This window comes from Pocillopora damicornis, chromosome 2 (genome assembly GCF_964200805.1).
Source record: "Pocillopora damicornis chromosome 2, jaPocDami1.2, whole genome shotgun sequence".
Taxonomy (NCBI): Eukaryota; Metazoa; Cnidaria; class Anthozoa; order Scleractinia; family Pocilloporidae; genus Pocillopora; species Pocillopora damicornis.
In genome coordinates, this window is record NC_142671.1 from 24,496,350 (window position 1) to 24,557,297 (window position 60,948).

The 60,948-nt window shown below is 37.7% G+C and overlaps 3 protein-coding genes and 1 pseudogene across 5 annotated transcripts; 2 read left to right on the top strand and 2 right to left on the bottom strand.

The window, feature by feature from the left end:
- Nucleotides 1–4,770: 4,770 nt before the first annotated feature.
- LOC113669678 (BTB/POZ domain-containing protein 16) lies at nucleotides 4,771–22,437 on the bottom strand. The gene is made up of 22 exons (XM_027185754.2): nucleotides 21,844–22,437; nucleotides 21,627–21,693; nucleotides 20,201–20,357; nucleotides 18,840–19,026; nucleotides 17,571–17,719; nucleotides 17,171–17,332; nucleotides 15,238–15,405; nucleotides 13,405–13,525; nucleotides 12,766–12,835; nucleotides 11,744–11,806; nucleotides 11,096–11,163; nucleotides 10,210–10,288; nucleotides 9,333–9,373; nucleotides 9,168–9,204; nucleotides 8,563–8,617; nucleotides 8,131–8,213; nucleotides 7,913–7,990; nucleotides 7,483–7,584; nucleotides 6,887–6,964; nucleotides 6,709–6,769; nucleotides 6,099–6,148; nucleotides 4,771–5,033 (listed from the first exon to the last, which is right to left on the bottom strand). Exons 1-22 carry the CDS (start codon nucleotides 21,972–21,974, stop codon nucleotides 4,965–4,967), a joined length of 2,076 nt encoding a protein of 691 aa, XP_027041555.2. The 5' UTR covers nucleotides 21,975–22,437; the 3' UTR covers nucleotides 4,771–4,964.
- Nucleotides 22,438–28,814: 6,377 nt separating this feature from the next.
- Nucleotides 28,815–30,756, top strand: LOC113669701 (transcription factor LBX2). Its single transcript, XM_027185779.2, has 2 exons — nucleotides 28,815–29,288; nucleotides 29,648–30,756. Exons 1-2 carry the CDS (start codon nucleotides 28,994–28,996, stop codon nucleotides 29,968–29,970), a joined length of 618 nt encoding a protein of 205 aa, XP_027041580.1. The 5' UTR covers nucleotides 28,815–28,993; the 3' UTR covers nucleotides 29,971–30,756.
- Nucleotides 30,757–37,963: 7,207 nt separating this feature from the next.
- On the top strand, nucleotides 37,964–43,648 carry LOC113669671 (uncharacterized; annotated as a pseudogene). The gene is made up of 6 exons (XR_016182963.1): nucleotides 37,964–38,294; nucleotides 39,765–39,853; nucleotides 40,063–40,215; nucleotides 40,533–40,596; nucleotides 42,045–42,315; nucleotides 43,080–43,648. The product of XR_016182963.1 is annotated as an uncharacterized LOC113669671 (transcript).
- On the bottom strand, nucleotides 43,255–50,842 carry LOC113669672 (uncharacterized). 2 transcript variants are annotated; one of them, XM_089193978.1, is made up of 9 exons: nucleotides 50,536–50,842; nucleotides 49,985–50,047; nucleotides 48,098–49,241; nucleotides 47,030–47,124; nucleotides 46,350–46,506; nucleotides 46,070–46,133; nucleotides 45,462–45,733; nucleotides 44,950–45,178; nucleotides 43,255–44,202 (listed from the first exon to the last, which is right to left on the bottom strand). In XM_089193978.1, exons 3-8 carry the CDS (start codon nucleotides 48,818–48,820, stop codon nucleotides 44,951–44,953), a joined length of 1,539 nt encoding a protein of 512 aa, XP_089050104.1. In that variant the 5' UTR covers nucleotides 48,821–49,241; nucleotides 49,985–50,047; nucleotides 50,536–50,842; the 3' UTR covers nucleotides 43,255–44,202; nucleotide 44,950. The 2 variants fall into 2 exon arrangements, with proteins under 2 accessions (XP_089050104.1, XP_027041545.2); XM_027185744.2 differs by having other exon boundaries at nucleotides 48,098–50,047.
- Nucleotides 50,843–60,948: the final 10,106 nt, after the last annotated feature.

The following is a 60,948-nucleotide window of genomic DNA, read 5'->3' on the forward strand; positions in this document are numbered from 1 at the left end:
AGATTTTCTCAGCTCCAAAGCAAACAAGAAGGAGCAGACACGGAGATTATTTTACATGCCATGGGTACTACAGCCAGAGTTACGACATGATCTTGACACAGAGGTTTTTATCTTTGCCCTCAGACATTATTTATTAAGTCTTTGTAAGAACACCCCTTTTGTTACTGGAAGGAACCACTGAGAAATTATTCTTCGGTCAATTTTTCGCACCATAGGCCTCGAAAAGGCAACCACTCTCCCAGTTTTGAAAGGAGCAGACGACACTGACTGTTGTCGGGTAAAGGGGAAACCACATGCTGGAAAGCTTTCGTGGAAGCTGAAATCATTATCGGTCTTTCTGAACTTGGAGGTACAGGTTTGATTCCCAGGGCTGAGATTACGGCTTCAATCAAGAGATCTGTGTGTCAGCTTTATCTCCCTAAGACAGAAATATGTTCTGTGACAGAACTGAGATGATTGCTTTTTAGGAAGAAAAAAGCTCAGTCGGAGAGGCTGCCACCGAACCAAGCTGCTCTTTAAAAAGCAATCTAAGGAGTCCATTATCAACTTTTACTGTGGAATAATGATGTGGTAGCAAATCCCATCCTGCCATCACCAGAGAGTTCTGGCTGGAAATGGATAGTGATCATTGAATTGTAATGATAAAGAAACTGCCTCCAGCACCTCGGGCTATTATTCATCTTGTAAAGTGCAAGTGTGCTAGGGAGTGGTGTTCCACAAACCCCGCCAGAGTAGAAAGAGTGGGCTGAACTGCACAGATAAATGTGGGTGTTTAGATAGTGGTGAAACGTGTAAAACTATGCATAATGATGAAGACGACGGTTTTAGTGATGATAATGAGAGTGACGAGGAAGAAGATGGTTGAAGATAAATATGAATCTGATGTTTTGAATGATTAGGTTTTGCGAAAGGGACACTGCCAGTTCCAAGTTGCTGGAAGATTTACTTATGATCAAATCTCGAATGCTTGTGGCTCTCTGGAGTACAACAACAGGTGTACTTCTGAGAAATGAAGAAAGGGGATAAGTTTCTAAAGAAACTGTGGTGCTGCGTCGGTGGGAGAGTATAACAGGGTAATAGAATACCATCAACTGAGTTGATAACATAAATTGGCCATCGTAAAGAGTTTCAAGCCGACATTTCGAGGGTTAGCCCTTTGTCAGAGCAAATGCAGGAACTGTGGGTTGTGTGAGTGTTGTATGGGGGCTCGCTTAAACGACAGAAACAGGATAGCCACGTATATCGAAAAACTGGCACATTGCCCCTGATTTTTTCGGAAAGATCAGAGTCGTTACTGCATACTTCTGAGTAATATTGTCGCTAATAATTTTTCAGAAATGATAGTGTGTTTTCTTTTGGTATAATTGAACTCTCAAGCAAGGCCATTTATCATAGCCTCGCTCTCATGTTTTTGAAATTCACGTGACCAGCACATTAAATAGGAAAGGAACAGTTTGAGCTGAAAGAAATTTCTATGCTGTTTATGAAGTATAGCAAAGCATATTAGCCATTGTTGGAAATTCAAAAATTCTTTAGTAGACCAGCCTCACTTCCATGTTTATTAAGTCACGTGACTAATCTTGTGACGCCCGCGCCCAGTTACTGAACGTGCGTTTAAGACATCAGCGAGAACATAGATTTATGTATTTGGTTCTATTTTGGTCCTATTTTCCTAATAAACAAAGTTAAAAGATGTTTTATATAGTAGCTTCGTTTTCATGCACAGTCTACAGGGGCATTTCTAAAACATCCTCATAAAAGCGTTTGAGCAGGTTGCAAAAGTGGCAACACCACTGTTTTGATTATTTAGGGTCCCTTGAACATATCTAGTGCAGTGGCTTGCTTTCAGCAAGAAATTCCCAAGGGACTGTAATTGTGTACATTTGCTCCTAGACTAATTCGTAATAACCGAAGAAGTCTTAAAATAATCCTGGAACATCCTGATGGTCCATTATAGAGAGTACACCTCTCAAAGGCCTTCGATTTTCCGTTTCTGTTTTATGGCGCCACACACGTACGTCAGCCAAGTTAACGATAAATAAACTAAGTCGAAATCTCCTGTCTCTATTTTCAAGTGAAAAGCCGCCTCCCAATTACTGATTCACAGCCCTAGTAAGTGGCAAATTACGACGTTAGTTTAAAGATACGGACGAGAAGAGAAGTTCCACAATTCTACAAGTAACTATGTATTATTTCACTTAGTATATAGACACCATAGGCCTTTACTGGTAAGAAAAGTCGACTTTGGTAAGGAAAAACCATAGTTGTGAAGGGTGAACCTTTTGCTATTTATTCATCGAGCTGACAGAGTGGCACAAAAGGCAAGTGACTTGTCATCAGTTAAATAGCGATGGAAAAAAGGACTAACGAATAAGAGTGAACATACCATAAGTTTTCAACCATCCTCAATGAGTAAATCTATGTAATACCCCATCTAAGAGCACTCCCATTGACACCATGCATATGTACAGAATTAAGTAAAGTCGCATTCGACGGCTTAATGAGCACCAGAAGTCATTAAAGTAAAAAAGAAAAAGAGAACTGCTCTAATTGTAGAAATAAATTTCGAAAAAATTGCTTGCGGTAGGGCTGTTTTATAATGTGACTGCTGGGATTTGCTCTAAACAAAGCCATAAAAAATGTTATGTCAAAGAGTAGAAACAATGCGATTGTGTGTTGGCCATATGATTTTTTGTGGCTAATGCCTCCTATAGGAGGCAAAGCCACACGTTATCAAAATGAGTGATGGCAAGTAACAGCAGAATGTCAATTTCACCCAATTTTGACACGATGTCACTTGTTTCTTTCAGGGTATCTTGGTAGATCAACATTCGCACAAGAGATTATTGGGTGCAACATACATGTACACTAAAGATAAAAAATTTTCTTTGAAACACATTATTTTGTGCCTAAAAAAAACCCAAGATGCCATATTCTCAGTTATTGCCCATTAAAACCACAGAAGAAGACAAACATCCTACAATCATTTCAGAATGGTGCATGACTAAAAGAAAATTTTTCCTTGCAGAAATATCTTAATAAGTGTGAAGGGCACATCCTCAAGGAAATATTTTACTTCAAAGAGAGAACATTTTATGATTTAAATCAGCAAATTATGATATAATTTTTCTAATTCTTGCCGTGACACAAAGGCATCTCTGGTGAGTAATTTTAAAAAATAGTTTTCCTTGTAGAAATAACCAAATAGACGTGATCTGCACATTGTGAAAACTTTAAGGAAAAAACATGTTTGAAGAGAGAGTATTTTACCATTTTAATCTGTGACTAATGCCCAAGAGAGCTGCTAAATTTGTGAAACTAGCAAGGTCTGAAATACGGTACATTGAGTTTAACAGGATGACCCTATATGAAGGAAGAAGCTGAGAGCCAATCAAATGGCATGTCCTACAATTTCAATAAGGAAGTCAAATCAGGAGTATTGCGTCTCTGTAGTGGCCGACAAAAGCAAAGAAAGTTTTGATGACAACTGAGTTTCACAAGTGAAGACCCACAATAAGGCACGGATTTTACATGACATTCTGCCGTCACTATATGTGTTAAAAGCATCGAAACTCTCAGGTTTTTCTAAGAGCGTACCGTAATGATTCGATTTAGCGTCCTCGTTCCAATGTGTCTCCCTCGCAATTGCTTTGTTAATAAGCAGCACTATTCTAATAAGCGCCCTTATAGTCTCAGTAATAGCACTGTTAGACTACACGTACATTTAGATTAATGGTGGTTCATCTGAATTCAATTGCTTGTTTAAAGCCTCCTTACAGAAACAGTGATCTTCGTCTCAGTCTCTCAACTATCATGTTCATGTAAGAGTAAAGTTCCTTCAAACGAATGATCACCTCTTAACATTTTGCAACGATTGCTTGGTTGGTTGTTCTAACCAGTGGGGATCTAGGGATAACAAGTCCGTTTCCCTGTCTTCTTGATCCTTTTAAATGGAATCCAAGCTTTCTTCGCACATTCTGCTGCTCCTTGGAAAAAAAATAAGCTCCCCGTTTCGAATAAGCGCCCTCCTTCGGGGAACCAAAAGAAAATAAGCTCCTCGGGCGCCAGATCGAATCATTACGGTAATTTCTCGAGAATCGTAGAAGAGGGAAATTATCAAAAAGAGCTATCAAAATTTAATTGAATATGATAATCATTTCTAATACTGCATTTGGAGGAAGTTTGAAGACACTTGCTGACAAATGGTCAAATTTACCAAGAAACTAAATTTACTAAATTTCATGAAGGGGGTTCGAGTGGGGTGATGAGAGCTCCAGCGAAGATTGGGAATGGATGGCTACCACGAGTAACAGAATGAAAGGTTCCCAGGGGCCTTTGACAGAATAAATTGATGAACACTCCAAAGTTGGGTGCTACTTAGTTCTCCTGGGGATGAAGAAAGCGAAAATTGTGGTCAGTTCTAAGGTTGAAGGGTGAACAAAGGTATACGAGAAATTTCTTAGTTTAGTTTTTTTTAGCGGTGATTTAGCACTTTACAGGGAAGCTTTTATTTGTTCCAAAAAGCTCCTTGTAGTTTAGAAAGTCCATTTCCTTCGTCTTATCACAAGTCTTTCGATAAAATTGAAAAGCAGCAGGGCCTTGTACAAAAGTTTTAAAACTCTTCTTTCTTGCTTTTCTTCTACCAAGTCCTCCACAAAATACCGTTTAAGTTACGGTCAGTTTCACAATGGTTTTCCAATCAGAACGAGCCCACAATGCTGAGAGGTATAAGCTTCCTTCCAGGTGTTCTCAAGAAAACAATGCATTATAACCTTCCCAGCAACTTTCGCATACCTTTATTCGCAAAGGATACAGCTTATTATTTTGACCAAAAAAAAATATTTTCAAAAGCACTCTGTACAGGTATGGAATACAATTGTACAAAAAAAAAACACTCCACAGAGGTACAAGATTCTATTCACATATCATACAGAGAAACTGCAGCTTAAATTCTGACTAAGAGGCTAGGATGGAGGGAACATCAACGACACGGTTACGTATAATGGCATACGTACATCATCAACTGTTACAACCTGTGTAGGCACAATGCATTGATAATTAGCCAATGTAGAACAAAAATTTGCACTTCTATTTATCGTCAAGTAACTGCGAAATGATTTTACATTTTTTTCTTTCAATAGAACTATCATTGTGATGTTCTGTCTCTATTCAATTAACTTCGCGTTTTTGGGTGAGATTTTGTAAGAATTACGTAACGCCAGTAGCGTTTTATTTCTCGCCAGTGTAAGCGTTGTTTTCGTCAGGTAATTCTCATTGCTAGTTGATTTCAACTAATTCAGTCGTTTCGTCAGTTTTTGCTGGCACCGAGTTACTTTTGTTTAAAAGTTTGGCTAAACTGCAGAATACCCTGCCACTCATTTACATGTCATTGAATAAGAATATCAGGAGCCCAGGCTCCTGCGTCATTGTGTTATGCCTCGATCTTCAAAGCCTCCCGACACATGTTAATGAGGTGGACCAAAGTGGCAGTGTATTCTGTGGTTACTCCAAGAGTTTTACTGGCGGACTTGGTAACGCCACAAATGGTAAGTTCGTTTCTATTTCATGTAGCTTTGTCTTTTTTCTTGTTGTTGTTATGCTTCTACATAGATTAGTGTGTTAAGTATTTATTTTCAGTCGAATCACATCTACACTTTTACACATCCACACATCTTTACATCTAAATATTCGTCTAACTGGAAAATAGATTAAAGGTGCATTCATGTTGTGGCGTAAAACGTGAAGTATTTAGCTACAGCCACGGTTTTTTGAAAGCGCTTACTTTATAGTAGATTGTTTTAACGGTTTCGGGTCAGTGCTGGATAAAAGGGGAAGGGCACTGTAATAGTGTGTCTACGTTTTGTTTTCTCTTCGATTTCCTCCACAACAGAGAAAAAAATTAAAATTTACAGCAAAAGTTGCGAGGTTTTAAATCAAGAGCAACGTCTTGAAACGACCGCTGAATGACGTTATAACGAAAAGCCTCTTCTACGTATTGCGCAATGCAGAGAGTATCTTGCAGCTCGTCTCGTAACGATTTGTGGGATCACGTAAGCGTTATCAACTGCACTGGCTGCGCAAAACTCATTATGGCTTACCTCTGATTGCTTTGCTTTTCCTGAAAAGCCATAACTCTGACAAAGAATTCCTGAAAAAAAATTCCAACCAAAAATAAACAAACCAATTGAAAAATACAGTCAATCTATGAGTCTTATGTGAGCAGATAGACTTACTTTTGAATATCTTGGCATTACTCTACATACGAACCCTGATTAAGACAGACAACAAACGCGAAATTCATGAGCGCTACGATTTTCACTTTTTGATTTGTATGCAAGCAGACTTTCTTAAAACAAATACTTTTATGACGAATTGAGATCGGTTACTTTGGCATGTCAAGCTAGATGCAAACACTTAAAAAAATGACCGTCTTCCGTGCATAAAGGCAGAAGCGCTTTCTACGATCTTTTCAGCAAGCACTCAGCAGCAGTTACCGATACTTACCTGCTTATTCAAAACGTTTCCTCTAAACAGATTGTAAGCTGTACGTACTGTATATCTTTTATCTGGAATAATACTGCGATATATTTCAAATTGCTTTATTTCTCGAGGTTCTTCACATAAAAAACTACGTAAGCTGCCGTGAAGAGGAAAACCGAGAATTTGATCTATCTTTCAACTACAACACTTCATGTTTCACCGACTTACCCGTTGAAAATACTTTGTTTACTCCGCAGTCTAGCCACTGAACACGAATGCAATACCGTACCTATGTGCGGGAAAAAGGCAAATGAATGAATAAAAATTGATATGCAGAATTAGTTACACCAAAGAAACAATATTTGTTGCCGAAGAGGCAGACGGCAATCGTGTCTGTCATTCTTACCTCTCTATCATGACGCATAGAGAACGTATGGCGCTCACAGGCTCTGAACGATAGCACTGGGTCATTTGGCTTTAATCTCTACAACATAAACAGTAATAATTGCAGTAAACGCTGTGAAAGGCTCCTGGTAGCCTGCAGAGCAGGCGTAATTTTGGCGCGCGAGTGCCCAGTGTTTTCTCAGCGAAAATTGATTTTAATGACTGAGGAAGGCTAGGAGAGAAAGAAATTTGTACCAAGGGGGTGAGCAACAGCAAAACAAATTAGGAAAGGGATGGGAGTGAGGGTGGGGGAGTGAATGTTACCCCTGCCCGCAATTTTCTTTTCGCCTTTCCCTACCCCCTTCCTCCACCGTCGACTCTACCTCCAAATCAAACATGGCCAGTTGAATAAACGTTTGCGCTTCTTAACGTCAACTCGCCCTAATAAGACGCCTGTAGTGCAGGCTGTGCCCTTGAGGCTTTCTAGGGCTTTAAGGTGGCTTTTTAACGAGGAGGATCTCGTGACAACGAGAGCCAGAGAGAAAGGCGCAAAATTAGACGTGCAAAGCATAGAAGAAAAAAAAAACCATAAAAATAGCGAAAAACAAATACACAAACCTGGAGAAAGAAGGAATACTTGGAATCCATTTCATCTTTGACTGCTTTAATTTCAAAATGAAATCCATGAAGTGACATAATTTCCGAGTGGTACTTCAAATGCTGAAGGCAACAAAAATAAAGGGTTAAAGTTCAACAACTTTAAACGTTATATAGCAAGCCTATATGTCCTCTTATGAGGGTAAAGCCAACGACTACTACGCACTGTAAACAAACATTTCTCAAGAATAATTTGCTTGTAACCAAAGTCTGACATTAGTCTCATCCGGGAATTATCAAAAGTAGCGGCAACAACCTTGACAGAACTTATGCAATCGTAGTAAAATGAATAATTCAATCACAAAGAAGTGACGCAGACTGCCATTAACTTCGTTGTGCCCTTCCGAAGCCCTATGACTTGACTAAATGAAAACAGCACTTTCACACTCACCTCCTCTAATATGAAACCTTTACGTAGCGCTCCATGTTCAAATCTCGTCATCAAAGACATATCACCCCCTCCTTGCAACTAAGTAATAGATAGCAATGTCAATACCAAGAAATGGGACGTCCTGGCTGATAAGCGAGATTTTCCCACAAAGACTTCTAAATAACAACACTGATTAGACATAACTCAAAACTTCTAAGAAATCGATAAGAATGGTTTACCGCGTGATAATGTTGGCTGTAGATACGAAGTAACCAGTTCTGAGGAACAAGGTTCATCTTTTGCAGCTCATCAAGCTGTGGACCTGAAATAAAACACATATTCATCGATCACATCAACCTCTAAGGAAGTGTTATTAAAAAACGCTGTTGATGGAAGCTGCCGGCGAAAATATAGATAAGACATAACGACGAACCGAACTGGAAAACCCAAAGGGCCGATACTGACCAATCACTAATAACGAATTCTTCCAGCCAATTACAGAATGGCTAATCTGACCAATAAAATCCAACGAACCACGTTAAGAACATTTAGCTAACAAACGACTTTCTTCTTGACCGTAACGAAGGCTTGACTGTAAAATGACTCGCACGTTAGCCCAAGCATGCACAAAACTTATTGCACATAGATAACATTACACTAGTTCAACTTACTTTCTGTGATACCAGCCAGTCTAACAGCCCTGAATAAATTCATATAACCATGTCCCTGTACAGAAGTATCATTAAAACTCTGTTAGCGTGTTACCCATCGTATGTTTTGACATAATTTGATATTTCTCACGCCGCTGAAAAAAAGTACGCGAGGTATTTTTGTCTCCAGGATCAATGACTAAAATTCGCAGTGAGTTTTCGACATTATTAAAATCATACTACAATTTTCGCACATGATTGGTTATCACCATCCCTATTGGAGCACTGGATAGGACGTGTACGTGTCATGCTTAGACAGTGTAAACGTCACTGTGCAATGTACAAGTCATCCCTGTGTAATTGGACAGTGTACGCGTCATTTGCAACTGTGATTGCCAACTAAAGAATCAAATATAAAAAAAAGCTCAAAAAGTTCCAACATGAAAGGGGTCATGAAAATGATAATTCTTTATCACAAAATTATGGTATACTCGCCTAGGGTAGTTAAGTCATATGTATTTGAAAATGATACATCAACGTTAAAACAAATAAAAATAACGAAAAACATTCAAGAAAAGCCAAAAAAGAAAACCTGAGTTTGCAGTCTCAGTTTGAGTTACACGAACCTCTTCCCTCTCAAGAAATGAAGTGATTTTCGGTAAACTGTAAGAGGAAGTTTTTTTCATCAGTACGACTGACAAACAAATCAATACCGAAATGCGCGATACTTAAATACATAAGATAAACATGATTTTAAATTCGAAATGTAGACAATTATTATTATTTTTTACCTCATAAACCACGTAACAACAGTTCCCCATGATGGCATCAACTGTAGGTCGATAAAGGCAAAAGTTATCGGTAAACAGATATTGCTTTTATCAAGAAGTCGGAGAAGAAAAAGACCTCGGTTCAGCAAAAGTGTTTCACTAGACTGAGAGGAAAAGGTCTGACGTGCTTGCGCTGTAAAGGTTCCATTATGGTACAACATGTACATAAAGCGATTGATTATCGCAAAACAAATAACGTTTAAAAAAGGGCTTGAAGCCTCTGAACATGTCACCACAATTCTCTGATTACACTACCGGCAAACACAGTAACAGTGAAATAGATATATCAAGGTTTACTGAGTATTGAAGAAGGTTCACTGCATTCTTAGAATTGGATGTTACCACGCTGTAATGATTTTCATAGCATTATTACTTGGTCTTGTTACAGACTGGTTAACAAGTGGTAGGGTAATGCTATTGATTCATCAAAGTTATAGTACTGCACATTGTTGGAATTCACCGTATGCTGGATAGGCTTCCCTAAAATCCAGTTATGTAAAATGCAAAAGTTGCATTTCGCATCACTGGATTAGGGAATCTATTCCAGGGAATATAATCCAGTTAGTATCTTAACTTTGTTTATTTCAAGTAATGTAGTGTAAGTGTTTCATTGTATGAAAGGTATTGTTACTAGATTGACTTTTGTAGTCTCAACTTTTATTATAAAATGTTGAGAAAAAAAAAAAGGAAAAAGAATGCAAAAGTTTCCACAAGATCACAAATCCACCAAATTAAGACCGCCAAGGCCAGAAATACACAGGTTTAAGAAAATCTGTGTGGGTCAGTTTGCTCTTGCACACAAAAAAAAACAATACTAATAATCAGACAATAAGTTCACCTGCAAGTTAGGGTGTTGCTGAAGAAAGATCCAGTAAGCCAGCATTTTGTATAATGAGTACTCACTCCATGTGAAAAGCCTGTAGTAAGAAAGGAAACAGTGTACAGAAATGCCACAGCCAAGCTTGAACGTCGTCTGGTTTTGTGTCAAGTAAGCGCAAACAAAGAAGCAACTCAACCAAGTAGCTTTAAAGTAACAAAAACTTTTGGTTTTATAAACAAAATTCTTAGCGCCGCACTAACCTACTTTTAGACGACCCGTGGTTGGTCAGTTAGCTACTTCACAGAAAGAACTTCAAGTGGCTCTGAACTTTAGATAAAAACTAGGTAAGGAATTTGCTTTAACGTGTGATGTACTAACTCTGAACTTTCAAGTCAGTTCGCCGAATTTAAAGGCACGAAATGGAAGATGACTGCCACGGTCTCCCCGAATTATTCGGTCAGTGGACCGCGGACCGCGCACTTCCGACCACGAGCTACCGACTACTTTTTCATGGAACAGGTATGAACACGGACAAGTCAAAGCAACTTGGCAAGATCAGGATCTCGCAAAATATCTCTTCAAATGTTTTACAGCGAAAAAGTAATGTTATTGCACCAGAAACCGTCGCTGATTCACGCTACACGTTAATAACTGTATGTGAATGGTCCAAATTTCATATCCTGGACCGTGCTTTACACCCAGTGGGTAAAGCGTAGTCTTCAGTCCACAAGTTATATCTTACAGTTTCATTAACTTTCTCTCGACAGATTCAATGTACGCAAAAGTTTTAGAAAGAGTGGGATGCAGATAAGATTACAGACTGAATTAGCCACTTTTAAATGAAAAGTGGAAGATATAGGAAAAAAACATACATCTTAAAGTTATTACATCCTTGACAACTTACTTAGCAGATTTCAAGCACTTCTCCAGAAGGTCCTGTGGCAAGTGACTCAAGAATATTTGAACAGAGAGCTACAAGAAAAGGAAGGAGGGCGTTTCGTTGTACTCACGAAAAATTAAACTTTCTTTTTCTTGTTGACAATTACAACAAAATGAGTTGTAAAAAAAAGTTTTGCAATTGCATCACATATCCTTTAAATCGACAAATAAACAATCCATAAGTAAAACCATAATGCTACCTTTCATGTAACTCATTTATTTAATTCACCTTGGTTTTTAGTTTTACACGCTAGGAACTGCTCATGTACAAAGTTCAAAGCTAGGATTTCATTAGCTTGACCGTGTATATCTACAAATTCCAGCCCTCTAACAATTTAACCAATTCTTCTGAGACATCCAAACATGTAAGCCTACTTGGGGACCGTGCAATAATGACAGTCAGCCAAACGAGGGAAAGAAGTCCTTTGTCTGAAAAGTTTTTTTCTTTTTTTTGTGGCCATCCAAATTAAAGCATTTAAATTTTGTAGAATTACACATCAGAAGTCTCTTAGAAATATGGACCTCAACACAAGAAACACAGGTTTTCAACGTACACTGTACATGTACATTTGCACTGTGGTACAAATAAAGCAAAGAGAAAGTACATCCCCACCTGTGGTATTAAATTGAGCTCTAGCCACCTCTCACAAGCATCCATGACAGAACTTTGTTTGTACTAGAGGAAATAATAATATTTATCCAATAACAAAAGGTTTGAAGTCAACATGTGTAACAGACCATTTCATCCATTAGTCCAGACAAGCATAAAAAGGTGCAAATAAATGATCTAAATATTAAGAGTATTGCAAAATATTAATTCATGGGTACAACTCATTGTTTCTTTTCTCTTCTTATTCTTTTAGGCACTCTTGCACAGATTTGGTGAAGGCTGTAAGTAAGTAGCAGAAAACCCCACACATTCAAAATTACACAAACTACCTCAAGCCTTCAAACACAGGCAAAGATTATCTACTAAAGAAAGCCTGCTGAACTGGCTGAACAAGTCAGTTACATGCATGGCAGGCTACTACAAGAGGATAAGTTTTGATTGTCAGCACTCTGGACATTACTCGTGGTGCTCCAAGAGGTATATCATATATGAAAATTAGACAGATGTCCAAATGGTTACTCACTGACATCATGTGATCATGCAAGGTTTCTTAGGACAGAACATTTGACAGCCATTCCATTTCAGTTTGTGGATATGGAGACTTAAAAAGCCATTCTTCCTTTTATCACACTGAAATATTTTAGTCGGGACCTCACAAACTCTCTGTTATAATATTATGTGGCCTTTGGGTTGCTGCATGCAGATTGAACCTGGGTTAAGTGCCTTTCCTCTACACAAAGTAGACACCCTTTACCCTATATTCACAGAATAGAGATCCTTTACTCTGTATTCACGGAAGAGAGACTCTTTACTATTTATATTCACAGAATAGAGACCCTTTAATCTATTTTTACAGAGGAGAGACCCTTTACTATTTATATTTACTGAAGAGAGACCATTTACGCTATATTTACAGAATAGAGACCCTTTACTCTGTTTTCACAGAATAGAGACCCTTTACTCTATATTCTCCCATAAGGCCTCAATCAGTAAGATATGTGTACTCAATATTTTAACAAAAAAACCTTAAAAGCTGCAGCATGAAATGCACAGACAGACCAAGCAGCAATGGATCTTAACATAACATCAGCACACCTGAAATACATAAATATCTAATTCAAGACAGCATAACTGGCAACTCCTATGTGGGGTGTTGAAATTTTCTTAAGTTTTGGTGGGTGTGTTTCAAATTGCAATTTTCTCTTTCCCTCCCCAATGGTACATGTATGTTTTATGTATTCACATGTGACACATGAGATCTGAGAGAACTTAACCTTGACATGGAATTTGATGCAGGCACTTTCATAGACACTTTGTTTAGCTTTTGTTATCTCAAATTTGAGATCTTTGATTAAATGGATTTAATTAGCTGTTGCAAATCAGTTAGTCAAAATTAAAATCAGCTGATCAAAATCCTCATAAGGGAAGAATAAAACAGTATCCTCACTAAGTAAAGTAAAGATATGACATTTTAGAGACAGGAAAAATCCACAAATTTCTCAAATATGTAGACAAAAAATCACAATTATCATACAGAACAAGCTCTTTCATGTTAAGGTTTTATAATAACTTCTTCATAACATTTGTCATTTCAAACACAAAACTACAATGAGCTATACAAAGTTTAGTTTTACCACAAAAAGAAGAACAGGGATGATTCTTACAATTTTTCCAAAGCAGTGAATCCTAAGAAAGTTGCAGCAGCCAAGACACCAACAACATCTGCCTCACTTACATTCATTTCACTGTCATTCTCATATAATGCAGAGAGAGCAAGAGCAAATGCTGCAGATTTAGAGACAATACAATATTTTAACAACATGTATTTCAAGCATCAGGTAGTTGACAGAGTCAAGTAAAGTGCTGTTGAAATTTAAAGTGGCTACAAAGGACCACAAGAAAATTAGCACAACATTTGACCCTTGATTAGGCAAAATCCTAGAAACCACCTTGTGAGAGCTGACATGTCATTGTTCAGAAGCCCCCCAAAAAAGTTGTTATCCCTTATATTACATAACTTCAAGGAGCTGCAACATCTTTTAAAAGCAATGACAGAATATAGATCCTTTAAGAAATTCAAACTGACCTGGCCAACATACTTATTAAGAAAAAAAGCCTAACAAATTAGGCAGTGGATATAATGGTCCAACTGGTTAAAACAGCCTTACCAGCTAAAATGAACCAACCAGTTTTTAGCTAGTCCAACTACAAAAATAGCCCAACTGATTAAAAAGGGTCAAAGAGTCTTACATGAAAAAATGGTCCAACTGGTAATAAATGCTCTAACTAGAAAAAATGGTCCAACTGGTAGAAATGGTCTAACTAGTGAGAACAGTCTAACTGGCTAAAATGCTCTAACCATTTAAACTGATTTTCCAAAGTAAAATGGTCCAACTAGAGAAATTGGTCCAACTGGTAGTAAATGGTCTAAATAGAGAAAACAGTCCAACTGATAGAAGTAGTCTAACTGGAGAAAATGGTTCAACCACCTAATATAGTAAAACAGTTTACAATGCTCCAATCAGTCAAAATTATCCAACCAATTAATAAGGTCCAACTGGTTCAGCTGGATCCAACCAGTCTAAATAGATACAATGGTCCAACAGGTTGAAATGGTCCAATTGGCAAAAATTCTCTACCTAAATAAAATGGTCCAAGTGGTCCTGAACTGAATGGTCCAATCAAAAATGATCCAACTTGTTAAAATGATCCAACCCGTTAAAATGGTCAAACATGTTAAAATGGTCCAACCAGTTGAAATGGTTTAGTTAAACATAAAATGGTCCAACTGGTAGTAAACAGTCTAACTAAAGAAAATGATCCAATTGGTAGAAATGGTTTAACTAAAAAAAAAAATGTTCTATTGCTTAAAATGGTCCAATCTGTTTTAATTATCATACTAGATAAAATGGTCCAACTGTTTACAATGGTGTCGCTTGATAAGATGCTTGATAAGACATACCAGCAGCATTTTCTTCTATACTGCATATATCACCTCAGTAACATCGAAAAAATGTCAGGTAGCCATTTTGATACAATCCTTGACCAATCAGAGCATGTACATCTCTATGATCATCAGAGCATTTATAACAAATAGAGAAGAATACATGGGTGCACATTGATATGGAATTTCTCTTGTGTTCAACTCAATCGCTTGTGAGAGAGCACAACAAACAAGTGAGACGTTAATTGAACACAAGAAGAGAAATTCCGTATCTACCGGCAACCATGTATTATTTTGTTTATTATATAAACACAATAGCCCCTTACTGACGAGAAAAGTTGATTTTATTAAGAAATTAAAATAAAGGGATTGACCATCCCCAAATAAAAATGTAAAAAAGCATACTGTACACTGAAGATGAGAAATCATTTTATCATTCCATGCATCACCTCATGCATAGGTACATGAACAGTGTATATGTCCTCACACCAGTAAAATGAAAACATGCCACAACACAACTTTGTCATTTTATCCAATTATAATTTTTACTAACTTTGTTTAGTGATGAGTGGATCCCTGACTCTCAGTTTGAATGTCAATTGGTTCTTGTACCACTCACTGCTGTAGCGGCTTCTTCCAACTGACATGTCTGATGTCACAGCAGAAGGATCCATGTTTGCTGAGCTTGCAGCTGTCTTTAAGGCATCTAGATTACTTTCAACTGTAAAATGGACATTATTAGCAAATTATAATTCACTGAGTGTACACTCAGTCTTAAATTTTGATAAGGGCTGGTTCAGCATAGTCACTGTACTTGCATGTATATGCAGCCTGCTCACACAGCTCACTTTCCAATTAACTTGTATGATTTATTATACCATTATGGATTAGAAATAAGAGCTCAAAAGGCTAGCAAGACAAAGCCAATCCCACAGTATATTCTTATTGGCTACTCAGGAAAGCAAGATACAGTATTTCTTCACCTATAAGCCAAGCAATTTTTTTCAGTATTTGACACAAAAGTTTGGGAGATTTTTTCATGAGAAACGGGGTTCAGCTTATAGCCGAGGCTTTGGGATTAAAAAACAATTGCAAATTCAATATTAATGTAAAATGAATGTAAATTCAAAGTACTGCAGTGCTCTGTTAAAATTGTCATGACAACAACCTATTTCTGACCACCAATCAGATTCTTTGCTTCATTGAAAGACGATTGCACTTAACTCGGCAAAACTCTTCTCATTTCACACTACAAATAAAATATTTGGTTTCTCTGCTCTGAAAACCACTGTACACTTGCTCGTTTGGTTCGAAATACTTGGCAGTGAAACGGCCCATTTTTTTGGATGTTTTGCAGACATCTTAAGCTCACCAGAAAGAATAGTCACTTGGTCTCTTCTCCAGTGTTGCACCATGGACTTGCTAAGTCCATAATCTCAAGTGATTTCTGAGTTGTTTTCTACAGCTTAAACTTCCGCAATAACTTTTTTTATTGAAAGCCATAGTACATGAGGAGTGGTGTGCTTTTGGCATGGTGAGAAAAATAACAGTGACGAAAGAGATACTCAATTGAAACATTTGTCAGGTTACAGTAACTGAGAGTATTATTGCATTTCTGCAGTCCTATAGTAGTATTTACATCTTCACCAATTTGCTTTTTTCCTTTAGCGTTTATCCTCATTCATTAACTTTTGTGTTCAGTGAGCCATTTCCCAATGTTTTCCATGGGGTTCGCTCACTCAAATGGCCAGTTACAATCAAGAATTTCACTCTCAGCGTATAGCCCATGGTTTTGCTTTTTCTTTTGGATAATACAGGTCTGTTGGAAGGTCTCTAACTTTTGGGGTCTCAGATTATAGGTGAAGAAATATGGTAGACCTCCGTGGGAATATCCTCCTTATAGTTTCAGCTTGTTTTGATGCCATTTTCATATTTCAGGGAACTTCAGTCAAACAAGGGAAAGGTTTCCAAAAAATTTGAGAGGTATGAAGTCACAAAAAGTAAAAGCAACTGAAAGTCTCAAAGACTTTAAAGAAACTAATTAAAAATCAAAATATTTTGCTGTAGTCTTTTAAAAGACTACAGCAATGACAGCAATTTCCCTAAACCATATTCAGGGACTCAAAATGAACCAGCCATAATCAAGCCATCCTCACCTTAATTACACTTTATTAATTGTGAGTTAAGAGGAACCTACTGCAAATATTGAGAATTTGTCAACAGTGGCATAATTTCATAATTCTATATATTAATTTTTTTCTAAAGGACCCTTCTGATGAACCTTTTTCAAAAATTATATCAAAAAGTTATATTGCGCTTTGTGTTCTTGAAAATGTTCAAAATAACCTAGTTGGCTGTTGACCCCACATAAAATATTTTTGACCAAACATGCAGCACGGTTACTTAGTCAGTCCTTCAATGAACCTTTCAGTTTTAATTGACATTGAATGCAACACACTAACTTATCATTTTCAATGAATAAAGACCTATTTCTCCAGGACTTAATGCTTCATCCTCCTCCTTCTCTTCCTCTATGTCTCTCATGCCAGTCATTTCTGCTTTTTTCAGTAGTGCACTCAGCAAGGAAGACTTTTGAAGATAAGGTTTATGGAGCTCCCAAGTAGTATCCAAAGCATAAACTATGACATCTACAAGGTAAACAATTGTGACTATCAGGATTATCAATGGCTACGTTGCTGCTCCCAAAGTTGTTTTCTTACTTGGGTGTAATTTTTACTTTGCCAGAAAAAGCAAGGAAAACCTCAATAGGACTGTGTCATTTTGAGGCTTCACAACAAAGCCTGTGAACAATTTTCAATACAAATTAAAAACAACATCAACAACAATAGATGAAAAAAGACTTAATATTACTGTTAATTTCAGAACCTGGTACTTTATGAAGCCCAGCAGTTTGAGACCTGCACAAAAACAATTCCATTGGAGTAGGGGATCTCATTGCTGGTGGAATGACATTTCTTTGGTAGTCAATTTGCTGGAGATGAAATGAAGAAAGTCCAGTGTGTCCATTTGTGTTTCTAATAATAACATTTAAATAATAAAAATCAATTTTACAATAATCTTATATTTGTATAAGGATATTATAATTAAAATGTCATTTAAATGAGAAAAAATACCAAAATAATTGTCCCTTAATACTACTCAAAGTTTAGGAACTGAATCTGCATGTAGCATGACTTAAATGTTGAGACCCTCCTGCAGTCTTACTCCTGACATGTGGTCTATCAATTTAGCCAAGTGTTAATGTGGAGCTTTGAAATTGTAGTTAAGTCTCAAAGCCCAAAATTTGACAAGACCCTTGCACATTGTCTTGGTAAGTTAACAATTGTTATTAATACTCAATGAAAGTTATTTAAACCTTAGTTTGAGGTATTTCAAAAGTTAAAAACAATAGATAAGAGACCATTACATTTATAAAATTTGGAAACTCCTCTAAGTTTTGCAGTTTCAGTTTTAAAAGTTGAAATTTTTTCTACTTTTCCACTCTTTGGCCTGACAACCAAATCAATATTGACAGGGCCTATAAATGCTTTGGTTACAGGTCTTTTATCTCTTTCTTAAAACTTTGTCTCAATTATTTACTGAAACCTACATTTAAAGACATATCCCTGGAGATATATCAGATGATCTTAAAGATCTTTGAGTACTGTCAAGGAGCTTCAAAAAGTCCTTAAAGACAAGGATCTTTAAAAGATCCCAAAGACCTTTAATATATGCAAAATCATTTGTTACGATAAGATCCTCCAAATATCCTAGACAGATCATAAAAAAAATCCTAGCAAAGTTCTCCTAGGGATCCTTCAAGATCCTACAGAACAAAACAAGGATCTTTGAAAAGATCTTAAAGGGGTTCTTTTCAAAGACCTTCTCAAGATATTTGCTTGTCAAAGAAATTATGTGGATCTAACAAGGATCTTTGTCAAGATTGTTACAAGAGATGTGTAAGGATCCTTCAAGATCCTCAAGGTCAAAATATTTGCAAGAATCCTCAAGAATTTTATCAGTAAGTAATATAGGGATCTGTGAAGGAACTTTCAAGCTGTACTGCTCAGTTGAATAACCACACATGTATACAGTTATAGCCAATTTTAAAAGAAAGGTTGAGATGGACTTTGCACACATGCAAAATACACCAACCTTGTCGATCCAGAATTTGAGGCTGGTTGTGAACGAATAAGGCAACGATCAAACTCCTTAGTACCATTTCCACCAAGTGCTGACTGTGACTTAAGAAATCTGGGAGAAATCAGGGAATGTATTGCACTCCTGTACAGTCTTTCTCCACCTAACTCTGCATGGTTGCATGTGGCCATTGGACAGTCAGCTTTTGTAGTTATTGAAAAACACAACAGTTAATTAAAATAAAATGATTTTGCCAAGAGAAAGTTAACTGAGCTACTCCTATTATGTCACATGATATCAAATCATGACAATAATATAAATATTTGGTCTACTGACTTCTGGAGTGTCTAAGTGTCCAAGAAAAAAACCCAATAAGATAAGAAATTCTGAAACATATTAAAAGGTTGGAAGTTACATGAACACTGTACATGCATCTGTCATCAGTTCCTCTAAAGTTTCAAACCATTGAGTTCACAAGCAAGTATCTTTGCTATCAACATCATCTACATGTACATCTCCATTCACTGAATCAGATTTAAAAGAAACTTTTTTTTAAAGTCACTGGCACAGAGTTCAGTTATTCATGCAGAGTGTCTATTATAATGCAAGAACAAAACATTGTAAAAAATTCTCTCCAACCTTATTTGCTCATTAATTCTTAACTGAAGCCAATGGAATTTTAATACATGATTCAGTTCCAAAATGTTACCAATCTGCCATAAATTTCTCTCCCAGCCTAGGTAGCTGAGCAGTTCTAAATTTAATTTCATAGTACTCTCTTAAAAGAGTCTTCATGAATAATTAATGTCCACTGATTGAAGAAAGAGAACAAGGTGAACATTTAACAATAATTCAACTCATTCAAAACAAGTTTGATATACTTTCAATTGAGTAATGATTAGTTGTTCACTCATACAGCTGTTATTGTTCATAAGTCTGTCAAATCCTCGATGTTGTGTCATCCAAATATTTATCAAAATTATTTGAATGCCCTACATGTACCTTGGAATGTCAAATTATTGTCTATCTAAATAAAATCCCATAAAAAAAAACATGTTCCATGCATTACCAAACTGCATGGTAAAAACACAGATAAGAATAAGCCAGCATAAATACATTTTTAAAATGTGTTGAGCATTTTAAGCATGGAATTTTCGAAATTTGGACATGCACCTACATATAAGAGGTTTAAAATATATTAAAGTTCACACAGCAACCAGGCTACTCTAGTTTACAGATTTTATGAATGTAACCGAAGAAGTTACAATTCATAGACCCAATGTTTCGATGTTGGATATATATATAGGAGGTTGTTTCTTTAAGGTGGTGTAAATTGCTATCAATCAATGAAAAGCATTAATCCACTTTAAGCTTACCAGTCATGACTGCCCTTATTGTATCATTATAAGAACTTGTAACAGACTTGAGAGCTTGTGATGAGCCCAAAAGATCACTGCCAAGCATATTTGGAAGTCTCCAGCGGTTGGTGCATCCAACTTGAATTCTGTTTCTACTGCGTGGTAATATAGGGGGCTAAGATAAGGAAGAAAGGAACTGGAACATTAAATACCTTCGCTACCACAACATACACAATTTTTACACCCTTGATACTTGACTAATTCAAACTGAACTGTATTTAATACTGTGTACTTATACTGTTATCTATACACCTTTAATTGTTAAGCTGAACCATACATCATTTTGATTGGTTCTTACTTAAGATCTCTTGGAAGACAGACACATATATGATGTCACCAATGACAATTTTTGCTCCTATATCAAATCAAACAAGAAGATTCTATGTTGCTCTGGGTGACATTTTTTAGTTGTTGCCTCATCATTCTATACTTTTTCTATGATCTCCTCCTGAACAGAAGCACAGCAACATGGAATCTATCTGTTAGACATGTAATATATAATGGTAATAAGACCAAGTGGAGTCAAATTCAGTCTGTAATCATACAAGTGATAGAAAAAAGCAGACAACCACAAAGCGGGAGTCCAATTTGTGAATCACATGTATGATTACCAACAGAATGAGATGACACAAAGTCCTGTTACCAATGAATAAAAACTATGACAAAATTCAAGAAAGAAACTAGGTCAAACTAGATGTATGTTATATGTTTTCATAAAAAAAGAAACCACAATTAACTTGGCAAAATGTAAGAAAACAGTGCACGCCCATGACACATTCTGTTCTCTTACATGGGGATGACTTGTCAACTGTCCCTGTAACGGTCCTATTACACTGTCCAATTACAAGTATGACACATACACTGTCCCATTAGTGCTCAAATCAGGCTGGTGATAACCAATCACATTCGAGAATTTTGTTACAGTTTTGATTAAAGATGTAACATTAATTGAAGTATAATTCCATGTACAAAAGAAGCTCATTTTCAATAATACAACCACCTATATGACTCTTACAAAGGGATTACAGCATATAAAGTTATACTGGCAAATACTTGTTTTCGTTTAAGATTCTTCATGTATCTTGTAATACAACAGAACTTTAAATTTTCAAATATTTCACACTCCACATTAGACTTTGGGGCTGTTTTAACGATCGAAGTGGTAATAATAACAATAAAAAAAAATACAGATATAAAAAGAAAATTCTTGAGCCTTAAATTTAAAAAAGATCAGATAAGATATTCAGCTTTCTTAATCGTGTGCCGAAAATCATGATCTATCCAATGAAAACAAAGCCAATGTTTGGCCATTAAGGGAATTAATCAATTAAACTGGCACAAATGTAAATTATAGGTTGTTGTGAGCACGCTCTAAGAGGCTAACCTTAGGAGGATCTCTTGCATCTGCAACCACACCAGCTAAGGCTGAAAACGGTGCCTCGATGAGAAATCTGGAAAGAAGAAAGACATAGAGATAAAATAAGTTCATAACGGCAAATCATAACTGCTTCGAGGCTGTGCGCCACCGGATACACTGCAGATATCACTTTGCCGCCGTTGATAAATTCCAAAGCACTAGTCAACAAATCATGGATCTTGACCTTGAATAAGAAGGCTTGATGGTTTTCGCAGGTGGTAAGGACGGTAAATATGGCCGTGGTAAAGGCGATGGCGTTCCAGAAAAGACATTATTTCCCACATGACAGTACCTTTCCACTTGAATGTCCGCCATCTTTGTGGCAGAATGTGTTTCTATGGCAATAATAATCAAAACGAGGCTTCATTAGACCTCGTGGGAACGAGGCCATCAAGAAGAGCGCCCTTGAAAGACGTCAAATTTTGTAGCTACTCTGCTTCCTTCTAGGAAGCAATGGGCACTATTTTATAATGATGTGTAAGGCGGTAAACCTTCCCTCAAGCCCCTTGCGGTTTACAAAATGACGGACTATCTTGAGACGCTCGTAACATCTCTATTGACTCGTCCTAGTTCATCTCCGACACTGGCCATGGCCATCGTTGAACGTATCTTATCGGGTTTCCTGGGTTTCATTTTTGGTTTTATCGGGTTTAGTTCGGTGTTTCTTCAGGGTTTCAACTGTACAACGGAACATATCTAACTCATCCTTTGAAGGAGAATTTAATTGAAAAGGAAAAAAGGAAAAGCAAAAAAAAAAGAAAAAAAAAAGAAAAAAAAAAGAGTCGAGCGTACGTAGTGACTGCGTTTTTATAGAAATACATTTGATGCGTGGCACATTAAATACATTTACCTTGCCTATTAATTTCCTGCCCTATCCCTGGCCCGTTAATTGACCAATGTACAAACTCTGCTCCGACCAAGTCCTCCTTTTGTAATAAATTTGGCATTGACAAGAGCTGTTCATAAAACCCTCTGCATTTTATACAACATTACCTTTTTACTGCCCTTACAGTCCCTGTACAGTAGGTGCATGCAGTCATAGACTGCCTTTTATTTTTGAAAAAGGATTAAGGCACTAAGAGAAGGAAAGAGAGACAAAAAATGTGAACAGTAATTTGTGCTCAAAGATAATTACACAACATTACTTAATCTTCGTTTCTTTCGTTAATACACGTAGTTCAGTTAGTCATTTTGGGAATCCAGTTGATTTCAGTCAATTACTCAGTTGCTAAGTCCCCGTTGGTTGGTTTTTCTTCTGGTTGGCTTAAGAGTTGTTGCCAAAGAGGTAAAAACTTACTTCACATAATGAAAACAATCCAGCTTTAGCCATAACAATTATTGACTAAAATCCGTCTTCGTGGTAAAGAATTTAGCAAGAAGGGTAATTTTAATCCATCTCCAGAGGTAAATAAGGCTTGCAACCACGCAAATTTATTACGATCCAGGGATTTTTGACAAAATACAAACTAATATATATATATATATATATATGTATGTATGTATTAACATCAATATTACTACCAATATGATATGATGATTTTTTTTCTTTCTTGTGAACTGGAAAATGGGGAGGATCCAAGAGCATCTGATCAAATGAAAAAGTCAAACGAAACAAATGAGCCCAAAGATTCCCAAAAATCCCAGAAAATATGTAATCGATCGCTCTATCATGAACTATGAACTGCTGCAGAATTCACCATGAATTCTATGGATGCTAAAAGAGTGACTTAAGACAAAGCCCCGTCAAACATTTTTCCAAAATGGGAACCAGTTACGCCAATCAATTCATAGGTTTTATCGAACACCACTTTTTCAGTCAATACAATCGCTACATTGACGACTTCATCGGCACTACGGCCACTCTACCAGAGATGAGCTCCCTCAATTTATAACTGCCGTCAATTCCTTTCACCCGGCTCTGAAATATACCTAAGAAATATCCGAAACTTCTTTGGCTTTTCTAGACATCAAAATTTCAATCAAAGGCAACGTTCTATGCCCTAGGGTTTGCTACAAACCTACAGACTCACACAGTTACTTGTTATACTCATCTACGCATCAATCACACCTTAAGAACTCCATACCTTTTCACAGTTTCTTAGAATTCATCGTATATGTTGTGACAACTCAGTTTTTTTTGGAAAAAATGAGGTAATGCGCCAGGTTTTCGATAAGCAGCTATCCCGTTTCTGTCGTTCAAGCGGGCCACTGCCACCGGCCAACAAATTGATCGACAGTAAGCGCTACAAACGGCACAGAAGGAAAATATCGATCGCACTCCATTCACTCTCACATTTCACCCTCACAACCACGTAGTTAAATCTACCATTCTAAAAAACTTTAAATTACTTCAAAACGATTCAGTGACTGGTACTATCTTTTCGCCACCTCCAATAATTTAATTCAAACGTAACAAAAACATAGGTAGATAGATCCCTTAAGATCACTGATCACTTCGCGTGCACCTAGACCAATGTCATCTATTGTATAACTTGTACTTGCAAAAATTTATACATTGGTGAAACAGGAAGACGAAAAGATGACCAATTCCGTGAACACCTTAGCGAAGTAGAAAGAAATGACAAGGACGCATTCAAACCAGTCGCTACACGCTTTAATCTCCCTAATCATACTAAGCAGCATATGGCAGTTTGTGGCCTTTCCCTTCATCTAGGTAGTTCGGAAAGCCACAAAACTATAGAACAAAAATTTATCTTTGAAATCGGCACTCTCCACCCCCAAGGTATCAAACGCGCGCTTTTCATTCAACTAATTTATTCTTGTTTTCTCGTCGCCTAATTCCCACCATGGGCGTAGCTCCATTTTCTGCATATAACACACACACAACCCACCATTCCTCCATTCTCTCTGACGAAGGGCTAACACTCGAAACGTCAACTCTGAAACTCTTTACGGTTGCCAATTTACGTCATCAACTTCGTTGATAATACTAAATTACCCAGTTATACTCTCCCACCGACGCAGCACCAGATTCTTTAGAAACTTATCCCCTTTATTCACCCGACAAACATAGTCAAGCAGAAGGGAGCCGGCTTTGAAGGCTTAAGACGCCTACCGTTCCAAGTCTGAGTGAAGAAAATACCTGTCTCCCTATGATCCCCCTAACTGGTGCTAAATCAAAAACCTTGTGAATCGCAGATCCGATTTCCTAAAATACTGCCAGCCTCGGGGAGAAGTTTGGCAAATCCACTCTGGCCTTCAGTTGACCAGCACAGCTGGAGGTATGCCAACTGTGCTGTCCGGGTCGTTTATCGGTTTAGTGATGCCTACTTTGTCAGCCAGTTGGTGGCATCGCTGCTCATGCTTTACTTTGAACACAGCAGTGCAAGCAATAAAAGGATGCGAAAAGCAGACGAGGACCAACGCATCGCTGACTGCAAAATTCTCAGAAGTAAACCAGATGTTCTCGATTCCTGGACTATCCTGGGGTCCAGGAAATACTTATCGCCGCGAGTGAGATCTAAAATGAAGTAATTATCCTGTCTAACACACCATAGAGTTAGCTTAGAATCCAGGATCGTTAGTTCAGTTTTTTAAAAAAACTTTTCAAGGTTCGATCTAGTTTTTATTCATAACCCAGGATCTTAGCTCAAATTCTACAAATTCGGTTGTGAAAATCCGCGACAAGGTCTACATAAAAAAAGAAACGATTACAAAAGCAACAGCCAAGTTGGATACCTAAAAAAATGAGGGTTCATATAACTTGAAAGTCGGTTTTCGAGCAAAAGTTCAGAGTGGGTTTCCTGTGAGAATCCAGTCGTTCCTTGATTATACTTGGTGCCCGCATCAGTGTGGTCGGCTTTCACTGACTTCTAAAGAAACCCTGGGCATCATAAAGTACCAGTCCTATCGCAACAACGGCAACCACTAAGGGGATGACAAACTGCAGATCCGCAAAATATTTTGATGCGTTTCAAATTAACAATAAATTTCACGGTTGACGAAGCATAAATTAATAACTTAGATGCTTTGCTAAGTTTGTTGATCTCGTATTTTCTTGCTTATTTCGTTAGAAAAGTTTGAGAAGGGAAAAATAGGACGGTAGAAATTACAGAAATTCCCGCATGCAATTATTTATTACAAGACCAACGGAAGGAAAAAGTAATGAAGTGTTGGACACGCCCCTTGATTTTTACCCCCCTCACAAGATTAAGGCATTAACACCTATGTAAATTATCCAGGAAAACGCGCTATTCCTCGAATAAAAACACTGATAGTGCTAATAGGCTAAAAAGGGGGAAATAACACAACTTCGCGTCTCTAAAAATTCGTTCATTGAATCAAGCGGCGAAACGTCCTTAAAAGCAAGTTTGCTCATGATACTGTTCAAGCTCGACTAAGTCGAGCTCTTTTTCTGCTTTCTTTTTCTCTTAGTTAATTTACCATGATTGAAAATAGCAGCTCCCACAGATCTGTAGTTTTCCTTCAAATTTTCCCCCATTGAGAGCCCAAAAAAATCATTGTTGCGTGGACTCGCTTTTCGTCTTTTTCTAATAGTCTCCTTCGTAGACGTCTTTCAAGTACGTCACTTCTATCGATAAAGGGTGAGCACCTTGGTAAAACGGCTGAAGTTTGTTCACTAGTGAAAAAGACGCTGTTTGAGATTGTGTCTGCCATTCTATCAGCGTCGCCAAATACGATGTTTGTGGGCGCACAAGATCGACCTGTTGAGATGAACCGTTCATTTAATTTGTCAGCAGAAAGGTAATTGATATTGACTTGTGCAATTTCACGGGGGTCAGACGTTAAACAGTTTTCAAACTCAGTCGACACTACAGTTTACGTTCTCACGAGCAAATTCTTCTCATGCGTTCTTTTTAGGGTGTTGATAGGAAGCGGCGACGCTGACAAAATTTTTCATGGCAGATACCTGTAAAAAATGAGGTATTTCTTTTATCACTGTGGGAACTTTTTAGTAAGAAAGGTTTTGATTGTCATACTGGTTAACAGTGTCATTCAAAAATGGTGATTAGCCTTCAATTTACTAACAACGCTTCCTGTTTCAGAAAGGCGCGAAGACCGGACGCAATAAATTTTGGGAGCATTCGTTGGATGTAAGCACTGGACGAAACGCTTTTTCATCGTATAGGGATGTTACTCTTCAACAAGAAGATATTACCATTCTCCAACACAAATGGAGTCTGTTGCTTCGAGCAACTGGAAATAGATAAAGACGGATGGGATGAGAACATTAAAAAACCGAAATTTAGCTTATAACTGAGGAAGTTTTAAGGTGACCACGAAATTGATCTGCAGACCATTGTGTCTAAAGAACAAAAAAAAAACCCAAAAAAACACGTTGGCCATATAAACTTGCCTTAAATGCGATTCCGAAGACTTTCTTTGTCCTTCATACATCACTGCAATCATTTTAAACGCTTAAAAAACCTCCCTTCTTGATCAGTTTCAATTTTTACGAAGTAAAGCGGAATCCTTGCGCAAAACCTACCTAACCTTGATTTGACGAGAACAAATACCTCCTGAACCGGCATTATTAGGTGGGGTAAATTTATGTTAATGATGAGTTTGTCACCACGACAAATTTGGCTCGAGGAAAGAAAGCCCTTAGTCGTCAGGGCTAGAAGTGTGAAAATTGCTTTGTTCGCGAATGTATTTTTATACTTCCGAAAACACTTTCATAACGTCTATCTCTATGTTTCAAGCTGTCAATATCTCGCTTTTTCACATCGTGCAGGAAAACTTTACGACCTACTGACATGAGACAGCGAAACAATTTCTGCGTATTACAGGGTCAAATCATTGATCCTCTTATCAATTTCTCCTACTTTAGCACAGCAGCATATCTAATAAAACTTAATTCTCATTTTCATCGTGTTCAAAAGTCACCCTGGTTACGCAATTTACGTCTTTATTTCATGCTACCGTCAAATTTTCTTCAGCTGCCCCTCCGTTAAAAACCTGGACCAATGGAAATGCACATCTTTCGGTCCAATTGCTAGAAATTACCCACTCCCCAAGTTTTTAGTTCAAATTCTATAAGAAAGAATTAAAATACTCACCAACAATGCAGATGTAACTAAATGAGTCATATCTTTTTTAAGGATTCAAACCTTTGCAGTGCACTGGGGAAAAAACACGACAGCATGGGAAATTTTTTTTTCTATAAAACGATTTTGAATTTTAAAGATTTTTGTTGAATAGAAGAAATATTTATCAATTACAGCCTCTAAAGAAGAGCATTCTTTTTCTAGACTTCTTGACTTTGAAATTCAATTTTCAAAAATAAACGAATCGGAGAAGATTAAAGGGGACATTAATCATTGTTAATGGTATTAAAAGCAGTCGTTCGTCTACAGTTTGTACAGATGTCTACAACATTGCCTGCTAACTACAGCTGATATAACGGTTTTTACCAGCTAGGTTAAAAAACAAAAGAAATAGAATATTTTTTTAAAGGAACTGTCAAAGGCTTGTTTTGCTAAATTATACTACAACCAATTAGCAAATGGATTTCAAGAGCCGTTTTAACGCATGGAATGCTGAAGACACTGAGCGAGCAAACATGGAGCCACGCGAAGCGGGTCCTAATAGCTTTCGTTTTAAAATGTCACAAATTTTAGGAGCTTAATAGGGTCGTCGCTAACTCTGGGTAAAGAATGCGGGCAATGCATGTCAAATTGTGGCAACAAAGAGAATGCTCTCTAAGGTGCGTGTTTCTTTGGGATATCGCGTCAATGAAAAGACAAAAGGCGAAATTAATTAGGAGATTTTAGAGATAATTTTTCTTTGGGCGCGTGATAACACTATAGAGTAGTTTTTCCATTCGTGTAACCTAATCCGCATAAAGAAACACGCATATCATTTCGCGTTTTTCAAAGGAAAATAACAGGACCGTATGGTCTAAAAGCTGTTGACTCAAAAACTCGTGTTTTGCGAGATAATTGCTCAAACCACTTATATACAAATGTGATTTGGCAGCTTCTAAAATGTTGTCTTTGTCCTAACAAGGTTACTGTGATAGCGTTGACAGTTTAATTCAATTTATCTTCGGTATCCAACTTTGACGGGCTGTCGCGCTAATTGAATTACTCCATGCGCTCTCGAAAGCTGATTGGTCGTTGGGTTAGGTAAATACTTTAATTAATTAGTCATCAATTTCGCACAAGCTGTATAATTTAATTGACGCATCCGCAGGCTGGGTGAATACTCAGAGGTGGCTTGTGCTCGGTGGGTTACGAATCAAAGGCTCGCGGCGCTACAGAGCTACCTCTCCTTCTTTTACTGTGCCACGAGATATCAAACCATCATTTGTCTACGCTTCGACTGGCTTTCACTAAAGGATACTATTCACAATGGAGACGCACAGGAATGGGAATGATTCGTCTTCTGTAGGCGAGGACAACTTCAATGAGAGAAACTCAGGACATGGTGACAAAACCACCAATAACAGAGTGTTGCCATTCTCTATCGAAGCAATTCTTAGCGCCCCGCATCCGAAGAAACATTCACCAGTTACAAGGAAAGTGCCTCATTGGTCATCACAAGGAACCTCTATGGAATCACCTCCAGCTATTTTAACTCTGGAGGACTTTACAAGTAGTAATTTACCGGACGATAAATCTAAAGAACCAGAAACCGCCGAAATAGGTGAGATTTAACTCCTGGCGTTATTTACCTCACAGGCAAAAGCCACGAAGCTTTAGTACGAGTATTAGATTAAAAAAATCTATTTCTTTCCTTCTAGTAAACACGTCTTGAAATTTCAACCGTTTAGCGCCACAAATCTGCTTGCGCAGCCTTGAACAAATACTCAGTGACCCTGAAGCAATTTTGAAGCAATCGAAAGCTAGTTTCAGCATTGGTGTTTACTTACGATTTGCATAACTCAAGCGTGCTTATTTTCTTTTCCCTGCTTTTTTTTCTATTCCTTCAACAAAGCGACTTTTTGTGTGTTAGATAAAATTCAGTGGCGTGATTAATGATATGATGCCCTTACCATCTTATAGCTTCAAGAAACCTTCAGCAAAAGCTGATGGCATTTCAAGCAAGACTAAACGCCAGAAAACGGAGAAAAGCGAGAACTTGCTTTACGAATCAACAGATATTTGAGCTTGAGAGACGATTTGTGTACCAGAAGTACCTATCTCCTTCAGACAGAGACGAAATTGCGCACTCTCTGGGAATTTCTGGTGCACAAGTAATCACATGGTTCCAGAACAGAAGGGCGAAATTTCGACGGGATCTTGAGGAGCTCAAAAGCGACGTTCAAGCAGCGAAAATTATGGACAATAAGCAAGTGAGCCGATTGTGCAAACGTTTGGAAATTTAATGTCTCACAAGGTGGTTCAATTGACACATACAGGTTTCTTCCGGCACTCTGCAGTCTTACATGTGTATAATCCACCTAATACAACACAAGTAAGCGTTCACTTTGTATACGCTTTTCGAGAATCCGTTTTCTTCAATACCTGCATTTTCCCTAACGGACACCTGAAATTTGACAGATGAATTTTCTGCCTCAAGTACGGAAATTTTTTTATTTAAAAGCGACTCTCTCCTATCAGAGATTAGAGAGACTACTCGTTGAGTTTGTAGTGGATGGCTTGCGTCTCTTTTGTTGGCCTTTTTAATGAATCTGTTGAAGAAATCTGCTTAAATAACATGATTTGTCTCAAGGTTAAATACTCTGGTTAGACTGTGCCGGCCGCATTCATAAATCACTGAATGCAGTGACACATCTAAAGTAAGATGCTAAATGAACGATAAATCAACTGGCTGTCTACTTATCAAACTTCACTGAGTCGGTCGGCTTTACTGTCGAATAAAAGGTCAGGGACAAGCTCCGGATATTGCGTTTTAAAATTCTTGCGTGGTTTAAAATTGAATTGCCTGCTTTTCGTTTGCTTTCTTCCACTCGAATTTGATTGGTTTATCAATGAATAATTTCCTTAAATCTAGCATGCGTACTCTATGCAAGACGGTGTCAAAAGATAAAACAGGAAAACAGGAAACCAGAGCATCGTTCATAGCTAAAATTACGAAGGGTTGTAAATATTACATATTTGTCAAGTTTAGCTGTTGGTGTACATGGAAATAAATAACACATAGATAAAAATTTTGTTTAATCCATTGTCACTTCCAGAGAATATTTCAAGATTTATTTACTGAGTTAGTTTTTTCAAAGCAAACTAGCATATGATAAGTATTTTCTTTTAGGACCACGATTCAAGAGGAGAGAAGGTCTGTGAACAGACTCCTCTGTCACAATTAGATTTTCCTCGCATCACTTATGTGTTCTTACAGTCTAAATTCAAATGAAAGCACATAACTAAAAAAAACCAAGCCAAATTTGGTAGAAAAGAGCACCACTGACTTATTGAACCGAATGAAATTATGCCAACTTTCTCGTGTTATCTTCTTGCGGCAGATTGCATATCGGTCGGGTAAGATGAATCAAATGTGACCAATACCTTTCAAAATGATTTATAAACTTAGAAGGTGCGAAACTATTCATCTACGTCAAAGAGCTGAAGATTGGCAATCAAGCTTTTATCTCTTTAAGCTGTGATGGATTGTTTCAGGGAGGAACTCGTGAGAAAGGTTGATAAATGAGTGTTTTTCTTGCGGTGAGTAGTTGTTTCGAAAGCAACTCTTTCAATAATTGTGCATTCTAGTTTTAGAATTCAGAAGCCAAACTGAGTAATCATATCATTTCTTACTGAGTATCAAAAGCTTGTTTTTCGGTGATCAATTATATCGTTCAAAGAACGAGTGCATTGTGGAGGTGGTTTAAAAAGTCCAAATTCCTTGAGTTGCTATCAAAAGCGAGGCAGTATTACTCAACCTCCATTGAATTCATGAATCTCCCAGTTACCTGCTTTGGCTCTTTTGGCTCATTCATTTCTTTTTCACCTACATAGCAAGATGATGAATGTAACAACCATTCTGGGTTTAACTCCTGTTGTAAAACAACTTCAGCTGACCCTTTCTAGCTTCGATTGTGACGCCAAAACTCAAAACCTCGAGGAGTTGGGAACTTCGGATTATGGGACAATAGCCTTTTCGGGTGTGGAGCCAAGAAACACAATACATCTCATTTCGACACTCGTATACCACACTTGCAGTGATTTATGGCGCTATGAAATTTAGCGGCGACACAATAGTCCCCCATAAAGCTTAAAGCAGTTACTTGCCAAAGGTTAATGTTGAGCCGAATATGTCGACAATCTAACATCGCTTCTTCCTCTGCTAACAAGGATTATTCTTACAACCGCTAAAGTTAGAACCGAATAGACTGGCGTGTGAAATGCGAGGTCTCGCGGAAGCGTTTAAACCTAAGATTATCACTTATAGGTCGCTTTAGCTGCTTTGCTTTGAATTCTCCGTGTGTCGGGATTCCTGTTTGAAGAGGCATCACGCATCACATCGTAATATTTATTGCTCAGAAAAAGAGATTCTCACCAAATATAAACAACACAGCGATAAAGGGAAACTGGAGCCTTCAGTTTATTTATTTCATGAATCTGTAACAACAAGAAACTGCCCTCAAAACTTACTGTACAAACCGTTTCGGGAAAACTGATAAGAGATAATACCTTGCAATACATTAAAACTTTAACTATTGAGAGGCAAATTGTGATTTTTCTTCCATCGGATCAAATTGGTTACATTCTAACATTTTGGGAATATGGATTTCAGAGGTGGAATGTGCTGAAAATGAACTGGAATTCAGCAGGAACACAATAGAAAAACAATCATTAATTTTATTGCGACAGATATTCGAAGGGATTTGGTAAAATTCAGGCAGAGGAATGTGTATTCGAACACGGACGTAGGAATTTATCACAATGCTTTCTTAACAAGGTTTAGAATTATCCTTAGTGTGCATTCATTTAGAAACAAAGCACAAGAAATACACAGCAATGTTTATTACATAGCCATACCACAGCTCAGCAGTGAAAGGCAGTGTGGTCCAAAATGATGAGTGATGTCAGCTTAATTCTTAAATCCGTAAAACTAATAAAGATCTTTTAGAAGAGCAAATTCCTTCGATCACAATCAGGAGTCGACTGACTTACCAACCTGGGGTGGGGCATACTCTTATCAATCTCTTACTAAGCTACGCTAACAACCTCGTGAAATTTCACGAACGTACTCCGAAAAAGTATGCCTCAGGCTTCGACACCATTAAAGGGTATTCTTTCTTTATAGGTGTTTGGCAATCTGTTATAGGAAGGAAGGTAACGTGATTGGAAACGGTTCTTTAGGCGTGGGACTTCTCAGTAAACATGTTTTTGGTCTTAACCGCCATTCACTGATTGAAAGCAAATTTTTTCGAGTAAAAATCGAAGGAAACTTGAGATGTATCAGAGTCGGCATCGGGAGCCAAACAGCGCTTCTTTCTGAAACTAGACCGTAAGATTGATTTAGTTAAAGGATGTGGCAAAATAATGATGACAATACAGTGACAAGAGGAAAAACAATTGGGCAAAATAAAATCTGATAGAAATACAAAGAGGGAAAAATCTCCAACTTGAAAGTCAAAACACCCGAAAACACCAATTTCTCCAGAAAATTGCGTTAAACATCAAGAAAAACCTCCTTAACAAAATAAACTCCACAAAGAACGCAATGATATTTAGTTGTGTTAACTTGACAGGGGAAAAGTTATCTTTTGATCGGATACATCAATCTTAGAGGTCGACATAAGGTCTACGAGCTCCCCTTAAAATGAACTGAGATGTCTGCATCAATCAGATAAAGAAGGACCTTATGGACTGTATACCCTCCCTAACACTGAGCAATTGGGACATGACGGATGTGTTTTGGTTTTCAAAGTGTCTCCAGGTCTGTTGCATGCACTGCCTGGCTTCGGCGGATTTGTGTTTTGGCTGATCAAAAACAGATATCATAAACAAAATGACAAGAGTTTCTAAAACAGACCTCTGAGATTCCGGTTAAATTGATACTGCGTGCGTATGTTTTCCTTTTTTCTCAGCTAAGTTAAGCTTCGACTGCAACGAAAACAATAAACAGATCGTAATACAAAGTTCAGCTTTAATGCAGTAAACATCGAGCTATTAAAACAATTGTTCAATCTTGAGCGTTGACCCATTTTAAGTTTTATCAACTTAAAAGATGTTGCATGAAGCTTTATTATGCTTTCTGTGCAAACGAAAATAATTATTTATGACTATGTTGAAAATCTAGGAAGTTTGGCTTATCTTAAACCGCACCCAACTCGTAGAAAGGCCAAACTGAGGATATGAAATTTGCCGCATGTGATCATTGTACAAAGTTCCGTAAATATCAATTACTAATTAGTGTGCAATGCACAGCTTTGGTTTGTTTCCTGTAAGTGATAAACATTCGATGACCCTAATTTCCTTCAAAACTTTCTTTGCGTGTATATTCAGTGCATACCGTCGGGTAGAATTTGAGTTTTTATGATAACACGTCATTCATTTGCTAAGTACCTCCAACGTTGAAATAACCAATGTAATACAAGATGGTTTTGAGAAGTGTTCTTACACTGCATCAACTTTAGTCTCCTTTTACGGTTTCATTCCTAAAACCCTGAGTTCATGAGAAATCCACTTTGCAATGAAGAATAGTTGATGCTTATCTAAACAATTTTTATTCCCAAATGTAGTACACAAACTTTTGTCTTTAAAGAAAACTTTTTGATTTTTTTTCCTTTATTTGGAGAATTTATTGGAAAACAAATTTGGAAACGATAGGAGCTGAATGGTTACAGATGCTCCAAGGCGAGATTTAGTATGATCTCTAGTTCCTTTAGAAAAAGGACAAACTCTTTGAGGTAAGCAGAAAAAAAAACTGGGTTGCTTACGGATCCTTAAGAAGCTTTCCAAACCATGGGGCGCACCTTAAATATAACTTAAATCTATTTTCATAGAGTGAAAAATGCGCTTACATCTTGTGACAACAATTATTGTAATTCTGTGGTCAACTATGGGGGTCTACACACGAACAAATAGAGAACGATTGTAATTAGAGAAAAAATGACTAGAATTATAAAGAGCACCCATCTTAGTGATCGCCTGTTCACTCATGAAGCTCTTACGGAATCTTGACCACGACCTCAGTTCTTAATCTCTTGAAAAGTTACTGTTGTTAGTTAAAAGAAATAAGGCATTTTCTCACTCAGATCACACAGTAAGAGGTATGCACACCTAATTAATTTTACTGAAGCTATGACAGTAATTAGATAATTCTTCCGGTGGTGGACGTAATCGTATTATCCCGGCATTTGATATCAGTTATCTGAGACTACAGCTGGCGCCTCTGTAGTACTGTGGTTTGCTAAAGTAGCTCGGCTGTCATCAAAATCGACAGGGGTATCAATCCAAAACAATGACTGTCTGTACGGCTTTATTTGCTCAGACAAAGTTCAATCGTCATTAGCTTCCGTGAAATTAATAAGTGTCGTCGGCCTGTTGAGATTTTAGGGGCAAAGTACGTGACTATGTATTCTGCCATTCAAGCACGCCCAAAAAAGTCAAATAAAAAGTAAATGGGTCGAAGATAATTGTTCGAAAAAACTTCTTCTGCTCGAGAACACTGAATTGTTGAAAAAGAAACCAAAAAAAGACAAATCAGACTTGAGCGCCATGGAACGCGACAAACGAGCGTCAGTGAAAACAAGCTAGGTATGCCTCTCTAAAGGTAATCCTAAAAAAAAATTGCCCAGACAGCTAATGAAATATGAAATAGTAGACATAGTATAAGTAGCTTGATCAAAACAAGGACTGAATTTCTCGGGTTACTCGCCTGCCGGTGATGAGTCTCATAACGCGATGAGATGTGGATCGGTCTATGCTAACGATTTTGTGGAAAGGAAAGACAACCATTCATCTTAAATCCATCTAGTTATCGATTCCACCAGTCATTTATTCAATTATTAACCATTCATTCACTCCGTTTATTTATTTATATATTTAATAATTTGCTCATTCACATGGCGAACAGTTAGTCGGGGTAAACATCATGACTCGTTTCCAACGTTAGTCTCATCATCAGATCGATCAAAACGTGATGTGCTGTTCACAAGGCCGCGGTAGAAGGTTGTAACACCTACCCTCCCACCACCGACAACAAGTAATTTCCTTTTCAGCCATTAGAAAGCGTGCGATAACAGTGATAACGTTTCGGGTTCCAAAGAGCACCATTGCCTTTGAAAGATTTTCAAATGGGCAACATATTTTGTTTCAGAGATCACCATTTCGAATAAAGCATCCTCATCTGGCCGTTAAATTATGCGGAAAATTCTCCCTCTCCTTCATTACATTTCTAGGCGACCTGTTTGAACAATTAGAAGTTTCATGGAGGAGAACCCTCTCTTGCACATGGGAAATGCCAAGCTGAAGAAAAGCGTTTTATGGTGTAGGATTAAGAACAGCCACATTGCATTATATATATAACTATTTTTTTTCGTTTCTGGTATCCTATTTGTCTTGCAAGTAAGATTTCTGTTACCGATTTTTTTCAAATTTCTTTCGAATTTGTCTCCTTCTTCGTCGTAATCTCTCTTGGCTGGCCTGCTGCGCTGAGTAGCCTGCGTAGCTAGCGGTTCACGGTACGCCATTTGAAATGAAGCTACGAAAGGCCTGCAACAGAAAAAAAAAAAAAAAAAGGAATAAGTTCCTTTGCTCTTTTTCGCGGCTTCATCGCTTTCATTTTCATCCCAGTCGAGCGCAACTTGGTTAACATGTTCGCGGGCTCTTTTTTTCATGCAAAGACTTAACGAATAAGGTCGATAAGGATACAGCTTAAATTAGCTTAATCAAACTGACCACGAAACGTAATGCTCGGCTCCTTTCTCAGTGGGAAGGTCTGATTCGAATAATGCAAGCAACGCCCCCACTTCTTTCACTTACGGCTTCCCTTACCTAAGTTTTGTAAAAACTTATAAAAGCCCAGTTTAAGGAATTGTGGGATTCTGCCCGCAGATGTCTTTATTACCATACCCATTTTACCACCTGCAACTTACGCTAGGCATCTTGCCATAACTTGTTTAAGTTTGGCTTGTAGAAGGTAGTGAATAAACTGGTAATAAACGTTAGAAAATTATATCAGAAAAGCATGTCAGGGACTTTATCTACTACTTTTCGTTTTACGGACAGGTTTAGGGTAATACTGTAATATAAAGCAGATACAAGGCTTTGCTCATCTTTGGATGTATTGGCAATAAGTAAACACTTAATCATAACATAAATTATGCATTCTTTGAACGTCTTGTCGAATTGAGTTCAGTATGATGTGGCCAAAAGTACAAGTTATCAATTTGTTCATGAAATTTTTTTCACTGAACGCATATCATAGGCCAAACATTTGATGTTGTAGAAGATGATATGTTTTAGATATTGACAGTGAACCCAATATTTGACCATCCATTAAGTATTGCAATACTTTTTTATTGCTGATTATTATCTCCACTGCCAAATAGGATATTTTTATTGCCTCTAAAGCGACTCGATGCCACTCGAATTACGTTTCAATTTTGTTTTTGACGTTTTAAAAACAACATCTTTCCGAAAAGAAAGAATAAAAAGTTCCTCCTCAAAATGCAAAAAAGCAAGAGTCGTGGATGCTTATATGGTAAAATTTTCATTGATACACCATTCTTACATCCAAGTATCCTCGGCCCTAGGGAGGTTTTAAAGAAGTAAAATAAATTTTTGATTCAACATGTAGGAAGTATATCATCAGCGTTTTTTTTATGCACAAAAGTCTGTTTCTGTGGCTCCAATTGGTAAATTATTTAGACAGTCGACCGCATAATTATTTAGATCGATGACGGGCGCCCAGCGGAGGAGGTTGAACAGCGCAATTGCATGTTTTTAGCTGAACTCTCCACCAAGGACGTAATGCGACCAAGGAAACATCTGATGATGATCTTTTGATACGGCTAAGGAACGTTTGAAAGAAATTGCTCGCGGCTGAATTAGAGCAAAAAAAAAATTGTAGTACTAAAATTCTTACGTAAAAGTAGGGTTTGGTGACAGCATGAAGATCGTTGACACAGTGGTATTTGCGTTTCATCCCTTTTTGGTTGCTGGATATGATATAGACTTTCTGAGTGTGAGTCTTCTGGAAAAGGATAATTCCACAACTTGCCAAGATAAATCAAATGGAAATAAAATATTCATCACGTGATTGAATAGGCCACCTTGTATCTATAACGATAGAGAGTCAGCAACTGAACGGAATCATTCAAGAGGAGTTCAGCCGGGAGGGGCGGAGGAAAAGCCAGCCTTTGCGAATGAAACCAAACTTAAAGGTATAGTGCATGAACTTTTCAACAAAGGATTGAAAATATGCTGGGTAATAGAAGACCCAGAAAGTATGATATACAACACAAACGCCACCGAAGATCTGCAACAATTAGATCAAACTATCGTGAAGAAAAAAGCTGACACTGCTATGCCAATGCAAAGCAACGAGGGGGGCAAATACAGCGGCTATAAGTACGTACAGGTCACGAAGTCGCCAGGTTTTGCTTTTATCCTGAATAGAGAACAACTGAAGTAGCATTCACAGGACTTAGTTGTGGGTGCTATGCAAGATACATGGCCTGTTGTCGTGATAGTGCTGCTGATGACAGGCTTAGCGAGTCTGTTTGTTTGGGCATTGGTCGGTACATATTAAAAAATGTTTTGTAATATAGTTTATTTAATTTTTAAAGCTTCTTAACGGCTGCTATTTTACGTTGAAGATAGACTGACTGTTTAAAGATAGGTTGACCATCTTAATCAAAAGAGGACGACAGAAGTTCTTAGGTTTGTTTCACAACTAAAGCTTTTTTCTGTATGTCAGCAATTTTGCCTGGTGAACAACCAGGGACTAGTCACAAAAAATGTCATTTTAAACATAAAAATTGCCAGCTTCTCAGAATCTGTTTCAGGGTAAGCCACGATTAACGCTGTCGCTATCGATAATTTGGAATGTTTACTCTTCGATGTGAATTCAATGTGTTCATTGTCATAGAAATATTTACGAATTGCCTCCGAATTAGTAGAGCGTTTTGAGGGAAACTGTTAACCTCTGAAAACTTAAACGTTACTGTGTTCACTATATTGTCGCTCCCATCACCTACATTCCTTTTACTTCTGTCAAATTTGTTTATGGGTGACAGTGTCCGAGAGAAATTAATAATGCAAATTAGAAGCGCCCTTCGGGCACAGAAATTCTTAAAGAAATACTGAGGAATATTTATAGAAATTAAATATCCTTGAGATCGAGCAAGTAGTCTTCTATTGCCTTGAGACCATAGAGAAATCCAAATTCTAGGAAATTTCGATGTTTCTGCTTCAAACAAAAAAGAGTTATTAGTCCAGTCTTTTTTTAATGATCAGAACGATTGGCAAAACGTGATGAGGAAAAAGAAATTAAGTGATATTGCTAGGACAGATGAACACTTTACAGAAAAAAAAGATCAATTTACAGAAAAAAAAGTCAATTTGCATACTGACTCAAATCGCAAACGAGTATAAAAGAAACAAAACCTACGTTTTGCGAAATCTCACAGAAGTTAATGCTACTGATCGCACTGCTTATATTAAATAGTCGAACTGGCCGTCTGCGATAAAAAATAATCGCACCTAAAGATTATAGAGGTCCTGTGAGGCTTATCATTTTTTAATGATCAGAACGATTAGCAAAACGTGATGAGGAAAAAGAAATTATGCGAGAAAATCACCTCAATGAAAACTGAATAGGAGTTTCAATAATTAAATATTTCCTTTACTTGTGAGACTTTTTGACATATTACTCGATTTTATTCAAATTGTAGGATCAGAAGAGAAGTGAGGCTAATTATGTAAAATATCATCATGCTGCTTGGGACGTAAAACAAGTGATTCACGGGGGCGGGGAGGAGGGGGGGCCTATGGAGCACCTGTCTGAATTTGGTCATGACACATGTGTCCTGTGAGTGGGCCAAAAAAGACTTGAAAGAAACTATTTAGCCATATTCATGATTTAAAAAATTGGAAATGCCCTGAACTTTATACTTAATCCAGCTGTACTTATCTTTTCTAACCAATATAAGTTACATTAGGGTCCTTTTTACTCACGAATTTGTAACTTTTGTCTTTTCGAAAGGACGCTATCGGGAATCATTTCCCGTGCTCTTTTGTGCAAGGAGTAATGGAGGGAATTTGGTGGTCTACTGTGAACATGTCTGCAGTAGGGTACGATATACTGGATGATAGAACAGACAGAATCCCTTAGCTCTTTGCTTACCGTTTTTATCAATTGATTTCATCAATCACCTCAAATTCATTCGCTTTCTCCGAATGATTCACTTTGTTTCACATTCATAATCTTCAGCAGGTGCTCACTTGAAACGGATTTTAATTTTACTCCTTATCATACATTTCACTTGGTTTCACCCAGGCAGGTACGGTAACACGATTCCCAAGTCTTATTTGGCTCGTTTGTTTGGTATCCTGTGGATTCTAATCGGCCTTGTCCTATGCTCGTTCTTCACGGCCACTTTTACGAGGGTCCTGACGTTATCATCCATCAAAGAGAATCTTCACTTGGACTTAAGGTATGTATTTTACCGAGGCAAGTTAAAATTATATTCTACATATTTTGGATAAATATTTTACCTTTTTAAACGCTATTAGATGTTACAAGTGTCAAAACAATACAGTGGCCAACGAAAATTCAAAGAAAGTTGATCGGTCTACTGACATCATCACCATGTTTAAGTCTTGATAGTCTTGGGCGAGTACTAAGATCTAGATCTCATAACCAATTCCATTAAGATCCTCGATTAATTACGAGTAATTTCAAAACTCCCTTACGCTACAATGTAGCAGTTTAAATTCATTTTCATCCTGACACATGGTCGTTTTGACACAGGTTGCAGTTCTTGCAGACTGTCACGCCTATGACGAGGCTCTGAAACATACTGCAGATGTTAATGGTAACTCACGATGCGTGATACAGAGTATTTGCCGCTTTTGTCATACTCTCAACGGGCCGTTGACACCTTGGTGGTTGATCACGTACTGATGTTCAAGGCATGATTGCCAATAATTTCCTCTTTTAATTTCTTGAGGAAGTTTCTGACTTCTCTCAGTTTTTTGACAAACATTTCAATGAAATTTTTCCTTTGCTCATGCTGATAAAAAACTTGATCACGCGCTGAAAAGCTGGATAAAAACCTATGTAGGCAAAGATGCCACCACAACAACAAAAAAACCTTGATCTTGTATGTTTAATTGTTTCAGCAACAAAATACTGATACTCGAATATGAGTGGTTCTCAACAGCTCTTATGTGTGGCTTTCAGCATGCCCATTGTCTGGGAACACGTCAATTAATCCCAAACAGTGTAGAAAGTTGAAATTGAGTGCAAAAAGTTGAAATGGAGCACAGAAAGTTGAAATTCAAAAATTGGTTGACGTCGCGAAAGCCGAACAAAACAAAATGGTGGACAGGTTACGAGAAGAAACAAAGTCTTAATTCATAGTTTGAGGGAGAACTAGAAAAACATAAACATAAAGCACAAAGAACTGGCAAAAGCCTGAAAGTCTTGGTCATTGAAAAGTATGAATCAGTGGCCTTGAACAAACATTTTCAGGGAGTTTTAGGCGACAGTTCGTAAGAAAGACGGGGAAGATAACTAGCTTATTGCGTTTTGTGTACTGGTAACTTCTGTCGGCCCATACCTAGCAGGGAAAGTAAAAACACCCGGTTATTCGTGACGGAGAGTTGAGAAGCTCCAACCAAATTCTAAAGGGGGGGGGGGGGGAAGCCTGACTACTCTTGCAAAAAAGCAAAGGGAAGCGCGCGAACCAGTGAGTCATGACGCGAAAAAGAGTAAAAAAGTAAAGAGGAAGACAGAGCCATTGTTTATTGTTAACAAGTAATAACATTATTTTTCTCGTGTAATTTGGGATAAATCAGCACGCGCAAATTTTTCAAAGACTATAAGTTGCACTTGCCCTATGGGCTCGGCAATTTGTTAAGCATTTGAAAAATTTATTCGCAATGACTTATCCCAAATTGCACTCGAAATCATGTGATTACCTATATACAAAGAGTAATTCAACACTTTAGGCCATCAGTCAATAAAACTCAATACAAAAACAAAAATGAAGTAAATAAAGTTAAAAAAACGTCTTGAAAGAACACTGCATGGATAATTTGAACAATATTTAGACTTTGAGCGTTGAACTTTAGCTAAATATGTATCATTAAGAGGCATATGCACTCTTTTATTGAATTTCTCATTCCTGATATTCTCGCATTTTATTACCGACACAATTAACTGGTAATCGGATTTCGTGTCGTACAATTCAGCGTTAATGATCGTGACGGTAATTTCAAATCATTCGCCCGATTACTCCAAGACCCGAACGTCACTCAGTCCACTTCTACCAAATGTACAAGGCATTCATGGAAAAGAGAGAAGTGGAAGGAATTTGGCGGACATATACATTGCCTCATACTTCATGCACAACATTGGTGACTCTCGGAGGGTAGTGAAGATGTTCTTCGGAAGTCAACACTCAATTGGCTTTGTCATCAGACGCGGGCATCATACCCTTAACGAGTACTTGGGGTGCTTGAGAGACCATTTTAAATACAGACAACGTGATATTAAAAAGATCATTTTACGACACGTCCAAGTGTTTCATGTAAGTTGCAAAAGATAAATCCAGGTTCCTGTGTTAGCGTTTTGACCACATCAGCAGACACTTGCGAAGGTCAGTTGGGTTTCCCCAAAAATGGCATATCTTTGCTTAAAAAGGGGCACAAATGAGAGACTTTCAAGTCAATTAAATTATAAGCCCAAGTCGAGTCCGTTTGAAAATTTCCGTTTTCAATCGTTTCGTTTCCGTTTCCAATCGAGTCCGTTTGAAGTGTTTATGAAAAAAGATACTTTCGTCCCAAACTCCTCTTTCCAAACAAGATTTAAAAGATGGGTTTCATTTGACGTAGCGGGAGTAGTAGTATAACCCTTGCAGCCTCACGCTACACAATCTGAAAACACTCTAGCAGGTATGGGGCACTTTACATATGCACCTAAATTGCAGGGTTTTTCACCTTTTATCCTTGAATCGGACAACTCGTTGTTTTACAATTTGCTGTGCTTTGTTTACATGCCATCAAAAAAATTTCTTTTTATTGATCGACTTGACTCGCACATCTTTACCTTAAAAGTTTATTGATCGATAAAAGAGTTCCGAGGGGAAGCGGAAAGCGTAAGGAAATCAATCATAGGTTAAATTGTGTTGCTGTTTTCTGAATTCTTCTTTTTTTTATGATAATTGGGGCTCATCTGTCCATCGTAATTCATCATTTTAAGGCTCCCTTTAAAAGTGGACTGTTCTTGCTTTTTTCTGATTTATTGTCGTCATCTTTATTATATTGACACAGAAACCTCTTAATTACTCTTTAGAATGAGTCGAACCGTCGAGTGACAGCTGATGACATTGACGTCATAGTGAAGATGCTGGATGGTAACTCGCACCAGTTTGGGGGGATTTTTTCGGATTCTTCTCATCGTGTTTTTCTCGATGTTGACTGTTGGCTTAGTGTACGAGTTTGCAGAATGACCACAAGTGTCAGTTTCATTTATTTTGTATTGATTAATTTTTATTAACGACTCAAGGTCTTCCATAGCCCCTTGTTTATCTTTTTACTTAATGTAATCCAGTAATATTTGTGGAAGTGCTCAGTCTTGTCACGACTCAGTTCTTAAATTAAGACAGAAAGCAGTACACAAATTTTAAACTTTATGAATTATTTATAAAATGGCTACTTCCTCTACAAAGATTCAGTCATATCTCAAATCTAGTCTATCCTTAAATTATAACCAAAGGTAATTTTTTTTCTGCTCGTTTTCAGTCACAAGACCCCAGACCAAGACTAACCTTCCTGACTATCAACTTGAAAGCCAAGTTACCTTGTCCAAATATGAATGTGAACGATTCACTTTGATTAGTAAAACAGGAAATTTGGTTGTCATGTTAGTGTAACTAGTTTCCAAAAAAAAATATTTAAGTTATATAAAGCTAAACTATCCTCAATCCACACATTACAACGATAGATTAAAAACTCCATAGTTTCAAGCACTCGTGCATTAAATAAGGGCGACCGCGGGAAAAGGCGAAATAGCATGGATTTCGATTAAATATGGCAAATCCGAGACTGGGTAAAGTAATCAAAACTGCCGATTAGAACAAGTCAAATATCCATAGCGTCAGTGAGTCTAAAGTAAAAACAAGTAAACAGTTCGAAGCGCTGGACAATCGCTAGTGACCAAATTACGACTCTCTTTACTTGGATATCGGATTGGTTTTAAGGCTGACAAGACTTTTCAGACCAATCATATGCTTAGTAAAGAAAAGCCAATGCAGTGTTTTAATACAGCTCGCGAGGAAGGTAAGTTATCTTAACTCAGCATGTGCACGGTAATGGATTAGATTGGATTGGAAGTTAGTAAACGTGACAGCAAGCTTGACCTTTTTTCATATCTTGTAAAGAAATACCCTGTACATAGCCTTGAATAAAAATGAAACCTATGAGAGAAATGAGATTGAGAAATGAGACTTACTTCATCTGGTCTTCCTTATGTGCACAGCGTAATCCAAGATATACGGTTTTGAAATACCACTCCTTCAAATTCTTTCAAAATAAATCCAGTTTCTGTTTCAAATATTGTTGATTTTAAACCAAATGAATGACTATCACATACTGTACATATTAAAGATGTGCGAGAGTTCATTATAAGAAAAAAAAACCTTATATAGGTATTATATACTTTCCATTATATAGATATTATATACTTTCCATTATATAGATGTTATATACTTTCCATTATATAGATATTTATTGCCTATTTGAATCAATCAATTTTGAACACATGTTTAGAGCACTGAATGCAGACATCACCTGCACGTAAACTCAGCTTTCAGAGAGCTGCTTCAACGTCCACCATAGAGTAATAACAAGTTATCATGAGGAGAAATGTCTTCCTTTCCAAAAAAGTTGAGTTCAACTTCAAAAACGTCCATAAATGTCTTACGGAGAAAATTAGGATATGTCTAAAATGGGATGTCTCCACATAACTTCTAGATACTAGGAGACACTGCTTGAGAAACTGTCATGAATAGCAAGTTTTTAAATAATGACCCTTTCAATTACACATAAGGCAAAAATGAAGTTTGGTTTAAAACACCTTTAGGGAAATCTCTTATACAATAACATAACTTAAAGAATTTGGAGTGTTTACGGAATGATAACAATGGCTTAAGGTTTTCCTTTACCTCATTTTACTCCAGCTTCTAAGTCAACTGGTTCCTTTGATATCTTTCGTCGTAGATGCTTGATCCCCGCAAACCCAGAGGAGCAGGTCATGAACAGAACTAGGGTAACAGAAATTCCGATAACCGTTGCTTTAAATGATACAGAACTGTGATCAAATAGGCCACTGTAGTTTTGGTTGGCTGAATCGGTAGGTGTTTCACTCATCTGAGAAGAAGACTCGTCAAAATGCTACAATCATCAAGCGTTAGAAAGACAAACAGAGACAAAATATGGATGAGAGTGTTTTGATTTAGAGCGTGAAACTATAATGAACACAATTTCAGAAATACATTTTTTAAAAGCCGAAGGCAGCTACATTGATCTCACTCACTGTAAATATTAAATGGTACGTTAATTGTCTAATTAAAGGAAATCAAAGCTTGAAATGAGTATCTGTAGGGCTTTTTTTAGCCGTCTGGACAGGCTCGTAAAGCCTCTAAAAGGGGGTATAACTCACATGTGAAGACCTTACTTTGAAAGATTTAAGAAGTCTGCTTGTATTGGAATAGATATCCTCAGAGACAAAGTTGACGACTTTTTGTAGGCAGTCCAACACCTTAGCACTGAAGCCATCCCTTTTTATTCCTGCACCGTAGTAGTGTTGTCTTTCAAACACTTGAGCAATTGATAATCCTTTATTAGGTTTCCGTTTCATAAACTCAATCCCAGTGAACATTTCCTCCAAAATACCTTCTACAGATCCGTTTTCCAAAGAAAAGAACGCTTCCTGAAGGTTTTCAAATTCTAATGAAAAAAAAGAAGAAAATTGACAACCGATTATTTTAATGATAAATGCATGAAGAAACGCCTAAATTACTCTTAACATTAATTATAAGTTTTTCAGTGTCATGATAAAAGTTATTTTCGTCGATGTAAACTTTTATATAGGAGCATGCTTCTTAAAACGAAACCAAACGTTCTAACTTTCCAACAGTGTTTTAAGGCCTTTCGCCGTTACGAGTCTATCATGGATATGACGACCAATCTATATTGGTCTGAATTTTCTTAGTTGGTCTTCCTTGCAGAGTCAGATTACATAAGTGAGTTTAATAGCATTTCCGCCGCAGCCCCTTTGCTCACCTGCAACGTTTGCTCCGAGGTTTACAGCTTGCTTAAAGGCAAAGCTTTCCTTCTGTGCGCCAATCTGCAATTTTATCACACATTACTATAATCTTATTAAAGTCTCGAAGGCAGTGGTCATAAATGCATCAGCGTATAGATATGATGTTAGAATGGAGGGTCAGTACGCATACTTGGTCCGTAACATCATTCATGTTTTTTCAAATTATATTAAAACAACCTGGAATACTTCACAGTGCTACAATAGATACATAAAACTTAATTGTTAGATACGGCTTACGATTCTTGTTGCGGTGACATCATATCTTTCCACTGTGACATTCGTCAAAGCACTTGCAAGTGTGGCAGTCAGTACAGAGCATACAGTGATTCCAGTTATAATCCATACCACAGAAAACAACCTGCCACCTATTGACTTTGGGGTTTTATCACCATATCTGGATTGTGCGACACATCAAAAGAACAATTAAATGCTGATTTTAATTTTTTCCTTATTAAGGGCTATAATTCTGAGCAAGCGAACTGACTGTTTAAAGTACTATTTCGGCAAATACATTTTTTTAATTACTACATCAGGATCAGATGAGTTAAACCGATACCTGAAGTGATCATAGATACTATTACTTTTCATCAGTAAAATTTCACCATAGAAGAAATGAGATAAAACGAGTGAGTGGTTGGCTATAAGCTGACAGGGCAGAGCGGAACAGGGTTGAGTATGCAGAGAAAGCTATACTATCCCAGTTTCGCGTTGTGTGAAAGGCTGTCAATCAATGAGCACATTCTACATTCTGTTTTACTGTAATCATTAGATTTCAAAAATTGGAAGTTGCGAAAAACTGTAGGTACAGCCATACGCACGGTACACCAAGATCTCCTTTCGTCGTTTTTGGACACCAAACGGATTTTCAAATTTATTTAACAGAAAGCCTGTACTTTAAACTGTATAAAATTACTAACCCGACTGTTGACATGGTGACAAACGCCCACCAGAATCCATCAAAAGCTCCACGATAGAAAGGACGACCAAACTCCTCTTTGTTTGTTCTAGTTTCCTTGAAACAAAAGGAAAACAAATTAATTAGTAGTCAACAGAGTGTGGTTTAAATAGCGTAGAGCGGATCTTTACAGCGCATGATTTTCACTTTATCCATTTGTTTTCCAAATTCAGAAAGCCTCAATTTTGACGCCATTTTCCCAAATGTGTCTGGTCGTATTTACTCCTTAGTAACCTCTATACACTGTTCCTAGTCCGTAAGTGCAGGTGAACACCCTAAGAAGGGTGGTGGTAACAGAACGTAGGTGGTCAGCTTGATATTTGCTTGACGTTAGGCTCTAAGTCTGGGATATGATTAAAAAAAAACTGGAGCCGACTTTAAATCAAATCAAATCAATTTTTCAACCCAGGTTGCGACCCCACATGAAGATATGCCCTCCAGATCAATTGATCATTCAAAGGTTTGTGATTCTAATGCAAAATTATAACACACGGAGCTAACAAAAGTTATCTGAAATTAAAAAAAAGTATCTCTAAATTTTCTAGACGTAAGTTAGAGAAAATATTTTTAACTTGAGGCTCTTGAGGGTTTTGCAGATTATTGCGAGGGTGAGAAAAGGTAAAAGGTAAGAAGCGGGATCCACACTAAATAATACTCACATATAAAAGGACAAGTAGGCCAAGAGTGTTCTGTAGATAATGTTCACTATTAGATACGACGTAAACGGAGTAATTTAAAGATGCAGCTGTCTTTGTATTTTCACCAAATGTTTTATTTAGTGTTGATCCTCGAAATTCATAAATCTATTCCAGCAGTACTGGCTTGAGCAATCCAAATTATCGTGGAAGTGACTAAGGTCTTTGCCTCTTCACTTACGGTTTTAATGTAGTTAAAGATAAAAGCTGTATACATCTGTTGAACTATTTACAAAATTAGCAATACTTCCAGGCCTTTTAAGGCCTTGAAGTCTACTGCTGTTGCATTTATAAATGCAAAAGTTGTTTGAATTTTTACTGAATGCGCGACTTACCAACATCCATATGAAGATTCCAGCAACAGACGATAACAAAAGGCTTAAAATTACGATAGGCCACGTTCCAAAAATCGCTTTCAACAGCTGAGTTCTTCTCTCCGTTGAATAAAAAGTTTCTCTTCGAATCAAAACAACTCCAGGAGAATCCAATACATTAATGTAGAGCATACGACCTATGAACCAATCTTCTTGTACGGGAAACACCAAGCTCGTTTCATCTGCGAGAATATGGCTGCGAAGCGAAGTCGAATTATCGGTCATTTCTAAGTAACGCATTACAGGTTTATTTCCCCTGTAAAATTGGCAGCACTCGCCTAAGGCGAAATCTAAAGCTTGATGGAAAATCCCATCAGTCGGTTTATCTTTGCCATCATTTCTTTCCGAAGTGAACGGTGGCCTCAGTTGCCAAAATATGTTCATCTCGCTTGGACAAACGGGAGAGTGCCCAAGGTCGAACGCAGGAACGTTAGAGTCATTGGAGGTATCGCTTGAGTTTGCTTCTGGTCTCGAATCTGTTGGTGAAAAAGTCTCTTCCCCTGGAGAAGTTAGATTAAACTGCATAAATTTTTGCAGGAAAACAGTGTTGGAACTGTGATGAATTTTGAAATTGACTACGAAGGAAACGACGAGAAGTAACCTAGCCCTCATTGTTGGTTTATGAACACCAAGTGGGTACATCTTAGGGGGCAATGACTGTGTGTACACGAATAAAGAGAACATTAGTCACCTCATCGATACATCTTCTTACTAGTCAATTAAAGTGAAACTTGACTCATCTTCTAAATGGTGGAATTACTTCTTGTTTTTCATTGGTGCAGTTTAGAAAATGGAAACAGTGTGTGCACATTAGTTTTAAAAATTGTTGTACGAGTTTCATTCAACTCAAATGTTCAGTCCTTTTTTAAAGTTAAAGAAAATTTATGACAATCCTCGAAGTTATTTCAGGATACTTATTATAACGTTTCCAAGAGAAAAAAAAACGAAATAAAACCAGGTGTTTTTTATTTATATGGACTTGAGGTCATAATTATTTCACAACTAATAACGCCTACTGACAAGAAAATAAGTGACATGAAAATAGGGAGCCAACCGCGAATACGTGAAACATTTCGTGAGAAAAGCCTCATTTTTCTTTAAACACCTGCCAATGAAAATAAGAAAATATCCATGATGTCAATTTTACTAGTGCTCATTGTAAACGAGATGATATTAAAAGATATCGTGATGTCTAATGGCTATGTCCATTATTTACCCTTAGACCCTGAATCACCGATGAGAGGACATATACTGATGATTTTGTTGTTGTAAAAATATAAGTTAAGGTAAATTTTGGGAAACGCGACACAACTCGTATATCGCACTAGTTCGAGGATCACTGGTTTTATCACACGGTGCGCTCGTGCCTGTAAATTATTTTTAAAATGAATAAATTCATAAATCCACATTTTTAAACATCTGCAAGATTCTGAACATTGTTGCGCTTTGTGTTTAGCAGATAGATTCTATGTTTTGGATCACGCCCCTACCGGTTTTCAACTCAAGAAAAAAGAGGTTATTCATATTCAGAGAGAACAACCCTCTTTGAATCAACAATTACGCCATTTTAATCTTAAGTTATCCTTTTAATTCTCACACTTTCATTCAACTTCCGACGCTTTGTACTTTAATTAACTGAACACACGAGACATGTTTTACATACTTAAAAGTTTTGTCGTTTTCTTCAAATAGAATGAATAAAATACGAACCTTCCTTCAGTTGTGAGGTTTGTTTTGGGGCGAAAAAGGTCTTGAAGGAGTTGTGAGAGAGTCCGAGACTGTCCGAAAATTTGAAAAGCAACAGAAAATTCGATCACTTGTCAAGAATAACAAAAGAAGAAACCCTACCTCGATTGTCGTTCGATGTCGAGGCCACTTGAGTGTCTTGGAAGAGATCGTAGAGCCTCGGAGCTGAGAATATATATCACGCATCACTGATGAAAAAAATAGGATACTGCGCGCGCTCTAATTAGCTGAAAACCTCCCGTTTATCGAAAAAGACCGCATTCTGTATTAGTTACCGGCCTAATTGCCCACCAGAGGTATTGGTTGAAAACTCGAAAGCTTGAGCATCAAAACAAATTTTTAAGGGCTTATAACGTGATAAGGTAGTGAGAGAAAGACAGTCTGAGAAAAAACATTATGTTACTGGTATCTGAGTTGAAAACTACTTAACCTATCATGTTAACGAAAGAAAAACGTCAAAATCTCCAAAATTTGCTGAAATTTTTTATATAACGTTCCATTACCTATACTCTAGGACGAATAGCAAAGAAACAAAGTCAACTTCCGTTCTGTCGTTTTTTAAACGAAAAAACGAAAATTGACTCCTGTTGTTTCCCATTTCGTTGTGAGGTGTTACGAGAATGGTAAGATCTAACGTTTGGATAAAGCCCAACCTTGGTTCCATCGATATGAAGGACGGGGGAAATACATTGTCGCAATTTTTTCTCTCGTATGGTGTTGATGGATGAGATCGGTCAGTATTTTAGGTACTGATCATATGCGTATGTCATCGTCTTGGTGGGAATTTCCGGAGAAGAATAGCGATCGAAGTCTTGGTACCGGTGGTTTCCTTCGAAAACTTGTGGATGTTAGGAAAAGTATCCTATGGGCTTGTTGTTAGATTGTTGAAGAGAGGCGTAAGAAGATCTTGTGCCTCATACGATATCCACGTTGTAGATCGTAGCCTATCGACCACAGACCTTGATGCTATTGTTACGTCTCCTATTGCCGAAGTAATTATCTTGCGGAGCGCTTTACAAACTCATGTCCAAAGCCAATCGGTAACAGCGTCTCCTAAGAGCTGAACATTGGAGGGTCTTTCACTGATCAAGAGTTCCCGCTTAAACTGCGAGCCCGTCTCAGTTCCACTGTAAGTTCTGTTATTTGCAGTAGTATTTAATCCCTGCCGAAACATATCAATCTTTAAGGTACCACACTTGAGCGATTTTTATGGATCAGCTAATTGTTGTGATGAACGTTGGACCTCTAAGCGAAATTAAGTACTTTGAGTTCATTTTTGGGAACCTCGAATTGAAATTACCCTTTGAGCTTCTGCAGTTCTTTGTGAAATTATTTGTAATCAACAACCCTGTGTTTGTTTAAATACGCTAGTTGTCTTAATAAACATTGCATATGTTTTAGTAAGCATAAAATTATCATTTTTTTACTCAAGTTTTCTGAAGTAGTCGATCCGGTAAATCATGTCCAAACCTGAGAGAAAGATGGAAGGATCAGATTTCGGGCTGAAATGTACCGTAGAAAGTTAACTGATATAACTGGCTATATCAAGGAAAATGGACCATCACAATTCCTTCTTACTAAAATGGACCCAGTTAAACAGCCCAGCTAGCCACAAGTCTCATATAGCTCAATGGTAGAGCGTCCGAAAGGTCGTAGCTTCAACTTCTTTCGAGAGCACTCAGATTTTTTTTCCTCGCCGTATGCCAGTGTCATTCCCTGTATAACAGCCTCCTTTGCTCAAATCAGGAACCTTTGAATTTATCATCTTCATTTACATCATCATTACGCATAAGTATCACAAATCCAAGTTCCTATCTCCCAGTATGTAGGAAATTTGTCCCCTTGGGCTTAGGTAAAGGGCCAAACTTGCCACGAGGCCCTCATGATCTCATAGCTCAGGGTAGAGCGTCCGAAGTGCTAGTCGGAAGGTCGTAGTTTTAACTTCTATCGGAAGCAATCGGAATTTTTTGCTCGGAGTATGCCTATGTGAATCATTAGTTAGTAAAGTAAAGTACACATTATAAGTCTGAGTTATGAGTCATATATATAGTTAGTATATCGTGCAATTTCAGTTAACATCGATCTCCGATTGTCAGTTGTCCTTGCTGTTCAATTACTAAGTTTGTATCTAGCACTTTTTTAGCTTTCGTTGCTGCCAGATTGTTCCGTTAATATTTCTCACACTCCTAATTCACATTGTTGTCCGCTTTTTCAGTCTGTATCTTGCACTTTTTTAGTATTCGTTGCTGTGCGATTGTTACCTTAAGGTCTTTCACACCCTTAGTTGTCCTTGTTGCCAGATTGTTACGTTAGTCATGATTCTGTGCTCTTTCGGTGTTCCTCGTTTTCCAATAATAACCTTATTATCTCGTACACTTTAAGTTTTTCTTGTCGCCCGACTCTTACTTAAGTATCCAACCCACGTTTCCTTGTTGTCTTAATTTTACGTTATACATCTAAAAATCTCTTTTAGCTTTTCATGTTGTCCGATTAGTACGTTTCTATTTCGTGCACTTTTTGTTTTCTGTGGTGTCCGGTTGTTTCGCTAAAATCTGATGCATTTTAAATTCATTCATTCATCAATTCTCTCCAATTGTTATGTTAGTTACTCGAGCACGTTTAGTTTTCTTAGTGTCCATTTCTTATGATTGTATCTTGAAAACTTTAAGGTTTCCTTTTTTTTTGATAGTTACGTTAGTGTCTCGTGCACTTTTAGTTTTCCGATTGTTTTGTTAATATCTCTCGCTTTTTTAGTTTTCCTGGTTGTCCGATTATTAAGTAAATATCCACGACACTTTTAGTCTTCCTTTGTTGCCAGATTGAATGTTGTATTCTTTTGCACATTTAGTCGTCTTTGTTAGTATCTTCTCGTGTACTTGTTTTTATTCCTTTTAGTTTTCCTTGGTGTCCGATTGTTACCTTAGTGTTTCGTGCACTAAAAATTTTCTCGTTGTCTGATTGTTATGTTAGTATCTTATGCATTTTCAGTTTTCCTTGTTGACTGATTGTTACTCTGTTGTATCACGAACTTTAGGTTTTGCCTGGTGTCCAAGTCAGTATATCACCCTCTTCTATTTTTTTTCCATGTTGCCAGATTGTTAAGTTAGTATTACGATGTTTCTTAGTCTTTCCTTTTGTGCGATTGTTACGTTAGTATCTCGCATTATTTTAGTTTTCCTTCATTTGCAATTGCTTTGATAATATCTCACGCACTTTTAGTTTTCCTTGTTGTGCGATGGTTAAAAGTGGGTGTGTTGCTAAGACTAACTTATTTGACGTCAGCGTTTTTTAATTGAACAGTAAGCGTTAATTAAGTTTTCGCTTTTTATTTAAACAATTGTTTGACAGTGACGATGACAATGACACTGACACTGAAAGAGACAGAGAGGGCGACAGTCACATTGACGATGACAATGACAGAGACAGTAACAGTCACAGATACAATAACAGTGACAGAGACAAAGACAGACACTGAAAAAGACAAAGACACTCACATTAACAATGACATCAACATCGACAGTACTAACGACAGAGACAGTGACAATGACAGAGACAGAAAAAGAGAAAGAGAGAAAGACATTTTCAGTATAACAGTGACAGAGAAAATTACAGTGGCGGGAAGAGTCACAAAGAGATGACACTGATTGCGACAGCGAGAGAAAAATCGACAATCGCGGTGAAAGAGACATTGAAAGTGACAGATATTGTAAAAGAAACAGTCACAATAACAGTGACAGGAAAATAAGAGGGAAAGAGACTGATAGAAAAAGTAACACTGAAAGTGAAAGCGACGAAGGTAATGCCAGTTGCATGGTCAGTAACAGTGACATTGATAGTGACAGAGAGTGACACTGACAGCGACAAAGAGAATGATACTGAAATAGACATTGAAAGATAAAGTGAGTGACTTTGACAATGACAGATACAGAGATAGTGATACTGACGTTGACAGTGACACAGAGAGATGGTGACAAAATCGCGGAGAAACATTGACAGTAACAATGAAGTTTCAGTAAAGAGAGAGTGAAAGTGACACTGAGACTGACAGGAAAAGTTTCAAGGACAGAGAACGTGATGTTGACACTGAGGGTGATATTGACAATGGGAGAGATAATGACACTGACCTGACCCTAACTTTAACTTTAACCTTAAACCCTAACCATAACCCTATTCCTTAACGTCAACGCTACCCCTAACCTTAACCCGAGACCTCACTCCAACTCTTAACCTAACCTTAACGCATACTGACTCTGATCTTCACCCTAATTCTAACCTTAAAGCCATGATGAAATATTGTCCAATGGGCAAAATTTATCGCTGATGGAATACTACTCCTAACACGAGACAGATGTTTACTTTAAAATCTCGAAGTAGATTTATCCAATCGAAACAAAATTAGAATCAAGAAGCTACTGACAATTACAAAACTCTTCACCAGAGTGCACTAATTTTCGCTGGTGAATGTGGACCGTGAGGAGATGACGAAGGGCGAATTTATCTTTTCGATCGAAAAATTTCTTTTCTTTATCATGACGTGACGCACTCTGGTGAAAACGTTCAGCAGTGAATGCGACAGATACAGTGACAGTGACTTTCATAGCAACAATGAAAGTGACAGTAACAGTGACAGAGAAAGTGGTTCCGAAAGTGACATTGACAGGGACAGTAATAGTGAAAGGGAAGTAACAAAGACATAGTCATGGACAGTGACGGTGAGACCGACAAAGATAGGGACAGTCAAAGTGACAATGACAGACAGTAACGGAAACTGTTACAACGAACTGATAGGGATACGGACAGAGAAAGAGGCAAAGACGGTAACAACGACAGCTCTAGTGACAAGGGTAGTGACAGAAAAAGTGATTTATCACTTGCAGTGACACTGGCTGTAACACTGACAGAGACGGTGACGGTAAAACTCTCAGTAACAGTGACAGTGACAAAGACAGGAATACCGAAAGTGTCAGACCATTACAGAAGGTAATAGCTGTCGCACTTTGTAATACCTATCGTACGGTGGCCCATAGTACGGTGGCCCATAGAGGACACGCTATCCACTTTTTAAATTCAATTTAATTTAATTTAATTCCCATGGAAATTATCTCGCGATAAATGGGAAACTTGTTAGGTCGCACGTGATCGGCTGTCAGTCTCGCACGTTGTTTTTGTGGACGGCAATGGCTGCCACAGTTAAGGAGGTATGTTTTCAGGTCAATAGTTCGTTTTATTTTCGTAAAAAGATCATTTAGCAGTACTAAATGCAATACTTCTACGACACATAGCTCTGTGAATCAGCACAGTAAACCTTTGATCTTGCGAAATCTTACGAGACAATTTCAGAGATGGCTGTCAGAGTCTGAGAACAAGAGTGGATTATCAAGCTTTGCAGCTCAAAACTTAACGATCGAAAGGTAAGATGCCACAAACGGCTCTATAAGGCTGAAAGATTTCAACCCGGTGACAAAAGAAGAGATTTGTAGTGAAATGCACCGTTGTCAAGAGAAGCAAAAAAAAAATCAAGATACATCAAAAGTTAGATTTGTGCCACCGAAACAAAAGGAACAAACAGAAAAATAGGTTTCCGTGGAGAGCATGGCGAGCATTCGTAGCCACCACACAGGGGACATCAGTAAGAAAAAGCAGGGAGTGAGAGAGCTACGCAAAAAATTGATGATTCCTTTAATTACCTGCGATCATTTATTGCAGCGAGATTTCCCTCACATGAGTCTATCTCTAATGCACAATCCACCAGGTGACGGAAACTGCAATTTTTGCGCGTTGTGCTTTTGTTTAAACCACTGTGGCATACATCGATCACCTGAAACAGTCCAGGAGGAGATCTTGAAATGCTTTTTGAGCAATCCAAACAACATCGAGGGTTTTCCTCTAGAACTATTTATGGGTATGCTTTGGTCAGAGTACCTGCAGTCATTGGCGAAGAATGGAACCTGTAAAGATCATATATGCGAGGCTGATGGACCAGAAGAGATCCGTTTTGTTGATGAAGACGGCGTCAGAATGATGAATCAGTCAGACAGTTTGACTTCTTACATAGACAGGCTCCCCAATAAACTTCTTGAAAAAGTCATTTTTGAGGTATTATCTTCCTCATGCTTTTTGTGCCTTGACCACACATGTCACTTAAACAATCAACTGTGCAAAGTTAACATTCGTTTCTGTGATATAACCCATGAGCTAGCCTCTTGAATCCTGCCACGTATTTACTTCTCAATTGGCGGTGAAGCAGGCATTACCAGGATCAAAAACTCATAAGGAAGTTAGGACCCTACAGTGAAGTCGTTCTTAAAGTCCGGCGAATAATTTTGAATCCAAAATGGGCGAATGCCGGGCTAGCACTACGCTTTATTGGTCTTGGATGGTTTATCATCCTGAACATATTTTGGCGAAACGAGCGGCACTGAAGCAGAACTGAAAGAACGGTCTTTGTCTTTTCACTCAAGACTTATGGCTGAAAAATGCATGTTGCAATTTACAACTGTACAAAGAGTTTGGAAACTTAAACATACACGTTCGGTGTTAAGATTTTTTTTAGCTACATCGTATTTAAGATTTGTTATTCGCGTTTGCATTCTTTTAGTTATTTTAGTCGAGCCACATCCTTTGGGACGGTGCATTTTCGTATTAAATTCAATAGTTCTGTTATATATTCCTGTACATTCATAGTCTACTTAAAATTTATAACGATGGCGCTTATAATGACATGGCCAATTGACACCAAACATTTTAAAGAATTTCCTTTCGGCGCAACAATGATGATTAAGATTACAAGGAATAGAAAGCGAAAACAATTAAGGCACAGGTACCTCCGATGGTTTCTGTAGGAAACCGAGCTGTATTTGGTCGGGATTTGTGCTTATTGGTTTTGTAACATTTTGCTTATTTCTGGTCTTTCTTTACGTTCTAACGAATGATATCATATTCTGATTCGAGACGTGACTTAAACCTCTTAAGACCTGTGTCATTAAAAAATTCCCCAGGAAATAGTTGTAATACTTCTCGTGGAGGTTGTGGTTATCACATGAAGACGGAGTCCTTCACTGTCTCGAGGTCGGCCGTATTGATGGAGTCAAGAACCTTATTTGCTGATGACGATCTTGAAGCTGGAACGCCACAGTTGTCGTGTTTCGTTAGTGGACATTCTTATCGTCATTAAAATTAATAGTATCATTTTTGATATCATTACCATTAACCTCTTTGTCGTTCCCTTCATATCGCCATTCAATTACTATCACTATAACTATCATTTTCATCATCATCATCATCTCTACTATTTTTATCATAATTGTAGATACTATTACTGTTACAAGTATTATTGTTATTGACAGGTATGATGGTTATTATTGGTTTTACTTGCCTTCCGACCATCTGCACTAAGTGTATTACAAAGTGCGACAATTTTATTACAAAGACTTAGAAAATTACGTCATATTTGAGTAAAAATGAATGATCCTAACTTCATATTATTTCCCAAATCTGACTAAGTCTTAAACCCAAGAGCGATAACGCAGGATGATTCCCAGTTTACCACAACTATGGGCATCCTCACTTAATTTCATAGCAAACAAAGTTATCTCTTTTACCTCCTAAATTTGGAAAACTTTTTACGCAATGTTCATCAAGGAGCAATCAGACCTCAGAACAGTATGGGCGAAGGACGTTGACGATCCTTTCTCTTATGAGACACTGTATGTCTTAATATGTAAATCTCCTTTTATTTAACTTCCTCTTTTCTTGGAATTTTCAGAGACATTTGAAATCAAAGACGCCGAAAGATACTTGTTTTTTCAAGTCGAAGCCAACATGCCCAAAACATCAGCATTTACAGTGTCACCATGGGTAAAAATGGAACAGAACCTAGGTATTGTAGCGTTCAAATACAAATGCCAATCAGTTTATACTATAGAATTCTCTCTCGACATTCAGCAAGGTGGGCGCACCGTATTCAGAGTTACTGTCCATCATCTTCAATCCAATGGAAAACACGATCCAAGGTATTCTAACAAACGATATCAAATATATATATTCATTAATCATTCTGTACAGTTGTAATCGGACAGTGTACTCGGACAGTTGGCTGTAATCGGACACCTGTAATCGGACAGTTGAAGCAGCTATCGTCACCTAGTCAGGTCTGACTGGTGCAGTTGCTTTGTACTTAGATGGCGAACAGAAAGAAAGTAAGATTGCCTCTAACAACCGTATCTTTAGAACTTTCCTGGTGGTGGAAGAGTAACTCTTAGTATATATGATGCAACGGTATCTTCATTCAATATGCGAGATTTTGAACTTTTTTCTGAAGTCATGAAGAAACATGCAAATGGCTGTAGTATTTCGATAGGAAATCGCATCAAATTGCAAGATTTTTGGTCTAAAGCGGAAAAAGTAGAGACAATGTCCAGACACATATACTTCACAAAACCATCAAGCTTCTCAGCCATTCAAAAACCTCACAAGAAAAGAAAGACGGCTACGGGCATCACAGCGACATTCACCCGAGAAAATCGCTCTTCACCGATTACAACAAAATAAATTTTCCTGGCAGGGATATAAAGAAGAGAACTACAAGAATTGACAGCGTCACGAAACGAAATTCAATTTACTGGGTCTTTAAAGTGGACTTTTGTATAGTTTGTATTAAAGTGAATAAAACTCAAAGAGAATCAATATTGTCTGTTTACATTTTATTGTAACACGTATGTTGTAAAAGATAATTTTGGAGCTTATCGAGTTTAAAAGTGGTTAGGCAAGTCGGTCACAATGTGTGATCTTCAAGGCCAGGGTAGTCCTTAAAGAGAGTTCAGATCAGTTTTGTATGTCTATCGATTACTTTAACTGACATGCAATTTCCGGCAAATTAGGTAATGCTCATTTTTAGATTCAAGTATAAAGTAGTCGAATATAAGCGGGCGTTAATAGATTATGCAGTTGAAGGCTACGGAAGTTTGATTTCCGACTGTAATTAGTGTTAACACAACTTGTTTGCACTACTTTCGTGTGGAGCATTATGTGATTTGGACGTGACTAGGTGACTGCGTTCGTCATTTAGAAGTAGATAGAAGATGAGCCACCATGAAAAGTTGTGAAAGCTTCCTTTCAGCCTTTCACACATATCCCAAAGTCACAAGCTGCGTCCCAAACTTGACCCGTTGTCCGCGACACTATAACTTCAACAATATAATTAAAAAAGGGTGCTACTAACCTCTTGGAATAGCGCTTGTTAACGTCAGCATTTCGCTTATTCTCTTAGCTTGTGCTGGCTTTCAAAAGTCATACAAGTAACAAAGTAAATGGTAATTAGAACATGAGTGAGTTAAAGTAATCATCGACTATAGATTCACTTACCAGTGTTCAACAAAATGGAAACGAAGACGATACGTTCTCGAAAAAAAATAGTTTTCCTCTGTTGATGGGAGCTTTCTTCACAAAAAACATTGCTCCTTCAACCTACAAAAGAATAAAGAGACAATAAATATGATGATTAACAATCGCTCTACTAAGGCTTGCCAAATATGAAATGATAAATAACCAGCGAGGCCCGGGTTGGTCATAAATCAAACAGCCAATTGCTGCGATACCTAACTGCTCACTGGAATCGGCAGTCAGTCTTGTACTAGACGATTCCAGCCTGAGTGGTATAAAAAGTATCCATGGCTTAGTTATGATGTCGAAAAAGACGTGTGTGTATGTTTTGCCTGCATAGAGTTTGGAAAGGATGCATCTTTTGTTTTCAAGAATTGGAAGAAGCCATCAAAGTTAACAAAACACAGCCAAAGTGAGAATCATGTAAGTTGCATGACTAAGTGGCTGCAGTTCAAAGCAATGGAAAGAAAAGAATAGTAGTGTTCTGCAGCAACTAAGCAATGCACATAAAGAGCAGGTCAAATTTAACAGGAAATATTTACAAGTGATAATCGAGTGCTTGATTTTCACTGCTATGCAAAATATTGCTGTTAGAGGCCAAGAAGAAAGTCGAAATGATATCTGGGAAGTGTCAGATATAAACAGAGGAAACTTTCTCGAATTACTCCATTTACGATGCAAAGACTTGCTATGGCTGCAGTCAAAACCCCAGGCGCAGCTCCAGTTGTATGCTCAGGGGACATCACCCACCATCCAAAATGAGCTACTTGCAATAGTGTCAGACCTTGTGCTTGAGAGAATCACGACAGAAGTAAGGAAGAGTGGTTACTTTGGAATCATCATGGATGAAACTTCAGACATCAGTAGAACCGAAGAGGTATCCTTGTGCCTTAGGTACGTTATCAATGGTGAGACAAAAGAAAATTTCGTTGGTTTCTTTGTCACTGCTTCTACGGAGGGGCAAGTTCCGTACGAGCTCGCAAAAACAGCCATAAATAAGCTGGATTTAAGGTTGGAAAACATTATTGCCGAATGCTTTGATGGCGCTGCGAACATGAGTGGGATTCGCAAGGGCCTTGCTACGCGTACGAAGGAATGTTCATCTCTCGGAATATATGTACATTGTTATGGTCATCTTTTAAATTTGGCTCTTTAGGACATCATGACTGAAATTGAAACTCTCCGTAATGCCCTCGGTATTATCCAGAGTCTTTACAATTTCTTACACGGGAGTACCAAGCGCCATGCGTTATTCAAGGACATTGAAGTTCATGAAGAGGATGTTGGGCTTACATTAAAATCTTTGAGTACCACTAGATGGTCCTGTCGCTGGGCGGCGGTGAGGGCCGTGCTAGAGCAAGTGCCGAGGATAATGGAAGCCCTGGTCACTTTATCAAAGGATCGCGATCCCAAGACCTACAACGAAAGTAATTCGCTTCTCCATTCAATTTGTGACTTTGAGTTGTTTATGGCTTGATGGTTTTGAAGCTCATCTTATCCAACACTGATAATTTGAGTAGATATCTAAAGGGAGAACAGTCGGATGTCATCACTGCCAAGAAGACTGCTGATGCTGTCGTTGAGACACTGAGCAATTGTCGCAATGAAGAGAGCTTCACTCAGATGTGGTCACATGCTGATGTTATAGCGCAAAAAATCAGAATAGGAATCGAGGGTACGAAATT

Excerpts from the sequence above, each read along its gene's own strand:
- LOC113669701 (XM_027185779.2), top strand. The coding sequence starts at position 28,994 with ATGGAGACGCACAGGAATGGGAATGATTCGTCTTCTGTAGGCGAGGAC. Across the intron at positions 29,289-29,647 it reads ACCAGAAACCGCCGAAATAG|CTTCAAGAAACCTTCAGCAA; the intron begins GTGAGATTTAAC and ends ACCATCTTATAG.
- LOC113669672 (XM_089193978.1), bottom strand. The coding sequence starts at position 48,820 with ATGTTCTCTTTATTCGTGTACACACAGTCATTGCCCCCTAAGATGTAC. Across the intron at positions 46,507-47,029 it reads GTCACCATGTCAACAGTCGG|ATATGGTGATAAAACCCCAA; the intron begins GTTAGTAATTTT and ends CGCACAATCCAG. Across the intron at positions 46,134-46,349 it reads ATGTCACCGCAACAAGAATC|ATTGGCGCACAGAAGGAAAG; the intron begins GTAAGCCGTATC and ends ATAAAATTGCAG.
- LOC113669678 (XM_027185754.2), bottom strand. The coding sequence starts at position 21,974 with ATGGCGGACATTCAAGTGGAAAGGTACTGTCATGTGGGAAATAATGTC. Across the intron at positions 12,836-13,404 it reads TTCACTGCTTTGGAAAAATT|GTGTGCTGATGTTATGTTAA; the intron begins GTAAGAATCATC and ends TATGTATTTCAG. Across the intron at positions 11,807-12,765 it reads TTCATGCTGCAGCTTTTAAG|TACAAACAAAGTTCTGTCAT; the intron begins GTTTTTTTGTTA and ends TATTTCCTCTAG.